The sequence below is a fragment of the Acomys minous genome (assembly GCF_964271855.1).
Source record: "Acomys minous genome assembly, chromosome: 11".
Taxonomy (NCBI): Eukaryota; Metazoa; Chordata; class Mammalia; order Rodentia; family Muridae; genus Acomys; species Acomys minous.
The window spans coordinates 39,919,385-39,991,473 of record NC_140492.1 but is presented as its reverse complement, the minus strand read 5'-3'; positions in this window follow the sequence as shown (position 1 = coordinate 39,991,473).

The window sequence follows — 72,089 nt, the reverse complement described above, 5'->3', positions numbered from 1 at the left end:
TCTCCTGAATAATACAATGGCTAAAATATACAAATAAAATTAAACATTTCTCAATTTTCTTTGGAGGACAAAAGGAATTAAAATAAAAAATGTAATCATTAAAATTTAAATTATTTAAAAATTTCATACCTAAAATTACTTTGATATATCCTGAGAATCTGTAACATTTTACTGCCTACAAAATAAAAAAAATAAAACCTTCTAACACATTATTCCTCCATTAAATTGTTATGCTTTCATATTATTTACATATTTATTTGTTTTACATCTTGAAAAATATTCAGCCCTTTATTCTGTATTTGTTACTGTGGTGTGTTTCTTATATGCAGAAGAACAATGGATCTTATTTACTTATTTATTTACTTACTTATTTATTCGCTTTGCATCCCTTCTGTTAGCCTGTTTTTTTAATTAAGGAATTGTGTCCATTGACATTGGCAGATTTTGAAGACCAATGATTGTTATTGTTTTGTTTTTGCTGTGTGTGTGCATGTGTGTGTGTGTGTGTTTCCCTTGATTTTTCTGATGTGGAAATATTTGTTTCTTTTTTTAATTTTAATTTTATTAATTTATTCAGATTACAATTCAATTGTTATCACATCACTTATATCCTCCCATTAGTCCCTCCCTCCCGCTTTCATCCTATTCCCCTACCGTAGATCTATGACTGAGGGGCACCTCCTCCCCCACTGTATTGTCATCGGGTATCAAGTCTCATCTTGGTAGCATGCTATCCTTCCTCTGAGTGCCATCAAGCCTCCCCACCAAGGAGACATGGTCAAATATGGGGCACCAGAGTCCATGTTGCTTCCTTTTTTGTGTGGTGTGGTTAACCTCCGTGAGTTAGAATTTTCTTTCTAGTATCTTCTATAAGCCTGGGTTTGTGGGTAGATATTCATTAAATTTGGTTTTGTCATGGAAAATATTGTTTTCTCCTTCTATGGTGATTGAAAGTTTTGCTGGGTATAGAAGTCTGGACCGGCATCTGTGCTCTCTTACAGACTTCAAAACATCTGCCCAGGTCCTCTGGTTTTTACTGTCTGTGTTGAGAAGCTGGGTGTAATTAGGGTACATGTCTCCTTATTTGTACTGGGCCTTTTTTCCTTTGGGGCTCATAATATTTTTTCATTGTTCTGAAAAAATATTGAATTCTTCACAAATGTATGCATCATCCTTGTTCATGGGCCATGATGATTTTTCTCTGTATTGTTCCAATTTTAGTATACACGCTGCTGAAGCGAGTACTTACAAATCACTTTAATAAACATACTGCTACACTAAACTAGACTTGAGGTAAATTGTTTCCCAGACATATTGTCAGTGATGTATCAGGGTGAATAAGTATTTGTTTATGTAACTCTGAGAAAGGCACACAACAGTAGCATACTTAGAAGTCAATTAGGCAAATCCACTTAAGATAAGAATAGTCAAGCATCCTCCACTGAGTTTTCCCTGTGACTTAGCTTCTTTAGGTCTATGAATTGTAGTGTTGTTATCCCGTTTCTTACGGCTAATATCCATGGACCTTGCCCTTCTCTGAGGAGGAAAGGAGAGGCTGGGGGAAGTGGTGTGAGAGGGCCTGAAGTTTTCTCCAATGGGGTCTCCATCTCTGTCCCAAGTTCGCAGGCAGGTTGGGTGCAGGTGAACAGAGTTCCAAGCCAAAGCCTAATTGCTAAGCCTCCCCTTAGGGCTCTTCAGGCTTTCAGACAGTGGCTGTTGGAGCCTGTGCCCAGCTGGTTTCTGGTAGGTTCACTGTCTGTGTCCCAGTTAATTCACGTAGGAGAGGAGCAGGCTGAGAGAGCTCCAAGTTGAAAGCTGCTTGGGTGTCCCTCAGGCCTTCTGGGTATGGTGAAAAATGTCAGTTGTGGTCAGCACCTGACTCACCTCTGCTAACCAGACCCTGATGTCTGTGACTCAAATGGGTCACGCCAGAGAGGAACAGGTGGAGAGAGATCTGAGCCCAAAGCTACTTGGATGTCCCAAAGTCCTCCTCTGCACTTTCTTTGTCTGTGTCCCAGATGGGACAGGCTAGGGAGAAGTGGGTGGAGCTAGAACCAAGCCCAAAGTTGCTCAGGTGTCTCAGGGGTCTCATAGGTCTTCTTGAGAAAATATTCAGCACATCATTTTGAACACACTCATCAACTTTTGGGATCCAAAAAGAAGAATTCTATGTGACATATTGTTAAGCAATTGATGTTTAGGAATGTATCCTACAATGTACAAAGTTAGGTTTTACAGTGACATAATAAAGAAAAAATGAATAAAAGCCATAATAATGTGAACTCAAACTTCAGTTCAAATATGTTTATAAGAAAATGATTTCATTTAAACCTCACATTAGTGTTGTCAGAATATTTTAGCAAACTTTTTACAAGTAGGCATTCATGATAAAACCACCTAAAGAATCTCACTTTTACTATAGCTTGTCTGTAAGTATCTCTAATTTGACAATGATTAAATAATGCTGCCCTCCTTTCTTTGGGGGAAGTACATTTCATGATTTGTCTTCATTCTGTCAATCCTATTTAGAAATAAATAGACAAAATAAAACACAGTGCTGACACTGAACCATTGTCCCTTGCTTTTAATTTATCTTCATTATCTTACTCCCACTACACTAAGTATGAAAAAATAAAGATCATTTATGTTAATGAAAACCAACTATGTATTGTCAGGAGAGATAGAAAAGAAACTCTTCTAAAGAAAATTTAACCTACTTTAGAGGAAACGAGCACATATTATTGACATGAAGATTAATGATTTCTTAATAAAAACATACAAACTGAAATCACTTTCACGTAAATGGTAAATACATTTATTAATGTAGTCAAATAATACAAGAAAAAATGAATACTTCAAGGAAAGTGATAAATACTCAAAGCTCACTTAGAATTAGGTTCTATAGTGTTGTTGTGCTTGCCCCCTATGGAATTCACTCCATGCCAATCAGACATATTTTCCTCCAGTTTCTACAAGAATACTTCCTTGTGAAATTCAGATCCTGGAGTCCAGAGAATTGTGAATTCTTTGAGGAAGTTCCTCTCGGAAGATGAACTCCAGTTCTAATGTTTCCCGTGTACTGCTTCTCATCTTGTTTTCACATTTATTGAGACTGAATCAGCATGAAAGCTTTAATCTTGCAGTGTTTGAAAACACTAATGATTTTCTTTTCACCGATAACATATATATCTTTACACATCTTGAATTCTTTTTTGTTCCATCATACACTCTCCTTCTTAGCAGGGCATTCACTTTGCTCAACTGTAATTTTTTATGCATGCTATACATATGAGGAGTGGATGATATCAACAAATTCTGAGCTTTGGCATGATAATCATGGATATTCTATTTCTTTAGAAACAGAAGATTCAAATTTTGAATTCTCCTGGCCAAAATATTAATTTATTAGTGGAAACCTCAAATTATGAAAGGATGAAAGACAACCTTGTTTGTTTATGACACCAGGTGAATGAGACAAGGGTTCAAGGTTTATTAAATGAATTATTGATTCAAAGAATGAGGACTGCTCAAACTCAAGATTTTAATCTTAGTCAATATGGCATTTAAATTGTTCTCTGTGGGTGTTTGTGTGTGTGTGTGTGTGTGTGTGTGTGTGTGTTTGTGTGTTGTGTATTGTGTTTGCCTATCCATAACACTTAAGGAGACAGGAAGAAAACTGACCGGAGTCAACTCTCTCTGCTTCCGCCATGAAGATTCTAGACATTGAACTGAGATCACTGGGGTCAACAGCAAACACTTTACCTGATGAGTCAACTTTCAGCTCCTTTAATACATAATAACACCCTGAAGGTGTCAAGGGGTAAGCTAGGGGAAACAATATTTCACCCAGGAATACATGTATTACCACTTCCCTCTTTGAACACAGAATAAGTTGAATTACTAACTCATGTAAAAGAGGGAAATGCAACTTGATTTGTATGAGGAAATAATGTAGATCAGCATTGTCTTCAGGCTTTAGAAAACAATAAGTAGCACTGATTGTTACTAATGGTTTGGATTGTTCTACAAATCTCACGTCATACTTTCAAACAAGATAATGAACAAAATACCTCCTTTAATTTCTATTAATGTTCTCCTCAGCCTGTAGATATATGTTCTTGCAAAGAGTGTCTCATCATGGTACAAGTAAGTAGGCAATACTGACATCTTAAAATCCAACCTGGATTAGCAATTCCAGGAGAGCTATTTGGGGATTCCATTATTATAAAGGACTTGTGAAAACATCATGGCATCATTACAGGGAAAAATCCTATTGTTTGGTAACTACTTTTAAATAGCTTTGTAAGATGAGTTATTAAATAGAAATTAGTGTTATCTTTGTTAGATTTGTTGTCCAAGATACTTCATTTTTTCTTAGTGGCAATTATTAGAGGATATTTTGGATTTAAATTTGAAACTGTAATTGAATTTAAACTGTTCATTATGATTCATGTACTTTAAAGAAATGATTCATCAGATCAAAGAGCCAAGAAGAAACTCTGTGTTAATGTAGAATCTCCCAAAACATAAAAATCCTCACTACTTTTGAAGAAGTCCAGATGTATCTTAATTCTCTGTATTTGCTTGCTCTCCAGAGAGATACATATATTATGGAAGCTTGTGGGTTTTTATATTCATTCCCTGAATATATTTTCATACATAAAGGTTTTAGTGTATTTCCAATGGTTCAGTTTGATTTTGTTGTTCACATGACTGAGCAATCAGACCATTTGCTTTGAGAGTTTAAATGTTTTTCTTGGCAAATAACTTCCTCTTATGGGTTGTGGTTTTTTTTCCATTGCTGGTAATAGTGATCTCTAGAAATGATGCATTCAAAATGAAGCTGTGTAAATTAAATAAATAATGGACATGCACACACAGAGACACACATACAGACACACACACATACACTTTTTTCTTTATAAAAATTAAGTTTATGTATCTTAGGAGAATGTTACTTAAATATCAAAATACCTTAAAACATGAATATAAATACAAGAATATACCACTTATTGTATTGAGAATGAAGAGTTAGAATACTGTATTCACTTACATTCATTCCTCTTTATACTTTTGATTTACCTAGGGAGACAGAAAAAAATCTACTCACTATACATAAAGAACTAACATGGTCCAAATTCAAATTGAGTGAGCAAATGTATCTACTGAGGTTACTTAATAGAGTATGGATGCAACAACTGCAGATGCATCCCTGCAAAACTTAGCCTATCATGAAGGCTACACCACAGCTCTCACTGCACGGCGTACCAGCTGGTGAACAGGTTGAAGAATCTTCACAGGCACCTCAACTGTCCTCAGGCTTATGCTGCAGTTTTTTACTGCTTCAAAATATTTGTCCTATATGATTTTTATTAATTTTTATGCTAATAGAAATATAATAACACAATCTCTTCCTTTCCTCTCCTTCCTTTAATCTTTCCCTTGTGCTATCAGTTCAAACACTATGATTCTCCATACTCTCCATCAAATTCTTTTGACAATTATTTTGTTACATATGTAAATGCATTAATATATAAATAAGATCTGCCAAATACAGCTAGTGGGTCCTTTGAAAGCTGTCTGCCAGCATCAGGTTCATCTGAATTTTTTATTTGTTTATATTATTGTGTTCACTCAACAGCTCATGAGACTCAATACCAGAGAAAGCATGGGCAGTACAGAACTGAAACAAAATGAAGCTAAATGAAAGTAAAAAGACAGCATGGCCCCTGGGTTCTTTTTAGTCTAAAAGAGTACAAATAATAAAATAAAACCAGTATTAGTTAAACTAATTACAATGGGTTTTTTTTTTATGCAATGCAGTAAAACAGAACCCCTAGCAATAGACATGACATCATACAATTGCTGAAGAATCAAAATAAAAGTGAGGAGGTATGGAGGGTGAGAAAACTCTGGTTAAAATATTGGATGAGAGAAGTCTCTAATTTCAAATTAAAAGAGCATTGTCATTTTAGTATTTTATGTAAATGCACGTTGGAAGAAATATGTACATGTATGTGAACAGAAATACTCAAGAAACAACAATAACATAAAAAGATAATGTTCAAAATGAGCGTGCATCAAGCACTAAAAAGAAGACCTTTTCAGTGAAGAAAATTTGTTATTAAAAATAAATATTTATGGGCACTGGGAAGTATTGCCTAAATTAGAAACTATGTCCATGACTGGATATTTTTATATACATTTATTTTATTACACATGCATAAAACAAACTGCGTACAGCAGGGAGAACCATGTGACAATCATGAGTTCTGTAAATGTTACATTCATAGTGATTTGGGTATTTGTATTTGCCAAACATGAGGCAAACATCTTTCTTGCCTTGTTGAGTCTAAATTTCTGAATGAAATTCAATATCTATCTTCTCTCATTTCTATTAACTTAACTCCTTTATCTTGATCTAAAAAGAATTTATCCCCTAATCAAATACATTTGATTGTAGAACTAAACTACCTGATCTTCAACGCCCCTCAGAGACTTGAGAAGGAATAAGACTTAAATTCCTGAGTGAACCCGCAGGGCAGGTTAGCAGCTTCCAAAATGAACAAAATGGTTGAGGCGGTTTGCTGCCTTAACAGTCACCCAACATTCTCTATAACGTTGGAGCCTCATCTTTGGCCTTCTGGTTGAATATCTCGGCCTGACTTTTCACAAGGCAGGAACTATAGAGGACCTCCTTACCCCTTCTCGGCTGAGTTCGGCCACCGACTCTGCCTGCATCTAAGCTGCCCGTTTTTAGGCAGAATTCTGTTTGTGGCAGGAATGAGGACATTTTTCCCAGTAGCTTGTTTGCCACATTTGAAGCCATCTCCATAAGGAGGTTCTTTGATGCTCCTCATCTTCTTTGAGGTCGACTGGGTGTTGTCAGGAGTTAACTTGCATGACTGGATATTTTACCAGGCTTTATAAACCTTAAAATATGACTGTTGTAAGATGTAATCATTCAATTGTCAACAATCATCTTACTATATGGGCTTCTATAAGCAGAGTTCCTGTATACTTTGCTAAAATCAGTTTTCACATCATATGGCATAATTTTTACAAGTGTTGGCTCTTCCAATAGCGATTTCTAACGTTTATAAATAGACAACTTTAAATACTTTGCTAGTGTGTCTACATGTGAAGGAAGATGATGTCACTGACTCTATTATAAAGTAATAAAAACATACAAAATAACAAACAACATGCCACATGTAGCTAAAGAACATGGCTGCTAGTTATAGCATTTAATATAGTTTACTTTCAGTTTAAAACAAGTGCTAGAAGTGTCTGTATTTGCAGTCTTGTTTTCATCAAACTCCCTGCTGGTTACCAATTACACTCATCTACTAAGTAATCTTATCCCCATACTCACTTATTGAGCGTCCTCAGAATAGAACATTACATTTAAAATTCGTTTCTGTCAAGCAAAATTCCACATTCTCTCCCGTTCTTTAGATGAACTACATACCTTGCATGTAGGACATTTTAATCGTTTCTTGAAAACCTTCCATGGCCAATCTAACCTAGATACATTTCTTCAACATCAAATTTCCTATCAAACAAGTTTCCATCATTGTAATGCATTATTTTCTTCTAGGTTACATGTCTTTATTCTTCTGAACCTTTTCCTGTAGAGAAATTTTAAAGTGTTTCATTTATTAAAATTTAGATTATAAATCCAAGGGTAAGATTTTGAGTACTAAAACTCTATCTAACAAACTACGGTTCTTCCAAAAGATGAGTAACTTTCTGTCCAAAATTTACAAATCCTGATAGATTTCCATCCTTGGAATATATATATATATATATATATATATATATATATATATATATATATATGTGTGTGTGTGTGTGTGTGTGTGTGTGTGTGTGCGTGTGTGTGTATGTATATATATATACACACACATATATATATATTTCAAATATATATTTCGAAGATACAAATATATATATGGAGAGAGAGAGAGAGAGAGAGAGAGAGAGAGAGAGAGAGAGACCCCTTTCCTTTCACTATTTACATATTATCTCAGAGTTTATGGTACCACAGTCAACATGGCTGAGACAGAATTAAGATGAAAGTAATGATACCTCAATTCAGGAACAGGAGGACATTTTACTTTTTACTTCTTCTATATCGGGTGTACAGTTCCATCCTTAGTAACCTCCCTTCCCTCACTTCAGAATATTTCTCTGCTGAGCTGAAAAATATGTTGAGCCTGTCTAATCTTCACATTTAAGATATAAAGCATTATACTTTCAGGATGGTTAAAATTTTCTTCCAGCATACTTACGTTTCAACATAAAATAAAGACACTCCTCGGCTAGGCAAACTAAACAAAATTAATAGAAATGTCAGCTAATAAAACTAACAAGCCATTATAATGTAAAATGATTGCTTGCATTTTAAGAAAATTGTTTGCATTAGTTTCTACTAATATTTGAGAAAGAAATTTGCTTCAGTATGAAATGAATGTCAAGAAAATGGTAACATCACGCAAAAATAATTATCCTAATGGGAGACAAGTAATCCTATGGGCCGACATATTACAAGATTAAAATGCAAACAATTTTAATAAAGCACAGAGTGAACATGAAGGTGTTCCAGTTGGCATTCCACTACTACCTCTGCTGTAGTATTTAGGTATAGAACATTGTATATATTACACTATATGTTATCTCACTTTTAAAATACTTTTTATTTTCAGTATTCTTTTTCGGAGTCTCATTATGTAGCTCAAGCTGGCCCTGGGCTTGTGATCCTCCAGCTTCGGCTGCTTTTCTGCTGTAGTTATGGATGTATGCTACAAGCAAATAAATAAGTAAAAATTAAGGATATTTTAAATGCGTTTTTAGATGTATTTCAGACTTTCTTTTTCCTAATGTGTTTATTTCTGTCTTTGAGAATTGAAGAAGAGGATGTAAAAAACCATGTTAGTTGTACAGTGAACTAGAATATTTTTGAGTTCCAGTACTCTCATCATTAAAGTCATCACATTACAGAATATTCATGGTCAAAAAGAAAAAAATTAAAATATTAATTATCTAAAATCATTTCTCATTTATTGTAGACTCAAATTGCAGTATTTACTACACTAGCATGCAAATTTTATCTAAGTTAACCTGATAACATATCAGTATTAGACTGAATATTAGGACTCCCAGAATATGTATCCACTATTTTCTTGTTCACTAAAACTTAATGAAACTTTTCAAATTAACTTGTCCACTATTAACTAATTGTAGAACCTTCATATGGCAAGAATATCTGGCTTGATAAAATTATTTTGACCATTTTTTTACTCAATGGTTTATATAAATGTAATCACATATATGTCTGGGAGCCATTTACAGATCTGTAGTGAACTAAGGCATATTACTTCAGAAGTATGGAAGACATGGGTGGGTCTACTATGCCCTATGATCTGAAACTATTCCTTCAGACCTTTAGATTTTGAATAGTTAGATTTCTTTAACTCCATTATGAATAACAAATACTGAATGCAGCTTTTTCTTCCACATAGCTTTTCTTCACTTTGAACACTGTGCTTAATTCAGCCCTTTGCTTTAAAAAAAAAAGAAAGAAAGAAAGAATGAACCTTGCAAAGAAGAAATGGTAGCTACATAAGTGAGCTTGCTGAGTATAAAAAGAGTGAAGAAAAGGCAAAAGTAGTTATCAGGCAAAATATAACTTGTAGGCTAAGTCATACTGTGATATTCAGTGTGTGTGAAACCTGGGTTAGACTCAGAATGAAAACACGTTCTAGCAGCTGACTGCCCATGTAGGTATTGACAATGCAGTTTGAATAAACCATGATTTTAAGGGAGCTGTTTGAATGGAGGCTACAGGTGCATACTAATAATGTGTAATTGTCCCATTTATTGATGAGGCAACGGAATCCCAGAAAGCTTGAGTAGCACACTAATCTGAATTTTCATTCCCCATATGAGAAGCCCCAAAGGGAAGAGAATAGGCAATAAACAAAATGTGTGAGTTCTCTAACAGCAATGACAAACTTAAGCTGCTTTTAAACTATAAATATGAGTGTTCTTAACAGAAAAATTAATGACTGTTTAATATCATCACTACTTCTTTCACCAATTCCAGTTAATAAAGCACCCCACAAATCCATATGTGTATGTACTGTATATTACTGATCTATAGACCTTTTACATATGTATATATAATGCAAATTAAGGTATTATATTATTTATATATTATGTATGTGTATATCTGATTTAGACAAAATCCAGAGTATAATCTGTCCATGCATAGACAGTGCATGCTTTCTACCCCCCCACACACATACACACACCTATGCTTATATACATACACATATATATGAAATTAAATAATCCATATATCTGTTTATATATCTCCATATGCATGCTTCACAAAGCCTAATAAAACAACTCACCCTTTTGCAATAAGTTTTCTTCAGTTCTTACATGCACGGAATCTTGGTTCAATTTTATTTATGTGGTGACAGTGAAAAGAAAAAAATATCATTGCTAATCCTTTCTAATCTTTTTTAAGATTTGAGATTTGGGAACATTTTAGTTATTAAAATTTGTCATTCAAACTTTATATATAGCTAAGTTAACATTTACATAATCTTCTATGTCTGGGATATTTAGATGTTAAAACTCATTAAAAATATAAAGCTGTGTTTCAGTTATCTCTTTAAATGAAAGTTGAAACAAGGGTACTGCTGATTTGAAAGTCTCTTCCAACTTTAATCATCAGAAAAGTTTATATCTAATGTGTAATATAATAATGGTTAGATATTTAGGAAGTGAGTTGGAAATGAGAGTTGTACCCCATGCATGCTTATGACCCTTAACCCTGTGGGTTAGATATTGTAAGAGAGGAAAGGTATTTGAGAAATGTATGTCAGGGACCCTGATTCTTAGAGACATTATTGGTCTCTAAAGCCTTCCTTTGAAATTTGTGTGAAGCTTCCCCGATCCAGTAACATTTGAATTCTGTTTACATTAAAAATCAGCATTTCATAGACAGTAGCAAGTTTCATTAACAGCTTGAGCCATACATGAGCAGTTATCTGAGACCCATGGAATCAAGTCCACATTGAACTCTGAATATGAGGATGCCTAAATATTTGGGGAAAATATTCCTTGGACAATGTGTGCCCGCAAACAACCTCAGAGCTCACTTCACAAAGAAAGCTCTTTAAAATGGATTACAATCTGTCATTACCGGTATCTGGCCATTATCAGTGACATCATTAAGGCAATGTACCTATAGCTCATGGGCCTAGTCCCTTCAGATGCCATTCCTTCTGTAGAGCCAATTTTCCTAGGCCTTTGTGATGAAGCCTCTTTGCTCTGTTTTCACTATAAACTTACAGAAAGTGTCTAGTAATAACTGCGTAGCCCAAGTTAATTCTATCCTGAAGAATTATTCAACTGCTTTGAACTATTTTCCCACAAAATATCAGGGCACAGAGAGTGTGTATGCAAGCTCTTTGCCAGGCTCTTTCCACATCCTAAGAGACCAGCATTCTCCTCTCATTTTTCACGAGTTCTATTTTCCATTCACATTTCTTTCTGCATAATGGTCTACTGCACCCTTTCTATGTCAGAGAATATGGACTTGCTTGTAACATTCTGTTTTTTCCCTTTCTCACACTGTCAAATACATTCAAATGTCATATGCTTCCTAGTTTCTGAGCCTTCAGAAGAACGTGGCTCTGTCTTATAAAGATCCACTCGTCGGATGTCACTTATCTCTGTTCTACTTTCTTATTTGAGACAAAATATCTAAAAGGATATCTGAAAAGAGGGGAGTTACATTTGTCTCATGTTTTCAGAGGTATCAGTCCATGCCATTCAAATAATGGCAGATGGCATGCAACAAGAAAGAAAGAGGATATTCAAGACACAAGATACTGCCACAACAGACATGCCCTCTGGTGACAAAGTTTATCCAAATCCTAAATTCTCCAAGAATTTCCAAACAGATACCATTGGCTGTGGACCTCAAGGATCCTGGCTGTCTGGACAGTAATAGATTCTCAGTGTGAGCAAGAAAGAGGGTATCAAAGCCAAAGGCACTGTTCGGATTATGCCTCCTAAAGTTTGGGTCTTGATTCTTGGACTCATTAATAAGAGTTCTTTGTGTAATCAAGACTGTTTATAGGTTGGAAGATATTTTATGTACTGTCCCATTTTCTAAGTTGAGTTTTTGTGTTTTAGAATATTCTTCTACATATTCTGATTTTTTAGACACTAGGCAGATAGTAAAATATTGTATTAAAAGATTAGTCTTTTCACAGAAGAATCATCCTAACTTCCCAGAATGTTGATGTTATCTCAGTCTCACTAAGTATGGTGTAACATCCAGTGCTCGTGACACCGTGAGGCTTTGTTTTTAAGGTGATGAGTTAATCAGAGTATCATGACTCATACTTCAGAAAGCTGTCCAGGGATATCAGTACCTCTTCCAGGACAGCCTTTGGATACATTGAATTTCAGAGTATTCAAAGTATAGTGAGACAGTCTTTCAAAAGGAAACTAATAATAAAATAAAATTAATTGGCTGGCATTAAGTCAGTGTGAAAAATATTGCTGTGTGAATATATGCATTCATATACATATTATTTTGAAGAATCATTGACTTCTTATGTGGTCACATATTAGAAAATGAAAAGAAAACTTTTACAAACATACCAAAAGGAAAACAGAAGTCTCATTCACGCAGTAGCACATTTATTCATGGACAGAAGGATTGCTTTGTTGGCTGAGAACCTGAGACAAGATAGGTCATGAATCTCAGAGAAAACAAATATGACTGTTGTGCTAACAGTATCTAAAACATCTTAATGGCATGCTGCTGTACTTATGGATCAGTGTCTTGCTCAGCCAACATCAGAGAAGCTTCATCTTGTAGGAGTCAGGAACACATACAGGGACCTTACAGCACTCAATCTTAAACAGGATGTCTCTTATCAAAGCTCTCCCCTCAGGACTCAGTGACTCCTGTGGCATGGGAGGAGGAAGACTGCCAGGGCTACTCACTTGCCAGAGCCAGCGAGGATGGATGACAACAAGGGAAAGAGCCTCTCTAAAGATAACATTGGGGAAGTAAGTAGTACTTATCCTTCAATGGTCTACTGCTCAGATAACACATTTTACAACCACCCCGTTTTCATCTTCCTTGTGGTTAATTAGTAGAAAAACTTCATTGATATAGTATCAATTCATTATTGAAAACTCTTGTTATTGTTGATATTTTCCATTAAGTTGATCTGTATGTAGGTTGGACTCTTATCCACTTGAAGCTATCTCACGCCCATCTTTATATGTCAGCAGGGCTACTGATGTCTAGCGTCCCTTACTCATTACATAATTCTTCTTGTGTATTCCCATTGTTTCCATGGTAAAGGAGAACCTTAAATATGCATATTAATGTGGTCCTTTGATCCTATGAACAGACATTATTCTGAGTTCCAAATTAATAAACTGAAGAACTTAATAGTAGATACGAAAAGTACAAACTAGCTATCACTGGAGAAATTAAGTGAATATTATTAACTATAAAAACCAACATAGCAAACCACCTAAGAAAAAGCAGATGTTCAAAATTCCACATATATCTCTACATTATCCAATTCTACCTACCTAAAACTATGAATGATTTTTTTCTTTGCTTAGTTGTAGAACTTAGGCCATGGTAAGTGCACAGAAAATGCTAAATGCAAAGATAAACAGCAATCTCTCTTCTAATCTATTTTCTAAGTGATATGCAAAATCACATACTAAATGTTCCTCAAATGATGATGTAGTTTCAATACTGAATTTTGTAGGATTTCTACTTATCACAGAAAATTCAAATTTTAATATTTGGTTTATAATGACTTCTTAGAAGCTAGTGGTTCATCAACATCCATTGGCTAAATATTTGACAAGGCTTAATCACCTGCATTTCTCCACTAAAGGTATTTAAGTCTTTGAACTTGAAAGCATCATATAAATTCACCTACGCAAATTGTGTATAAAGCACACAGAAAACACACTATCACTTAGTTTACATGATTTGATTTGAGCAAAATACACTCCGAAGGGTAACTGTTGTACTGGTACAAATATCAGAGAAAACATGGCCCAGGATTAAAGAAAATGAACAAATCACATAATGAATTATAATGATGAGACAGTCAAATTTAACTATCTTATTCAAAACTAGTGGATTAAACCTATGTCATACAAGTGGGCAATAGATGTTGAATCTTAGTATTAGAAATTTTCAAGAATTAATATGTAATAGAGTACTACTTTCTAAGTACTACTTGGCTGTTCTTGTATTATTTTATGCTGTGTTGTAATGCATTTTCTCAAGATGTATTACATCTAAAATATTATAATTTAAATGATTGATAAGGCAAAATAAAAGCATGTTCATAACCAAACACTTTTCTTATTCTAATTAGCCATCTATGGTGGCTAATTAGCACCATAAACTAATTGCCTTATAAATAATATTCATAGAGTTTAATTCTTAAGTTTTCTAAGTTGAGGAACTCCATGGTTAAGCCACTGGCAGATATGGCTTCTGAGTAGGGCCTTCACTCTTATGCTTGATACACTCATGTTGTGTCTTCAATACAGGTGAAAAACAAGTTACCTCTTGGAAACATGAGCCTCTTCTAGTTGGACACTACTTACCTTTACCACTTCCTTTACTACTCATCTTCCAGAAGACCATAATTCTGTTTACATACTCCTGGATGTTAGGCTTTTCACATATGTTGTAAGGATTAACAATGTTTGTACTTTTTGTATGTTGTAGCCTTGCCATACTAGGGCACCAGGAGGAGACTGCTTAGAATTCAGAGAAGACACAGAGCCATAGAATGACCCTGGAATTACTGAAACTCTTTGCAGACATGACCTTGAGGGAAGTAAACCTAGGAAGATAGGAAATTTGCTGTGGATTTAGTAACAACCTCCTAGTACAGGAAATTCAGTTTTCTCATGGTATCCCATTTTAGCTGCACTGGGAACCTCAAGGTCGCAGAAGTGTCATGCTTTACATAACCAAAGTAGGGACATCATGCGCATGGCTAATTTGTCCTTTTGATGGTCTCTACAGTATTTGTTTTGCTCCAGTTCTCAGTATCAGCAACAGTCCAAAAAGCTCTTATCAAAAGATTCTTGTGTACATTTGCTTTTGTGGTTCCCTTGTTTGGTCAAGAGTCTTGAAAATGGAAAGGTGCACTTCAGGACATGGTAGTAAATGTTCTCATTTTCTCAATGACCATGCACTTTAGTAAGATTCCTTTGTGCATTTTTGTTATGTGACTAGATGTAATTGTTGAACATTTACTAGTATCATTTGAAATGAGAGGCATAACTCACAATCAGAATTTCACTTATATAAAAGGTATTGAATATGGAAAACTCCTTACAGTTTGTCCTTTAATAAGACTTTTGGAGGTGATAGAGGGATGGCTCAGTAGTTATCAGCATTTCTTGCTCTTTAGGGAAAACCAAATTCATTCCAACCATCTAAATCAGATTCTCATGGCCACCTATAACTCCACTTCCAGAAAATCACTTGCCGTATTGATTGTTCTGTGCACTGCACTCCCATAGTGTGTATACACATACTGAGACAAAACTGAAAGAGGGTTTGTACCCAATGGACCACACAATTCATATTTGTATGAATGAAATTATACTAAAATCTATGACCACATAAAGTATAAAAAAATTATATTTGGATACAATACCAGAATCCACTTCATAATCACATTATATGTAATAAAATGTCACTTACATAGATAATACCCATATTAATTCCACACTATGAATAAGTTCAATATATATATGTGTGTGTGTATAACACAAACACACATATACACAATTACATACATTGCTACATCTTTACTACTCCCCTCTTCAGAAAGACATGCTCCATAGAGACAGTGAGAAGGTGCAGTTTCCAATCTGCTGAAGCAAAGTTGATTTATATTTAATGTTTAATATATGTTTGTATATGTGGGTGAATATGTGTATGAATATTGTCAATGCATTCTAATATTAAAACATAATTTTATTATTCTGTTACCTTGTGATAAGAGAAAAATAAACACACCAATATTTTACCATAAGCGTAAACATAAAGCTTAGAAAACAACAAAAAGTCCTAGTTCAGTCCTAATCAGCTGCAGATAAATAAGTTATCAGTAATCATGGCATGTCTGACATAAGTTGGGAGAATTAGTTTTCTTACCACACGCAGAGGGAATTGTGATATGTCATTTAGCTGGATTATGCAGTCACTTCCCTGTAGACAAACATACCCAAACTCTATGCCCTATACCAAAAATACAAATAATTTATATACACATTATCTTTCAGTAAAACTTGGGGTTCGGGGAGAAAGCATGACCCTACACTATTCAAATCTCTTTCAAGTTGTAGACAAGTTCACCTCAGAACGCTGCAAAACTGCTTCCATTTGCCTAATTTGTCCCTAAGCTTTTTTTCCTAAGAAAGACTAGTTTTGGGTAGAGGGCCTTGTGGAAAAATACAGTTGTGACCATGTCTGATCTTCCTGCTACCACCAGCTTTATATTAACAGACAGCTTTGTTACTGGGCCCATCTATTTACCTACCATCTTAATCTCTTAATTTTGCAGGTAGCTTTGTGATATATGTTGTATAATATGCTGTGGTAGAAGTAAGTAATTGTGACAGTTTTCAGGGCCCTGGGGACAAAGCCTTCACACTGTCTTTTTCCTTCCTCTTGGAATGCCTCCCTAAGAAGGTCATGTAAGGGAGGCACCATGCCCAGTAGTCAATGGCCAACATAAGTCGAATGGTGTGTTTAGTTCCTTTGTTTCATAAGGCTTTGTTTACACACTTTTATCTTCCTGGTCTTTTGCTAAGATACTGCAGTTTCTGATTTTGTATCATGATTTTTGTGTGCGCCCATGAGTTTATTTCTCTGCCTCTGTGTGTGTACGTGTCCTCCTGCTTTTCCTTTTTTCTGCTTGTCTGTTTCATTTTATTCTGTTTATTTTGATTTGGCCATTTGTTTGTTTGTTTTCCAAATAAAGATAGAAGATGTGGAGTTGAATTTGATGTGATTTTGAGGGATCTGAGAGGTGATGAGGGAGGAGATTCAATGATCAAAAGAGAATACGTGAAAGGATGTTTTTAATAAAACAAAAGGATTCCATGTGAGGATGGCAAGCATCCTGGCGTGATTCTCTAAGTCGCTTTAATGACTAGGCTCTTCCAATAGGTACCTACCACCAAAGACTGAGTGCACATGTGACGCTGTCATGGAGTGTCCAGTCCAGTGGAAGCTTTAACGAAGTGTGAATTTCCATGTGAAATAAAGATCAGCTAAGTTAAAAACAGCAATGCAACAACTCATGTCAAGCCAAAAAGCCTGAGAAGTAATTAGTGAAAGTAGCTTTACAGCTAAATACTGACTGAATTGTTACATGGTAGAAAAAGGTCATAGAGAAAATTTGAGATGGCTAGTGATAACTCATATACACTTTCAAAGCTTAAAACCTATAAGAAATATGGAAACAGGAAAAAACAACGGAAACTGTGGCTGAGTAGTTAAAGAGGCCTGTGAGGAATAATCAACTAGAGTTAAGGACAGATAAAATGAATGGCTTGGTGCGGGAAGGGATGGGAAACTCTTTCAGGTAGGACATTGGAATCTGGGGACACTGCCCTCTCACTCTGCCTGTAAAGATTTTCATGGAGAATATAGGCAGAACCTTTTTTCATGTGTTTGTCTGGCTACACTCAGTGTGATAAATACAGGAAAGTTGAGATAAGCTGAAGAAAGGACAGGCCACTCAGTTTGTAAGCAGAATTTATAGTAAATACAGAAAATACATTTTTAAAGTAAAATAAGTCAATGTTCCATATGTAGGTGTTTCCAGCAAAGTATTTTTTGAGATAAAATTTGAGTTTTAGGTTGAGTACTTACCCACACACTCTGAGGAAATGTGTTTAGTCCTCAGAGATAATATAAAAGACTCGTGTTCTCACAATGTCACAGTTGTATATAGTGAAACCATCCATAACTGGACGTTATTAACTGCTATGTAATAATAAAGATTATATTTGCAGATATGTAAGATAATATTTGGGTGTGGACTAAAAATATCACACATTGGAGAAATATTATTTTCAGATAAGGATAGACTATTAGACTGTCAAATAGTAAAATATTCACTCTCTTTTAGTACACGCCCTCCTCTTTGCAATGTTCCTTTTTAAAAATTAATTTATTCGGATTACATCTCCATTGTTATCCCCTCACTTGTAATCTCCCATTCCGCCCCTCTCCCTCTATCACTCTGTTTCCCTCCACTAGGTCTATGACAGAAGAGGATTTCTTTCTCCACCATATGGTCACTACCTATCAAGTCTCATCCTGGTGGCCTGTTTAGCCTTTCTTTCCACCACACAACAAGGACGTACGTCAACTATGTTCATAACAGTCTTATTCATAATAGCTAGAAACTGGAAACAACCTAAATGTCCCTCTGTCAAAGAATGGATAAAGAAACTATGGTATAGTTACACTATGGAATACTACTCAGCTTTAAAAAAAGAAAAGGAGATCATGAAATTTGCAGGCAAATGGATGAAACTAGAAATCATCCTGAATGAGTTAACCCAGACCTAGAAAGAAATGCATGGTATATACTCACTTATAATTGGACACTACCCCAAAAGGGATGTCCTATGTAGTGCTCCTTATATACAGGGTTGCGAGATGGCTTTCCAACCCCCTGGAGTCTACACAGGCCTGTGACTTCCTTGTGTCAATAGTGTCTATAAATGTGGATCTCAACAAATACTAATAGCATCATTCACTAATATGGTGTGTACAAGTTTACCATGAAGAAAAAAAGAAATCACAAAGGAGCATAAACATGATTACAATTAATGCTCAAAGCAACAAACAATTAATATATGTTTAATACAGGAATAATCCAGACTGGCAGATGAGTTTAGATTGGAGATGGCAGAAGCGAAAGTACCCTAACTTTAAGCCTTCTCTATTTCAAGATGCTACTGAAGGATTTCAGTTGAACACCTACACTGCTGGAATGTTTACTTTTGAGTCATAAATTGGGAACAGTGTGCACATTGGAGTTCTTAAGCAGTATTTATGAAAAATTATACAGAATCACTGCACATATCCCAGAATACATAGCAAAATAGCAAGTATAATCACGGAGAGAATTATACAATACCTAAAATGGTTAGAAATGGAAAATAACAAGACCTGATAATTTGTTGAATATCAGTTGGACAATACTTGCTGTGTTCAATTTATTGAGATTATTTTATTCCATTGGCTCTCTAGATTTCAAAGCAAAAGGATTAGAAGAGTCTTCTAAAGTGCCTAGCTAAGAAAACTGGAAACTGCCTGAGTGCCTAAGAACACAATTTTGCCTGATTTGTTTGAAATTGTTTCCTTTCTTGACACTGGTATAATTCTCAGCACTGCTAGTTCCGTCTTGTCTATTGATATTTGCTTTTTATGGCTTTCTATAATGATAAAACATCTATAGGCAACTGGCTCTTCTCCAATCTGGAAGGTAAGTTATAATATGTCATTTATTGGAGACAAAATAGACGTCCCTATTGAGGCACATGTGTTTGCTCATTAGTGTAACTGGACCACAGGAAAAGAGCTTGTGTAGGCTTGTGCTGTACACTTAAACTTAATGCTGCCTCATCCCTGGTTTTACCTTTTCTTACAGTGTGAGTAAATTATAAATTAGTGGTGTTGAGACTCCAAGGCACGACATAAGCCTGGGACAATTGACAACTGTGTTTTGGGTACCAGAAACCTTGGATGCAACCAACCACCACCATCTCTCCTGTTCCCTTGTCTTTTTTGTTTTTTGTTTGTGTTTTTGTTTTTGTTTTGCTCCCCTCAACTGTGTGCATGTGTGTATGTATGTGTGTGTCCGTGTGTGTGCACCCATATGTGTGTGCACATGCTTGTGTATGTAAGTATATATAACAGTCTTCCACTTGCCAAAATCCTGACAGAATTATTTCTCTTAAATGTATGCTTCTGCGTTTAAAGTAACCTGCAATTTATCCCCATAGATAGACAATAGGGAAAGAAAAACCGGAAAAGCACAAGAACGATGTGTCTTCTCTATGTAATTAGCTCTAGTCTGTCCCTGTGCTGAATCTGAAGCTGGGATCTGACACCTAACAAGGAATCATACTATCAGTGACTATCACCAAACTCTACAGTCATTTCTGATATGAAAGTCAAAGTAAACTAAAATTCTAAATTTAGTGTTACTTTTCACATATTTATGAAGCCAAATTTATCTAGGGTGTAGTAAAATCTTGAAGGTAACAAATTTTATTTCTAAGCTTTTGTCATGTTTTTACACTCGCAGACATCTGATGCTCATGTGCTTTTTGCTAATTTACCTTTAGTAATGGGTCACACTGAGGTAACCATTATTATGTTTAAAGATAACTGAGCAGAAGAAATTTTCAGTTCCATTAGAGATGTGCACACTCCAATTCATTGGACAAATACAGATTATTCTGATTTGCAAGTGACATTTTAGTGAATTCACCTAGTTTTTTTTTTACATATTTTTCTATGGCTGAGTCCATGTCTTTCTGAATGAGCTCAATAATTATAACTGAGGTTGTCTGCCTCAAAACATAAAATATCCATTATTTGTCCTAAGAAGGATGATTTGTAGATATTTCTTTTAAGATTCAACAAAGTTGATTTTTAAAAAAGGAATTCAATGAGAAAATAAAAAGGGTGTTTATAGAATACAGCTATAGTAGTGAGATTCAAAGTCAGAGAAAGAAGAAAGGATGGGTTGGTATATGTACTTGGAAGAAGGAAAATAATTATCACTGCTCTGTGGCAAATGTGCACAGACAATTATTCTCATTGGGTAGGTGTTTGGGGGAGTTTAAGTAATGAAAAAAACTATAATTGTTCCTACCGATTCTGTTGTTTCCCAATCAACTCATCTCACTACTCCTGAAAGTTACTAATTTCATTAAGCTTGTTTCTTTTTTTTTTTCATTAATTTATTTACTTATTCACTTTACATCTGGGTCAGAGGCCCCTACCTCCTCTTCTATCAGTCCCACTCTCACTTTCCCATCCCCCAACCCTATTCACCAGAAAAGTGAAGTGCCCCTAACCACCCATCCCAGCTCAGCAACTCACATCAGGACTGAGTTTGTCCTCTTTCCCTGTGTCCTGGCAAGGTAGTCAAGTCAGGGAGCGATGATCGAAAAGCAGGCAACAGAGTCCATGTCAAAGACAGCCCCACATTCCTTACTAGTGCACCCACATGCAGCCCGACATACCCATCAGCTACATCTATGTAGAGGACTTAGGTCCAGTCCATGCATGGTCCTTGGTTGGTGCATCAGACTCTACAGGCCCCTCTGAGCCCTGGTGAGCTGTCTCTAATGTTCTTCTTGTGAAGATCTTGTTGCCTCTATGGCCTTCTAGCCTTCTCCCCCGTTTCCCATTAGACTCCCTATGCGTTGCCCAAAGTTTGGCTGTGAGTTTCAATATATGTTTTGAACTGCTGCAGGTGGTGCCTCTCAGAGGACAACTCTGGTTTGCTCCTGTCTACAAGCATATCATAGTATCCTTAATAGTGTCAGGGCTTTCCGCTCTTCCATAGGGTAGGTCTTGGGTTGGGCCAGACTTATTAATACATTTTTTATAGACTCTTAAGTGCAAGGACTTGTACTAAGAGTAATAACTATGCTTAGACAATGTTGTGTTTACTTTTACTGGGGAGATAGAAACAATACTCTCACTCCGGAATGGACACGTTGACAGACCAAGGAAATTACTCCCTTCAAGTATAGCTTGGCGAAGCAATGCCTTTGCTCATGGTACTTTACATGGTTGTGAGGTATTGATTACCTACAGAACCATGAGCAACTTACAAGTGTTAAATATCAATTTAAAAAAGCCTTCTCATGGCCAGAAAGTGTTAACTGATTATATATTTTCTTGAAGATGAACATTCTGATTCTTGGCCTGTCATCTTCTTTTGAACCGACTCCACTGTCACCTGGACCTTTACTCAGCCATGGGAGTTGATAAGAATGGTTAGAATCTGCTGAAGGTCCAGGGTGTATAATCACAGGTTCCGTGAATTTAACATAGTAGCAAACATGCTATGTTAAGTTGACAGAACTGTGCAGCATATATAATTATTATTATAGACCTAGTTTTCATACATGCTTTTAATTTTTAAAATAAGGCCAGATTATGTCTCATGGTACTTAACACTCAACAGTGTAGTCATGTGTCTTTATTTTGTCCCCTATTTCAGAATGGAAATCCTATGAAGATAAAGCCATGATCAAGCATGTCTTTAATTTTAATATCTGATGTAGTGTTTGGTATCTAATATCTAGTACTTGATATTAAATATAACTGTTAATTATTTAATGAGTAATGTGAAGATGAATAAATGAGACACTGCAAACATACGATAGTCTTACATCTGTACAGTTGTCCCAGCACTAAATGAAAAAGACTTATTTCAGAAAAACCTATAAAACTAATTTTTATTAATATCAGCTCATTCTTTCATTTGCAATTCTCAGATGGAAATTGCAATCCATAACCATCCAATGGACAAAATTTACAAAAGTCATAATGGATAGACACTTTAAACTGGTCAAGTTTTTGTTTCCATTTAAGTGCTGATTTGAGATCAGAAAAAAGGGATTTCTTAAGTATGGCATCAAGCCTCAAACATTCAAATATTTCTATATACTGAAGTGTCATTTTAAACTGAGTTATGAATAAAATAATATGTAAGAGAATCATAAGTATATAACAGTGAAATTTAGTGAATTGGGATTTGTTTGCCTCAAAGTACAGTGCTTTAAAGATATCAGTTTAATACTATATATACCATTGGATTCTCTCACATGTTATCCCTACCCCCCCATTCCTTTCCTTTTATAGAATCTGTTACTCCATCCCATCTTCCATCCTAACTCTTTGTTTTGTTTGTGATACTGTAAATAAAACCACACATTATACATACTGTGTAAATATGTAAACATTCAAACAGAGAAATATACCTTATCCCAAATGCTTACTGTCTTGTAGAAACACTTTGAAAGGTTGCTTTTCCACAACTAGTAGAGCAGCAACAATTAGAAAAATTGAGGGAATAAAAACAATAAAAAGATTAAGATAAAACCCTCAAACTTTGGTAGGGAAGAATGATAGGGTGAAAAGCATATGCAAAGAGTTGACAGTGGGGGTGAATATGTTCAAAATACATTGCATGGAACTCCCAAATAATTAGTCAACATGTTAAAATAATATACAAAAATAAAAATCATATGATTTGCCAGAAAAACAACCTGAAAAAAGAATGAATGTGCTTAATGCTACAATATCCATTGTATACCCTTACTATATATTAATTATATATCATTAATAATATAATTTTATATAAGTATTAAAATGATGTGAGTAGGTAAAGATATTTCTACAATACTTGTTTTTCAATGATGGATAACTGAAAGCAAAGACAAGCTCGTAAATAATACATACGGAGGACTGGTTATCAGCAACTACACGTAACAGAAAATAATTCACCTTGGTGAAAAAGGTTATATCCTTTCTTATTTACACAACTAAGAAAAGTTTTCTATCTGAAATATAAGTATTATATGTTTATTTATTTAGAGCGTATAAGAAAAATGCACTTTAGGACAGATATTCTGCAAGGCCTGATGTTGTACACTCAGTTAAATGTGTATACTATTATTTTACTCCAGGTCCTGTGGATCTTGTAGGAGATATACAGACTGTTCATAGTGAATTTAGGAAGGAAACTATTTACCCACCTGAAATTAATGCCAGTGTATTTTTTATGTTTTAAAGAAACAGTATATACAGTGAAGAGTACCGGTGGGAAGACAATATAGGTTGTTAGTTAAAATATCTATTAAGGACGAAGCCAGACCTTCTTGGACTCATCTATCTTTTCACAAACCATGCATACTAGCTTAGTATTAATTCCAGCAGACAGAACTATTAAAAACACATTGTTGGTTTTTACTAGGGACACAGTCTCCAACTATGAGACATACCTATAAAGCTAGTTCATGAGCAAATAGGTAGATTTTGCTTCTTTGGTATGGGTTCAGATAGCTCTCTGTTCCTTTTATTTATTTATTTATTTATTTATTTATTTATTTATTTTTGAGAATCCACCTAGAGTGTCACTCAAATATAGCCCCAAAAGGGGATTTCTTCAGCAGAACAAATCAACTTTTCATGATATCAGGTAAAAGTTCTTCTTCAACCAGAACTTAAAATTTGTTTGTGCAGTGATTTCTGTCTGATTAATTCACTGCTCTGTCACTAATGACAATGGTTATATTCATTCTATTGTCTGAATATGAGTTTACTATGATCTGCTAGGACAGAGTAAGTATTCTTTCACTGTAAACTTGGTGCCTAACTACATGATGTAACCAATAAAGAAATAAATGCAAATGGTGCTTATCATAGGAATCTTTGCTAGCAGAAAAAAGTCATAGGCTGAACCTTTAAAACTGGCTATTCTAGAGCTGATTACTAAGAACTATTTATACACGTTATTATTTTCAATCTCCAAAAGGAGATATTTCTTACTTATGTTTGGTTAATTTTTCAATTGGAATACAAATATAAAAGCTGTTCAAACATTCAAACTTTGAAAGAGTTTATAAAGATTTTTTGTGTTGTTCAGCTGCAGACTCATATGCTGGTAGCAATAATAGGACATGTGAAAAATAAATTAATTTAACTGAATACTCCCCCAAGTGTTTCTAAAATGGCAATTCTCTGTTTACAGGTCACAATATTAAATAAAGTATTTTGTCCATATTTTTCATGTTAGAATGTCTGAAAGCAAAGATATCACTTGAATTTCACAACATAAGCTAATTTAAGGGCTCTTTATTCAGAGCAAACTGCTTTGGAACTGATGTATGATTAATTTTTTTGTTTCTGTTTTTTATCTGCACAGTCTTTATTAAGGAAGAATGATTAAAAGTGACTTTTCTTTTTAAATTTATACTTCTGCAATGTATTATTATATACTGATCATAGTTTCCCTTTCCACTTCTCCTTTGAGTTCCTCCTCCCTCTTTCTAGCTCTCCCAGATTCATACCTCCTCCTTTCCCTCAGCAAAATCAACCAAATATGAGATATCAAGTTACAATAAGACCAGTCTGAGTGGACTTCAGCTTAAAAAAAAAAGTTACAATAAGACTAGCCACACTCATCCTACTAAGGCTGGATGAGGCAATCCAGTGGGTGAAAAAGGGTCCCAAGAGAAGGCAAAAGAGTCACAAAAAGCCCACACTTGTGCTTTTAAGTGTCCCACAAGAAGAGCAAGTTACACAATTATAACATATTTGCAGAGAGTCTGATTCTTTCTTTAATTTTTCTTTTGTTGTTTTCTTGTTTTGTATTAGTTTTATTTTCATTTCTTCTTTGAAAAATTCATGCATATGTACAATTTATCTAGACCATATCCAAATCTCACTATACACCCTAGACCCTGCTTCCGAGGAACCCCTATTACAACATGCTCCAAATATCTGTCTTTCTTATTTAGTAAAACTTATTAGATCCAAATAATATACATCGGCATGAAAGACTTCCAGAAGATTCTGTATCTCTGTCTTTCTATGCTTTTATGTCTCTCTGTCTCTGTTTTTCTCTCTCTCTGTCTTTCTCTTTCTTTCTTTTTTTTTGTCTACTCTTCCTCCTCTCAATGCCATCTCCTACTCCCTCTCTTTCCCTCCCTCTATCTTGGTCTTCTCACCCTTTGCCATGAGATGTTGTAAAAGGTCTTTGATATATATGGGATTGTATTGTCATCTCTTTTATTGTGTATTAATAAAGTATGTGATTAAAAACAACTCAGCCTGTGTTTCTCTTCAGTAAAGTGCAGACTTCCCATGTATATCAATCAAACATGACATATAAAGTTGCAGTCACACTACGCACCTCCCCTTGACTTAACTCTGAATAAAGCAACCCAGTAGGTGTAGGTCGGATTCCTTCAGACTCCCTAATAGCTGATTCAGTCTCTGTGAGATGCTATGGACCCATATCAGTTGATTCTGTGGGTTTTCTTGTGGTGTTCTTGACCCCTCTGTCACCTACAATCACCCCCCATTTCACAGGTTTTCCTAAGCTCCAACTAGTGTTTGGCTATGTGTTTATTCATGTTTCTATCAGTTGCTAGATGGAGCCTTTCTGATGAAGATTGGGCTAAGCACCAATCTACAAGTCGGCAGAATTTCTTTGACTTTTCCCTCTGTTTTCTTAGGTCTTTGGGTTGTCCATCTTTTAGGGTCTGGCCCTCCAAGCAGTGTCAGGAGTGGACTTCAAAAGCCTTAATTCTTAGTCTGTATTTCTTATTTTTCTCAGGGTTTCAAGTGTTTCAGTTCATAGGGTCTTTATGCCATTGATATTGGTCCTGTGATAAGGAAGTATATACAGCTGGGAGCACAGTAGATGATACTGTTTATGTCATGGCTTCTTGGGAGCAAAGGGAGACATGAAGAAGTAAGCCTTGGATCCTAAGATCTTCCATAGCGTTGTAGCCTCACTGATATAACCTTCTTCATTTAGGTCCAATCTCCGATACATAATCTAGCACTCAAGATGAGGACTAAGCTGTAAATATGTGAGTATGATAGGGACATTGAGGATCTAAATTCCACAAGATACCATTGAAATAATACATATATTTTGATTGTATGTTTTCTGTCACAGTAAAAGAATAAAGAATTATAACATGAATATGTAATAATCAAGAATATAAGTAAAAGTGATTATAACTTGTCTGTTTCCAAAAGTCAGAGAGACAACAGAGTTTTAACGACCCAGATTTCTTCTACCAATTTAGAATTTATACTCTCAGCAAATAACGATGGCTACAGTGAGTAGTTCTAAGGGTACTGAGAGTATGAAAGCATTAAATAAGCATTCTTTGAATATTTTTTTGTATTTAACTAAGCTGATAAAACTTCATATCCCAATACCTTCGTATTATTTATAATTTCCACTCAACATTAAAATTTAAGTGATCTGAGGGTAGAACATTTAGCAAATGTGAAAGAGTAAATCTTAGCTGCTTTGCCTTCGCTTAACCATAGCTACCCAAATTTTCAGACAGTACAATTTTTTATCATGCAACCCATTGTTCTCTCCAATACAAAGTGGAAAACTGGGTACCTGATAAAGATCAAGAGTCCAAGTCTTATTTTCTTCATCTATGCATTTGCTGCATGATTTTTGAAACAATACTCAGAGATGACGCTATAATTAAAAAATTTCTCATTTATGAGTAGATTATACTATTACTAATACTCATTGTCTCACATAGCTTTTTTTCCATTTGTGTAATTTCTTCATCAGTTTTTTTCTCTCATATTTATTTCAGGTTTCTAAACAAGCAAATCATTAAAATATGTAGTGAGGTTTTAAAGCCATGTTTAAAGTTATACAAACCTCATCATCTTGAAATATTGAGATTAGCAGGAAATGTTAAAAGTATGAAAATAAATGGCTTGGTAGTACAGATTATCTATTAGTAGTAAAATAAATCACTGACCTGTTAGTAATCACCATGTTAATGATAATAAACAAATAATATATTATAGATACAATTATATATACATGGAAATATAACTACAAATACAAATACAGTGTGTTTATACAATCCTCAAACCTATATAACATAAAAAAACAAGCCCATTGAGATGATAATATATTTTTAGTATTCAAGTGGTCGGCAAGAAAATAAATATATGTGAAAACTTATAAGATCATAATTCTGAAAGTTCCCTGAACATAATTGCAATGGTTAACTGGGGAAATCCCAATTTAATCCTGTTTACTTGAATTAAAATTGCTAGCTATTGTCGTTGAGTGTAAGTATGTTCAGTTTACACATTAATTCCTACAGTCAAGCTATGTATAACTGACATTCAGTAGGTTATGGTGAAAACCACTGTGCAGTGCCATGAATGAATGCTTTCAGATTGCAAAGAAACTGCATTACAACAGTCAAGAGTCTCAAGACACATGATGTGGTAGAAAAGGTCGGTCCTGAAGTGCCCTGAAAAACTCTTCCATATAGGACAAAGCTGATGCACTGAAGCACCCAAAGCAGCTGTGACTACCACATTAAGGCCTACACAAGAAACAGCCATCAATATCCCACCATGAGAGGGAAAGAGTGTTGACCTCCTTAGGTAAATAACACCTCTGACCCATGTGTGTGTACCTCCATAGTTAAATGTAACATGCCACAAATTAGAAAGGAAAATACAGACAAAATAGGCAGGTGACTCAATGGAAATTACTCAACAAGACAGGAAGAGGAGAAGAGAAGAGAATATGACCAAAGTACAATTTATATAGATTAAAACAAAATAGTGAAAAATGATCTAAGATCAATCTAGATCTACACTTGAGGAACTGGTAGAGTTTTAACATATTGTTTACATTGTTTAGGAATAATATTTACTTCTAAAATTCCTGCTAAGATTGTGTATTTGCATGAACACGACATGCTGTCCCTCTCTGGCTAATCTGAAACATGTTCATTTCATTAAAAGGAAACAATTAAATGATTTTATCTTTTTCTTATGAGAAGCCATTACTGAAGTCAAATTAAAACAGTTTCCTTGATAAGTACCTTATTTCTAAAACTTCAAGTACTTTTAATTAAAGTGAAAAATCAGTACGTTCTATATCATCTTGGAGAATAGCTAAAATGCTATTGACTGCCAGATACTTTTAAGGGAGGTTCTCCTATTGGCCTCACAGAGAGATCTTTCTCAATGTAATAATAGGAAATTATTACATAACTATTACCACAACTTTCCAGAAACATTTCAAATAAGAAACATGTTGCCATTAAACTTGTCTTATGTTATTTCCCATTAATCTACTCATTGCACTTTTTAACACTAAGCACTTGTTAAACGACCTCTACTCAACAGAGTAAGTCCACATTACTACTTACGTATAAATATTTTTCTTCATATTTCCTAGATATATTTTTGACCTTAACCTTCTTTGTTACCAAACTCATTTTTAAATACAGTCAAATAAATTGTATCACTGTCACAGTGATTGTATACTTCTTAAGCTTATTATGGTTTCTCAATGACTTTCAAATCAATTATAAGACCTGTGAGTCCCAGAATATTAAGGTTCTCTGACATTTTAGCTTTTTTGTTTGTTTATTTGTATTTTTGTGGTGGTGGTGAAATATTCAGACAACTAAGTTATGAGAAAAGAAATTTTTATAGCTCAAAATTTCACACTGCAGTCCAGCATGGTAGTGAAATCAGCTCCTAGAGTTTGGGAGACACGGGTACATTACATCCAAGGTCAAGAAACAGAGACTGGCAGGTATGTACAGACTAATCAGTTCCCAGTCTTCATGTATGCAGTCTATGGTCTCAGTCTGGGAATGGTGTTGTCCTCCGTAGGAAGGTCTTCCCACAGTAAGTCATGACATCAAGGTAGTCCACCACAGGAGTGCCCAGAGGGCCCAGTGATTTTAGAGTTTGTCCAGTTGAATATTAACACTAGTCCACTGGTCACTGTAGGCTTAGTCATATTTCATATCATTTTAATCATGACACTTTTATTTCCTATTACTATCTTCAGCTGGCTTCTTAAATTTGCTTTGCTGTTTTATATTTTTCAGTTTTCATAATATTTTTATGAATAGTATACAAGCAGCTCATATATTCAGGAAATGCATTCTAGAGAACATATCAAAGAAAACTGTTAGAATTCCAGAGAGACATTATACAATTGTATTAATCAGGGTTCTCTAGAGTCACAGAATTTATGGAATAAATCCCTCTGTCTCTGTGTCTGTCTGTCTCTCTCAAATATATATTTGACATATATATGACATATGTTATATATATGATATTTTAATATATGTATAAATACATATGTATATATGCTGTATTTTGGAATGCTTTAAAAGCTGCAGTCCAGCTAATCCAACAGTGTCTAGCTGTAAATGGAACATCCAAGAATCTAGTAGTTTTCATTCCCACATAAATGGTTATCTCAGATTGTCTTCTGCATACTTTGGAATCTAGAAGAAGTAGGTTTCAATGCTGATAAAAAAAATGAATATACTAGTAAAACACGGGCAAGCAGACAAAGAGCAAAAACTTCCTTCTTCTATGCCCTCATATAGACTTCAGGTAAAAGGTATGGCCCATATTAAAGATATGTTTACCCCTCTCATGATTTGTTTTAAAGGCCTGTGTCTTCCACCTAAAATCTAGGTCAAAGACACATACCTTACGGCTTTAAGATTTGGGTCAAAGATGTGTGACTTCCTACCTCAAAGTGGATTCACTGATTTCAAAACAAGTAGAAATCTCTTACAGGTGTGCCCACCCTTTTTTGAGTTATTGTTCATTTCAGATAGTCAAGTTGACAAGCAAGAAGTTGGCTTATCACAGTTGTTAGCATGTTTCACTGGTAAATAACAGGAATGGCCATCACAATCTGAACCAACAACTAGGCAAATTTGGAACACCTAACAGTGCTTCCATAAAACAGCTCAGGCTCATGTCAGATATGCAATCCTAAAGAAAGATAGCTAAATCATAATGAGTACAGAGAGAACCTGACAGAAAAAATAGGTTGAAACTAAGAAGGGAGGAGAAGATGGCAACAAAGAAATTACTTAGAGATGCTCTTAAAAGCATATGATCCCACAGTCAGAACAGGGTGGCAACAGCAATGAATTAAGCCTGATCACCAATCTCCTAAAGCATATATTTCACTATCAGAAAGCTGGAGGAAGAGTAATATTCTTCAGCCAACAATTCCAAGTGAATATGATGCTTTACTTGTACTTGAGAAAGTTCAAATATGTGAGAAGAACTGAGAAAACCTATGAACCTATGGTGGCCATATATAAAGCTAGTTGTGTGAAGAGGTGTTACCAAAAAGGAGAGCATGGTAGACATATCTGCATGTATGGAAGAAGGAAAGCCTAATAGGGCAGTAAAACTGGTAAGGTATAATAGAAAGAACGTTGGTAAGAAGAATACTGTGTGTGTTTCCAACTGATGTCATTTCTCTAAGTACCTCTTAGCCTGTGTAGTTCTTGAATATATCAGCTTATGAATCTAACACATATTTCAGCTTACTTAAATTAAAATCCTCTTCTCCCTTTCATAATGCCCTCGACCATAAACCCAATACTATGTAAAAGACATTAAATTTTTGTCCTCTTTATTCCCTCACACAGTGTGACTTCTTTGTCTACCTACTCTATAAGGTCTCAACACAATCTGTATTTCTCTCATTACTGATTTTTTTTACCATGCAATCCAATATACTGTTATTATATTGTACTTATTGATCTCTGAACTTTAATGCTGATCATAGTGAATATATTTGTATCCCACCAGCCAAAAGTAAATCTCCAAAAGTGTAAATCATATCATGGCACTCTTTTAAGTTATGAATATATTATGTTAGATATATATTTAATTATAGATATATATTCAAATATGTGTATGTATTCCTTGAAATAGCTACATATTTCAGTAACCGGTAAGATCTTTTTTTTGGAAACAATTATCCATTGGTCGCTGTGACTTCTTCTAACACAAAAGAAATATGTTTTGGGAAAAGATAACAAAGATGGTTGATGGTTGTAATGGTTATTTCAGAGACAACTTCAGTGAATCCAGGATAACAGATATAGTTTAAGTATTATAATCTGTGTCTCTGTAAGTGTTTCATGATGAAATTATTTCTGAATCGATAAACTTAGAAAAGCTGACTAATTACTATACCCAGAATCAGCCTTATCCAGACCATTGGAGATATAGGTTAAGCACAATGACAGTAAAAGCAAGCACATACTCTCTGCCTGACTGATGATGAGGTTCCTTGAACTCTGCTCTCAAGTTGTTACCTTTCTTCCAGCCTTGGACTCAGTCAGAACAGCAGAATGGGATTTTCTCAGGTTTTAAAATTGTAAGTCTTCATAACTGCTACAATCACTTGAGCCTATTCCTCATAAATAAGAAGGAAGGCACAAAGATGCTGGAAATCGAAATCTGTTTGGCGAAGTATGTGTCGCAATTTGAATCTATTTTAAAATATTTATTTAGTCATTGATTGATGACTCATTGATTTATTATATATGCATTATTTTCTTGCCTGTATGTACATAAACCACTTGTGTATAGCACCTGCGAAGGCCAGAGGAGACTGTCAAATACGTTAGAACTAGAGATATAAATGGATTTGAGCCATCATGTAGGTCCTGGACATAGAACTTCGGTCCTCCTTAAATGAAGCAATGCTCTCATTTGATGAGCTATCACTCCTGCCCCCCATTATTTGCATACAAAATGGCCATAAATATCCATAAGTTTGAGTAGCTGTTTCCCAGGTAGTAGCTGTTTTAGAAGGTTCTGAGGCTGGACACCTGGATTTGAGCCACTGGGATTAGTCCTTTGGAAACACTATCCCAGGCCTGTGTAATGGTTACATTTCTTTGCCTTTAATAAAAACTCCATGACAAAGCAATTTATAGTTGAAAGTGTTTATTTTAGCAGACTCTTACATAATGTTGAGAGTTCAACTCAGCAGGCAAGCAGAGCAGTACCGGAAATCAAGACATCACACCTTCAACCACACACAGGGAGCTGAGTGAGTGAACTGGAGAGAGCGGAGGCAAAGTAATGAACTCTCAAAACAACTCCTTAGAGATCTGCTGTTTTCAGTTAAGCTCCAGGATTTACAGTTTTCATGATATCCACAAACAGTACCACTATATAGGCAGGTGAAGTATTCAAATACCATTAAAATGGCACTGCAATTGAAGGAAACTACAAAAGCGAGGAAAGTATATTATGTTCATTTGAATGTGGGTCTTTTTTATTTTTTATTAATTTATTCTTATTACATCTCAATGGTTATCTCATCCCTTGTATCCTCCCATTCTTCCCTCCCTCTCATTTTCCCCTTATTCCCCTCCCCTATGACTGTTGGGGTTGAATATGGGTCTTAACTCAGCCACATTCCCTAAAAGTCCTTCAAGTTGTTGCTTATCTACAGAAATTGTTACATTGACTCCATCCTCTTAAGGACTCTGTTATCACATCACCTCCTTTGTTGTTCTAGAATTGACAGCCAAATCTGAGGACCTTTGCAATGGCTGTCTCTTCTGTCTCAGGAAGCTCCTTATTTAGGTTTATACAGTCCACTTTGAATGAATTTACAAGGTGACTAAAGAAACACTCAGAATACTGGTAATTTGAAGACTGGATCATGATTAATTTCATTAACATTGAAACATTTCTTCTATTTGACTTGGTATATTTTTTTCTTTGGCAAGGATCAGATTTTTAAGCCAAAACTACTCTTCTTGATAAAATTTACCCTAGGTCATGGAAAAAAAAACCCTCATATCAGGATAGAAGCAAGAAATACAGACTAAAGTAAAGAAAGGAGAGAAATGCTGGCCAATTATAAAAATAATGTTTTTGTAAAGTGTGTTTTTATATCTAAAATGTATTATTGAATTAAAAATTGAAATTCCAAAACAGAAGTTAATAATATAATCTTGTTAATTAATATAGCACAGAATTGTGAAAGCAACAGTCTTTAATTAATTTTAAAAGATATTTCCTTAAATAGATACATTTTCTTGACATCAGTGAATTATTTTTGTTTGTATCCAATGAAGATCTTTTAAAATTAACATTGTAGACCTTAAGACCTGAAACATCTACTCTTCCTTTGAATGTGATTAGTTCTTTTGGACAACATATCAATGAGCTGACAGCTACTTTGAGGGAGATATTTTTAAACTGGAGAGTGCTTATTAGATGTCTGCATATTAACCAACATTAAAGCAACAGAAAAAAATTCTTTCATGCTCCTATGTTCTGTAAGAAATAATGAAAAGTACTACAATTAGACCCCAAAATGCCAATTAATATGAAGAAAAGAGAACTCCATCTGATTTTTCAGAGAAAAGCCTCAAAAGCAGAATCTATTATCGGAAAACTCTTTGGAATAGAATCCAGAAAGGGAGAAGTGTGGTGAATAATAATCAGGGAGGGAAAATTAAGGCAATCAGAATTTTTGAAAGACACATAGGAAAAGTTGGCAAAGCTAATTTTTAGAGAAATGCAGTCCATTGCTCAATATTTGGAAAGCCTTTTAACTTTCTTTACCTTTTTTTCATCATTGATGAATCATCCATGGAGTTGCTGAAAGTTCAAGGAGGTAGACAATTGAAAGGTTTTATTAAGGCTACATCTGCATCCATTCAGCAAAACTTTTGGCAATAATACAATGATAAAATACTTTCTGAGATAGTCACCATATCTGAAATGTTTCAAATCCTTTGATGCAATCTATTATACGTATTTTTTATTTGTTTTTAGTTTGGTTGTACTGTGCAAATGAAAAGCACAAAGGATAATGCATTTTCAAACTGATGTTAGTTTTTTTTTTTAAATAGCTGTCATCACATGATCTGTTACAATTAATATTGTCATAGACATTTGCCACCATAATGTTTTAAAGGAACAGCATGTTGCCAGGTTTTGGCATGAGATAGGAGGTTTGTTTTGGGGTTGGCAGCATTTTCAGGGAGTTCTCAACAACTAAATGATATCTTGATCTTGCTCAAGGATAATTTTTTGCCTGTAACTGAATATGACAAGAAGAATAAAGGGAGGACTGAAAACCTTTTAAATAAAGAGACACATAACAAAGTTTTAAATTTCAAATATAGAATCTCTTGCACAATGATGCCAATTTACTCTTCATAACACAGAAACAAGTATAGTAATTAGTGTGGCTATGACCATTCAAACTGAACTTATTTTAACATCATATAATTTTAATATGTCAGAAAATATTATTGTTTCTCTGGCTTCTGGCTAACCATTCTAAACACAAGACACAATCTTATCACAATGCTACATGTAAAAAGTGACAGACAGACCAAAGCCTGGAGACAGGATTCAGACCTCTTTTATCTCAGTCTACTGTGGAATAAACCTACTGGTAGATCCCTGTCAGACAGCTTCAGAATTTACTTGAAAAACTTGCTAAGCCTAACCATTTGATTTCTTCATCTATAAACACAACCTTATAGATGTTGGTTGCTACATAGCATCTTACAATCAAAATTCAGTTATAGAATCTGCTTCTCTATGACCCAGCATAGAGTACACAGGAATTCATATCATTAGAAACTTTCTCCCTTGAAGATAATAAATTATCTTCTTCATGACTACGAATGATCAAGGAAAATAAGGACAGTGAAATCAGATTCTCTCTTACCCACCTGCAGAAAATCAATGTGTGTAAAGGTCTAAGGGATCATAAAAATACATATCACAGAAATGGGAAATTTGTCATCAGTAACTTCTTGCCTTGATTTTATGTATTAACTAACATTCACTTGCATCAATATACTTATACTTATCAATTTTGTGGGACTGAAACTGTTGGCTCGCCTTAACTGTTAAATTGCCCTTCATTGTATACTTGATCTTCCAATCACATTTTATCATTTGAAGCAACACCAGTAACTTTCATCTATCTAAATAATTTTTTCTATATGAAACTTCTTAACCTTTCCATTATGCGCATTAATGCTGTTAGGTCCTTGTGCCTTCCTGTGTGTCTCAATCAATCCACTTTTGGTGTCATGCTGAAGTAAGGCTGGTTCTTTCTACACCATGTCTATCTCATTTGCTGTGATATTCATTCCAAGTTAGTAATTACTCTTGGCTCATTGCCATTTTAAAAGTATTTTATACGCTTTAATTATGTATAAAGTAAGGACAGGACTTTTATCTTTGCTGTTTTCCTCCTATTTGATCTTGAGTGTGGTGAATTGCTTGTTGACTGTATAGGCGTGCCAAGAAGAAAGTATAGCTCTCAGGGCACACATTTCTTGCTCACATATTATTTGACTTTTGAGCTCTGGATATAGCACTAGCTTTTTTAGTACACATAAATTAGACAAATATCTCAATGTGCAGACAAATAATATGTTTCTTATCAAATTTTCTAATTAAATTTAACCTAATAAAGGAACAGAATGTTATTCATTATATTTCTACGAGTACTTTTTGTTTGTCGTGTTAAATCATGTACGTAAATAGTGCCTAGCTACTTTAGTTACCACCGGAAATCTACACTACAATATGTTCATGGATTCTTTGCTCTGTGCTTTCTTTTGAGTAAGTCTGTTTTCAATCTTTCTGCAGTCTCTAGTAGATGATTCCTCATTCTTCAATCAGACTTAGTATATAAAATAAAACATACTATTAGTGCCAGAATAACAAAGGTCTCAGCATTATTTTCCTTCTTGATTAATGTACAAAATAGCTTAACAGGCTAAAAAATATTACATAGAAAAATTTTGGCCAACAAAATGAGGTTGGAATCCATTTTCACAGTCAATTATATACTTCCCTGTGTCTTCAGCAGCTCTTGCTCCCTGTAGCCTTGTGGGAGCAGATGAAGGGTACTCTTGAGTCCTGAAGCATATAAACTTTAAGATATTCTTTTAAAAATTTGCCTGCATACAATCTAATTACAAACAATGCTGAATTCATAACAGTTTCAGAGTTGAAAAGTGTGAGAACTTTCTCATATTATGAATAGTTAGGATTTCATTAGCGCTTATTTTACCTGATTAAAGTGATATACCTATTTAGCATAGAAATTACCAAAATTTACTTTAAAATGCAAAGAAGATAAAGATTGCAGAAATTCATCATATAATTCATGCTTTTTGTGCGTTTAAATGTACAATAAGCATGTATATTTATATTTAAGTATATACACACATAAGATATGGACATCACTCATAGCATTCACTTCTTAGATTAACATCTGGTCCACTATGAGAAATAACTCACCTATGTGTTCTCTTGTAGCTATGTTGAATTTCACTGGCAATTATTTTTTTAAAGACCTTATTTGAGTGTCAGAAATCCATTACTGTAATGTTTTTCAAGTTTTTGTGTCTATATAATTTATTAACATTTATTTTCAATCTATTTGTCCAACACAGCAAGCCCAGAGTCTCTGTGGTGCAAGGAGAATGTGTTTATCTCTCTTCTTATGTCCTTGGTTAGCACTAGAAGAATTCCATAGCTGCATATTCTCAAAAAAAATAACATTCTAAAAAGAAAATACACTATCAAAACATATGCGTACACATGCACATGAGGAGGGTATTCTGTTTGCGCAAAGAAATATATGACTGGGCTTAAGGATTATTTTTAGCAATTTCTTCTTTGGAACTCACTAAATGTCATTTGCATCTATATGCTAATTTTAAGTAATTTGTGATATCTTTGAATCCTATGTTTGGTTTGCCCAACTGCTCAGATTTCTCTTTAATGTTTTTAAATGCCTGTTTGGCATGTGTCCATATGTAGAGCTTGAATTTTGTGAAAATATTCATCTACAGTTACATATTCTTGTTTGAATTTTCTAAAACATGAAAATATATGCCTTTCTCCCCCAGTACTAAAACATTTGTATTTCCTGCAGCTTATTGCATTTTACTCACATTTATGTTTTTAAATTAAAACTATTAACTTAATTGATATTTTATTTGTCTTTTGGGGGAGGGGATAGAAATTATTATAACTCCTTTAGAGTTAATTATGCCAAATTCCCTATCCTATCATTTATGTAAGTTGTGACTGTCACTATTATTCCAGCAAAAATATTTTATATTCTCATCTCAGGTTTTATTCAGAATTGTTTATTTTTCAGAATACATTTGGTTACTTATAATATATTATGTTTATTTATTGATTGATTATCATGGATTTTTCAAAGGGACTGAGATAAAACAATGCCTGAATTGTGAAAATGTTGCAGTCCTAGCCATTCAACACCAGTATCCAACAATTTTCTCAAAATACAGTATTAAAATGAAAATCCATTTTAATGTTTGATACACAGAATGTCTGGATTCAATTTAACAGCTTTGTAGAACTATAGCAATTAAGCATTTTTGGCTTATACATTCGAAGATTTCTGGTTTTCCTCTTTCAGCCCCATCCCTGGAGAAAGCTGTGGACAAAACCAAGGTCCCATTGTTGGTGTCGGCTGAATTTGCCTCGCAGGGTTCACTCATCTTACATTAAGGGAGCTTCATAAATCAAGCATGATTGTGGTATGTTAGTCTTATAATTAGTACTTTCTAACTCTATTCACCAGAGCCAATCACCCAGTGTTAATACTCACATCTGATCTACAAGGCAAGAAATTTGCATGTGGTAAATGCCAGCACTTTCTAAAAAGCCGTTAATCATGAAGGGGGATAAAGCCTTTTGGCATTTATTGTTCAAAGTGCAAGAGAAAGGTATTTGTATGGCTGTAATTTTCAATTGCAAAGAATTTCTTCAGAGCTTAACATAGATTAATGTCCAAATGCCATTAAGTGTTTCTATACCATTCTGTTAAAAGAGGGGAAGTTGTTATTATACAAACTGATGAAAGTTTTCTGCTGAAAACCCAGATCAGGTAACACTTTAAGGTACAAAGAGGCAATCAGTAGTTTAAAACTACTGTTTTGTTATAAAATAAAAGAGAATTTTTCTACCTGGCCACCAAGGGAAAATGACAGTAGGACAGCGGCACCCTTTGCCTCTAGGTACCTCAGAAATAGTGGTCATCATGAAAGGCTTTAATGTTTGTGAGGAGGATAAAGGCCAGTTTAGCAAGCAGAATAAGCCATCCTTGTTATAATAGCGGCAACAGAGAGAAACAGAGAACTCATCAGTAGCCTAGTTTTTACTCATGAATAAAACCAAGGCATCAAACAGGCTGAACTAAAGCAGCAGTGGCAATTGTTAGCTTATCACTTTGTAAAACTACAGTGATAAAAGATGGCAGCAGGAATACTCTGAAATTGGAGAGGGAAATGAACTCTTTCTGAACAATAAGTAACAATAAGTGGAATCTTGACCTGAAAATGGAATCTGATTAATTTTCAATTTCCCAGTTTCCAGACTTCAGATTGCTTTCAGTTGTTTTATTCTGACTTCAATTTTCTTTTTCTTTTTCTTTTTTTTATTCCTTTAGTCGGCCTTGTCATTCCCTTAATTTCTTCCATACTTTATTCCCAATTTATACTCACCCAAATGCATAAGTACTCCGCAAGTTCTGTAGCCCAGTGTTAAAGATTAGATATTGTATGTGTGGCTTTGAGTCTGGCTGATTGGTACTGGACAAGCAATTGGTGTGCACTTCCCTAGCGAAGACCATCTCTTCCACTCAGCCTTTCTCAGCAGCTCATGTAGTGTGGAGGCCTCATGGACTACCTTTCTCCAGTTTCATCCTTGTTCAGTTCATGATTGGGCAGACATGTTGGTAAGACTTTATGGGTATAGCTTCTGATCTTACTAGGAGACACAATCTCAGAGCAAACACTTTGATTCTCTTTCTCTTGCTTCCTTTCTATTCCTATCCCCTTGCCCCTTGTTCTCTGAGCATTAAGTAAAGGAGTGTTTTGTAACTTACCCATTGATAGGGTTTCACTGCTCTGCAAGTTGATTGGTTGTATTATGTTGTAGTGGTCTTCTTGTGTAGCGAAGGGAAGTTTTCTTGATGCTACTGAACACAAACTTTGCTTGTGGATATAGAGACACATGTTTAAGTTACTGTTAGGGATTATAAAATAGCCCTATATGCATGCAATAGCTATTAATGAAGTAAGTGCCTATAGCTTGGAAGGGAAGTGGGTGAGATGTAGGCAGAGTTTGAAGGGAAGAAAGGGTAAGGAAAATGTGGTGGTTCTATTCTAATATCAAAATAAGATTTCCAGAAAGTATTTAATTACCTTAATAAATATTGTTCTGCCTGTAAAGCTCACTTTTTTTTTAATCAGTAACACCCCCAAATGATTGGTACACAGTTTGAGAACAAGTTGGACAAACACATACACAAAATAATTTTGGGATGAATTTCCAAATCACATTAGTAAAAACATTAATCAAATGTACTAATTTTTAAATATAGGTATCTCTTGTTTAAAATGATTTTGATAAAAAACATTTAATGGTAGTATCCATACACAAAACAAACTCTTTGTTATTGTGGGAAACTTTTGTCTTATATTCCTTTGTTTAAATAATTTTGTCTTGCCTATCTTTTGCTTGTAAATTATAATATCCAATGTGTGTGTGGTGTGTGTGTGTGTGTGTGTGTGCGTGTGTGTGTGTGCATGTGTTGTATTTTCTCATTGTAGACTAATCTGGCCTTGAACTCACACATCAAGCAAATCTAAATCAAACAGTAATACTTATATATTTGAAGGAACTGGAGATCTACAGTTATTCACGGCAGTATCAGACATTTGCTTAGGAAACTTGGTTAAATTATAGAACAGATGGCATCCAACATTCTAAATATGTTTCTAAACACTTAACATAGAGCAATATACATTTGCTTTCAAAGTTATTTATTAAATATAGTTCAGTACTATAAAGTACACACTCAAAATGTAAGTTTGGAGAAGAAAAATAGAAGTAATTACTTCTTTAAAATGTATGTAAAAAGTAACAAAAATATATAGCATTTTCTTGCCTAAGTAGTAAGAATATGTAAATATTTCCAAGAGAAAAAATGATTTTGATTCATATTTATAGTAAAAGTTATGGTCTTCCTAACCTGGTCATCAACTGTGGGTTCTTCTTAGGGAAGCTGGGCATAGAATCTGGTTCCACAGTTTTCTTAAACTTAGATGGGAGGTTTTCGTCTGCTATCTTGAGGATGAGGAAGGCTCTATCCTGAGAACAGGTCATGTAAAGGCCTCCTAGGCAGGAGGGAGCTGCAAGTAGAATCCCCTAGCCTGAGGGAGCCAGGGTGGTCCTGCATTTAACTGGAATGAGCTACCAGATAACCAGGTGTGCTTGGTCAAAAACAAGCAAACAAAATAAAACCAACCAATGAACAATAACAACAAAAAAAAGTCCAGAGTCTGAAGAGCTAAGTTTTAATTCACTAAAGTTCGAATCAATTTAAAGATAAAAGAGAGACAAAAAGACAAGGAGCTGGAAACAAAAGAATGCTCACGAAGAGTGTCCAACTCCTCCTGTCAAGACCTCTGTTTTTTAAAATATTATTTTATTAATTTATTCATATTACATCTCAATGGTTATCTTCTCCCTTTTATCCTCCCATTCCTCCCTCCCTCCCATTTTCCCCCTTACTCCCCTCCCCTATGACTGTGACTGAGGGTAACCTCCTCCCACTTTATATGCTCATAGGGTATCAAGTCTCTTCTTGGTAGTCTGCTATCCTTCCTCTGAGTGCCACCAGGTCTCCCCATTCAGGGGACATGGGTAAATATGAGGCACCAGAGTTCCTGTGAAAGTCATACCTCAGTCTCCACTCAACTGTGGAGAATGTCCTGTCCATTAGCTAGATCTGGATAAGGGTTTAAAGTTTACGGCCTGTATTGTCCTTGGCTGGTGCCATAGTTTGATCGGGACCCCTCGGCCCAAATCTGCCTATCATAAAGTTCTTCTTATAGGTTTCTAGGACCTTCTGGATCCTTTGCCATTCTCCCATGCTTCTCTCATCTAGAGTCCCAATAGGATGTCCCATGAAAGTCTTCACTAACCAGGAAACTGGGACCCCTGGATTTTAAAGCAAGGGTATGTAAATTGCAGGAGGTGTACCCAGGACACCTCCTGTGGCTTCCCTCTGGGATAATCCAGACAAGCTTACCTGAGCTCCACCTATATGACAGGGCAAGCATGTGCTCCACCTACAGACAAAGGCCCACCCTACTTTCAATCATATTTAAAGTGAGAGTTATGGTCTTGCTAACCTGGTCATCTACTGGCTTTTCCCTATGTTGTGGTACCCTCAATGGTGTACACGGATTCAGTTTCTCCCAAGGCACCTGTCTTTATAGTAAATGACTAATTTTCAAAGAGAAATATTATTTTACTCCCATAATATATTTAGTTTACCCCTTTTGGATTTTCCAAAAAGCCATAGAGATCATAGTGGATAAAAATGGACATTACATGCAAATATTTATTCCTCTACTATGCACATCTTCTTGAAACCATAAAACCATGAGGAATAGTTTTAGTAGGGAATATACCCATCTGTTCATGAAACCAAGAAAGGGATTACATGTCAGATGCTGAAAATATACTCTAATAACAGAACACAGGTACTATGTAAAGGAAAGGGTTAAGACAAATTTACCACAGAGGGTAATTTGGCTGTTATTTTTCCAGATATTTTAAAAATATGTAGAAGAAATGCAACAAAAATTTTATTTAGAGGAGGTCAAAATTTGAAGAAAAGAAAGACAAGGGTTTTTTTCCCCCATGAATCTTGCAGATCATCTGAGATCATAAGAGGAGACATGAGAAGAGAATAACCCAAGTGCTGCCAAACTCTGCACTTGATATAAAAATCGCCAAGGGGCGCTACAGCTAGTTCAGTCACCAATAGTCATCTAGAACTCGTGAGTGCATGCCTAGCCAACTTCGACAGTGAAAGTCAAAATAAGAGTAAAAAATAGCAAGTGTGCATATGTAAAATTTTATCATATCTAGAAGGCACAATCTCACAGCAGACACTCCAGTTCACCAGCTCAAATTTTCTTCCCTTTTTCTAAAATCTTACTTGAGTCTTGAGCATGGGAGTCACTGGTATAACTATAACAGTCAGGGCAAGGAACCTCATCAGCAATCGCTCCTGGCATTCCATTTATCAACATGTCTACTTTTTATGCTAATAACCTGTGTTTCTTATTACTATAGTTCTATAACATAGTTTGAAGTGAGATATGATGATACCTCTGGCAGTCCTTTTATTTTTGAAAACTATTTTAGCTAGGGTGAGGTTTTCATTTTTCCATATGAAGCTGGTATTTGCCTTTCAATGTCTATACAGAGTTGTGTTAGAAATCTCATGGGGATTGCATTGAATCAGTTCTTCAGAAAACTAGAAATAGATCTATCACAAAATGTAACTCTATCACTCTTGGGCATATATCCAAAAGTTGCTCCATCCACCACAAGAAAACATGTTCAACTCTGTTCATAGTAGTTTTATTAGTACTATACAGCAATGGGAAACATCATAGATGTCTCTCAACCAAAGAATGGATAAAGAAAATGTAGCATATTTATACAATTGAGTACAACTCAGCTGTTAGAAAAAATAACATCATGAAATTTGCAAAAAATAATTGATGTAATTAGAAATTAATCATCCTGTTCAAGGCAACCATGGCCCAGAAAGACAAACATGATATGTACTCATTCATGAGTGGATATTAGCTGATAATAAAGGATAATTACACTACAATTCATGGATTCAGAGAAATTAAGTAAAGAGAGGACCTATTATTCTCGCTGAGAATGGGAAATAAAGCAGATTTTTGTGCTTGGACTGGGGGTGGTGTGGATGAGAAAAGACGGGATGAAGTGTGGAAGGGAAGGAGGGATGGAAGTGAAAGTAAGGGGAGAGGTGTAGTAGGTGGGCATTTGCAGTAAAATATGGAAACCTAGTGCAATGGAAACTTCCTGGAATCATGAGGACTCTAGCAAGGACTTCTAGTACTGGAGGATATGAATCCTCCAGCAGCCATCTTCTGTAACCTGGGTAGGGTCCCAATGATAGGACTTGGAAACCATCCCAGACACAAAGTTTATGACGTATAACCTGTCTTGTTGGCAAGATGTGCTGGGGGCAATGGTGGCTCAGAAACTTGTGGAAATGGCCAACCAATGACTACTCTAGCCTAAGGCCCATGCCATGAAGGGGAGGTGATGTCTGCCACTGCCTAGACAACCAAGATTCAGAAGGTGGATTGATCAGGGAACTAGGGTAGGACCAAACACAACTGACAAACAAACAAAGAAACAAAATTCAATGAAATAATTTCTAATGCTATTCTGCTAAATTAATCAGATTAGTGTCTAGTTCAACTGTCATCAAAGAGGTTTCTTCCAGAAGCTCATGGAAGGAGATACAGAGACCCACAGCCAACCATTAGGTGGAGCTTGGAAACCTTACAGAAAAGGAGTTGGAAGAATTCTAGGAGCCAGAGGAGTTGGATACACAAGAACATTATCTACAGAATCAACTAACTAGGGCTCATAGGGACAGTATGGGTCTCCGTCACGCCCTGTGCATTCATGCTGTGGTTCTTAGCGTGGACGGGGGAGGTTGTTCTTTGTTGTTGTTGTTTTCTTTTTCTGGACTCCTACCTATGAGAGTAGGGAAGGGATGATTCTAACTCTTTCATCTGCTCTTGGGACCATTTTCTGCTATTAACTTGATTGGTCGAGGCTTGACATGATGGTTTGCACCTAGTTTTATTGAATCTGGTTATGCCATGTTGGGTTGATATCACAGGGAGGCCTGCTGTTTTCTGAAGAGAAATGCAGAAACAGTGAATCTAGTGAAGAGGGGAGGTAGGTAGGAAGGGCCTAGGAGAATGGGAAAGAGGATAGACTGTGAGCAGGATATAGTCTATGAGAGAAGGATTAACTAATTAATTATTTATTTATTTTTCTGAGCACGTTTCTCAGTTTTATATAGAAGACATATTTTTGTGGAAGATAGTCTGGTCTTCTGATTCTTACATTTCTTCCATTCCTTTCTCCAAGGTATTTTGTGAACCTTCGGAATCACAATTCTATTGTAGACAAACCCATCAAATTTTGATGGCCATGCACTATTAGCTTTTTTCTCCATTTTAACCAGTTGTGGTTGTAGGTTTCTGGAATGATTTTGCCTGCTGCAAAACAAAAGTAGTTTTTTATTTGTTTTTTCCTGATTAGAGGAAAGAGCTACATTTCGCTATGGGTATAAGGATAAGAATTTAGGATATATTAAGGAATTATACAGGTTTAGGAAAATGGTCTAGCAGTTTTACCAAAGGCCTATGACCTCATGAGCCACAGGTAATTGACATGGTGTCAATTGTATGAATTGTCCATATTGAGTGGGTCAACAGTCCAGTTACATGGCTGTTAATTAACTCAATGTTACAAATACTGCTAAGGTATCTTTAGGGTTTTTTTTGTGCTTTCTTTTTGTTTTTTTTATCTTTTGAGGTTTGTTTGTTTGTTTGTTTGTTTTTGTTTGTTTGGTTTTGTTTGTTTGTTTGTTTTTGCCATACTGGCAAATATTTTATGTCTTGGATAATTGAATTGGCAAAAAAATAAAAACAAAAACAAAACACCAAGAACAAAAACAACCAACAACAAACAAATCCAAAAAACAAAAAACAAACAAAACAATATAAGTTTTTAGGGCTCATCATTCCATAGTAAATGCCCTTGGACAAGTTGTGTTCTTTTGTGTTAAATAGCTACTGTAAATTGAAGCTGCTCTGATGAAGGCAGAGAGATGAGGGTAAATATATCTGGCAGATCTGGATCTAGGGGCCTGCATAAACTGTTGTACCCACCAAGAACAATGCATGCAGTAAACCTAGACCCCCCTGTTCAGATCTAGCCAATGGATAGCTCATTCTCCATAGTTGTGTGGAGAGTGGAGATTGACTCTGACATGAACTCTGGTGCCCCTTATTTGACCACTTCCCCATGGTGAGGAGGCCTGATGGCACTCAGAGGAACGGGAAGCAGGCTATTCCAATTAGGCCTGATAGGATATCATCGTTCGGTGGGGGAGGAGGTCCCTTTCTGTCACAGGTCCAGGTCAGGGGAACAGGACAGATGAGGGAAGGTGAGTGCAAACAGGAAGATACAAGTGAGGGGGTAACAATTGGGATATAATCTGAATAAATTATTTAAAAATATGTATATATATGTATGGAAATAGGAATATGTCTTTATAGTTAGTTTAATGCTACGCCAAATTAGCTGAATATTAGTATTAGATGTCTCCTAGGGCTTGTCCAGACCCTGGTTCTAGCCAACTAATGGTGCCAAGTATTATTTTATCCTTTCAGGCAGGGCTTGAAACCATTCAGAAATCTGTTGTTACTACTGTGATGATCATTTCTTGACATTCCAGTTATTATGACAGCTTGCAAGGTTCACAACAGTGTAATGCTCTTTAACTACTTTCTCCTCTGGTAGCAACATCTAGTCAGGAGCAAATGACTTCCCATGTCTGGGACAGCTTGAGATATCATTGTTACGTCACTCATACATGTGTTCTTTTCAAAGATATGATCTTGGGGTCAAGTTCTGAATAGTAACTAAGAGCATTGGCAAGGGCTTACAGTTAGAGCATTGTTTGTGGTTTAACTTGCTAACTTCTCTAAAGAAAAGAACAATTGCTAGCACTTTTTTTCTAATCTGTTAGTTACTCCTATATAGTAGATGCCTGATAAACTTGCTACTGGGTAACTTTATTTAAATATCATTAACATATGTATATGAACATATCTTAAAAATCTTCTACAAAAGTCATAGTATCGATATGACCTTTTAAAATGTCTGTAGTGTTAGTAATACCTTCACATATTTAAAAATAAATAAGGCAGAATGTGGATAGAAAATGAAGTGGCTCTGTAGATCTAGGAAAAACTAGGGAAGTAAGGTGAATACAATCAAAACTCATTATGGGCAATTCTCAAAGAGTAAATAAAAAAAAGGAGATAAAATTTCAGGAATCATATATACACATGAATATAACAGATTTCTAAAATTATTATTTGTATAAATAAAAGAAAGAAAATGATACACAATGAATTAATAAAGGGTTGGTTGGTAAACATGGTGATCTATTAAACATGATCATGTATCTTATTATTAAAATGGTAAAAATATTAAAAAGCCAATAAAATTCTGCCTACTTTTGTTCATCTTTGAATGATATAACATCTCCTTTCTCTTGAAGAACAGTACTGTTACATTTAGGATTGTAAGTTTATTTACTTGCTTCTTGGTCTCTAACATCTTACAGGAATCAATCTCTGAATTTTATGACCCTTTGATATTATTTCATTCATTTCGAATTGCGGAAACTTAATGCTCATGAACCAACCCTTCCTCCCATCTTCATTTATTACATTTCATCTCATTTTTTTTCTTTCTTTCTTTCTCTTTTCCTTTTTTTTTTTCCTTTTGTTTTTTGTTTTTTGGTTTTTTGTATTGTTTTTCGAGACAAGGTTTCTCTCTGTAGCCTTGGGTATCCTGGGCTCACTTTGTAGACCAGGCTGGCCTCAAACTCACAGCGATCCACCTGCCTCTGCCTCCGAAATGCTGGGATTAAAGGCATGAGCCACCAAGCCCGGCCCTCCTCTTGCCTTTTACATGAAGTCTTACTATCATAACCATAGTAAGCTAAGAGTGTTCAGAGGATAATAATTATTTTTTTCAGTGCTGAGACAAGAAGCAAGTTGAGGGAAGATGTGTTCAATCTGGCTTACAGGTAAAGGGAATACATTCTATCATAGATGGTAAGGTGCTGTGGGCAGGAGTATCAAACTGGCTGGCCACACTGCATCCACAGTCAGAAAGCAGGAAGTCAACAGAAAGTGGAGCCAAACTGTGAAACTTTCTGACTAATCCACAATGGCCCATATTATCCATGTGCCCACTTCCTAACACTTCCACCAGCTAGGGACCAAGTGTTCAAACATACTAGCCTACAGGATACATTTCCCATTTAAATTACATATTGAATGTAATACACTACAAATTGAATACAAATTATTCATGTTGGCTAAATAATCTAAAAATGCATCTAAATGCATCTAGCACAATTAAATAACAAAAATAAATTTATTACAGAGAAGATTAACTAAATAATTTTTAGCCCTGGTCATTATAACCTGTCCACCCATTTCAAACCCAACATCCATATGAGTTCTACTGTTCTCTGTGGTGGCTGGCGCACACCTTTAATCACAACATGTGAGAGGCAGAGGCAGCTTTCTGAGTCCAAGGTCAGCTGGTCTACAAAGAGAGTCCAGAAGCCAAGGCTACACAGAGAAACCCTGAAACCCTGTCTTCTAAAACAAAACAAAATAGAAAGAAAGAAAAGCAATTCTCTTATAGTATTCTTTACTGCTGTGTATTTTCCCATCTGCTGTGTTGCAAATCTACATAAATTGATGAAAAATTTCCCTTACTTTGTCTCAACATTCACATTTCACCCACAAAATTAATTTTAATGTTCTTCATGTTAGCATCGCATTCTAATGTTCCTTTACATATTAATTATGTGCCTAAAATTCAGAGGACTACATGCAAATATCTACCATCTTTTTTTCTAGCACCCACAATTTGACTGCAATTATATATATATATATATATATATATATATATATATCATATCCCAGGACAGATTGCTAGCATAGTTAATTCATTCTCCACTTATGTGACATTGTTCAAACTTCACATGTTCCTCTTTTCCATGCTCCACTGTGAAAAAAATGTCCTTTATTCAGAAAGAAATCAAGTTGACATATAAGGAGCTGTTTAAGTTGCTAACAAGAGATCTGTCACTAGACTTCACCTGTTTGGTTATTTAAAATCGTTATTTGGCACTGTAAACACATGGATGGCAAAAACTGACTCAATTTTTTTCTCATAAACTTTACTTGTGAGGTAAATAAAATCCAGTTCTTATTATAATGGCATGTAGGACCTGATTTAAGCTGGACAGTGAACTTGTAATTGTTTCTAGGAGAGTGACATTTAAATTTGTCCCTAAAGAATTAAATAAAAACAACCAGGTGGACAGTGGGAGGAAAAGCATACCCATAAAAGTGAAACAGTGGTTAGAAAATGTCTGAAATGCTTTTTCCAGAATAGGAAAGGGTTTTGTCACATTGCATGAGTATTTAAAATACCAGTGTTATTGGAGTGGGAAAAAAAAAAGGAAAGAAAAGAGAAAAAGGAGGGAGAGTTGCATTTGGTGCTGTGAACTATTATTCTGGGTGAAAATTGGGGTTATAAAGGCAGACTGATATGTAGCCACAAGCAATGGATTGTAACCAATTTGCCCCATGAGGAAGTGGCATGTTTGCTGTCTGCTATGATTTCTTGTGGTCTTGGGTCTGGCTCTTGAAACCTCAGAGTTATCATCACACGTTTTAGCGACTCTCCATAGTCCTTCAGGAGAGCAGTGTGTAGGCACGCAATGCAGCAGTGTGTGCACTCCTACACGGTACCGCACTTAGTTCTGCCTATCGTTTTAGTCTTGCATTGTGGAATTTAGAAGCCTTAATAAACAGAACATGAAAAAAAATCGCCTGTATTGCAGTTAACATATCTTCCTGAATGAGAAATTCCAGCATTTTCAGTAGTATTTGGCAGGTTTTCCTGGAAGTCTTTTCTCTCTTCTCTTCCTTCCTTTCTCCTTTTTATTCTCTTCTTTAATGCTCTCTTCTCTTCTCTCTCATCTTTTTATTTGTCAAAACTCTTTATCATGACAAAGTCAAAACTGTGCTCCTGGAGGTTGGAGAGTGAAGCAGGAAGGGACTGTGAAATCATTCAGCAGCTTGTAGAACAGGGTGCAGATGGGTCTGCTCAAAACAAGAAGCCATTTGGAAAGCCTGTATTTAGCAATCCATTACCCTCTTTCAATTTCGGTTACAATATGAGTTTTCCTTCCAGAGGAACTTTTTCTGTTATTCAAGAATAAATTTGAATGCTTAAATGTCAAAATCATAAGTACTAAGGCATTAATAATATGCAGTAAATTATACTGACTTTCATTACCTAAATCACTGGATATTGTAAATGGTAAGAAAATAAAACCATTGGCACATCGTTCATGAAGGTGGATGGTACGTTATGAAGAAATACCACGGGCATTTAGATGAAGGAGTCTTCTCTATTAATGCCTTTTGTCATGTTACTAAACCCCTAGCTGCTACAGTCAGTTAACATGGAAGGTCTTCTGTCTTTGAATTTATACATAGAGAAATATTAGCTTTTCTGAAAAAATATCAGCTACTATTTACTGCATATACCAATGAGAAAAATGAAAATAAACCATTTTGCTTTTTTCACTCCCTAAGTTTCCCCTAAATTCCCTTTATAAATATCTCCTTTCTGCCTCCATCCTCCCCTTCCCTTTCTAATTTATATTTTGACTGTCCCTAACTTGGTTTTAGTCAATCCCTCTTTGACTTATATTCATAAGTTCCTTACTGGTGAAAAATTAGCCTTTCTCCCTCTCTTGAAAATTTTAGTAAAATTCATATTGTAAGACTTTTAAATCAGTTCATATTCTAGACAGCATTTTGGTAGAACTCCAGCATCCCGCAGCCTTTTCTGGAGTTTTCAATTCATGTCCTGTAAATATTCTGCACAAGATGATACATGTCAGGCTACAGTTAGCAAAACTGCACATCATGCTGTAGCCACAGAGATCACAAATTTTAATCCACATTTATGTTTTTGATTGCTGTTTTTAATTATGCCTGTTTCAAAGCTTTCCACTAGATGTATAACCAAATAGTAATTGTCTGAAATGCTTTGTCAAACAGACTATGAATATATGACTTAGGTGTGTTGGTGGGTCGATTGAACCATGGCCTCATAGTTAGATTTAAGACTCAGAAAGACATCCAGTTAAACATATTTTGCCCAAAACATTTGTCTGTGAAATTTTTTCAATGTTAGGGAACTTATATAGTTCATGAATAAGCAGATATTTACTATTCTGATTTGATTCTTAATAAATGCCTGAAAAAATAATTAAACTGGAAGCAGTGGACAGATTAAAATTAATATTTTCTCCTAATTCCTTAAAACATGAATTCTAATAAGTATAATAAGCAAAAATGTGAATTGTAGTATGTACAGTTTTTAATTTCATGTTGTCTCCAAAGCAACCAGCAGTTACAATGGTTTCATAATGCATAAAACTAAAATGAAACTTAATTTCTTCTTTCTTTATGAAACAAATCTGCAACAGTCACACATAGCCAGGATACACATTAGTTCCTTCCCTCTGCACCAGGTCCACACATCTTTTTTTTTCAAAAGAAGAACACATTAATTCAAGCAGTAAGAACCCAGTGTATACCTTGAGGTTGGTTTAACAATGAACAATGAAATACATTTCCTATGGAAGGAACAAGGACTATGCCGTTTCTCTCAGCATTGTTCTGATTCTGGCTTCTACTATCAAGGTCTTTTTCGCTGGAACATCAATATCCATAGGGCTGGTTGAGTAACAAGCTTAGTGTCTTTGCTTCAAAGTCAATTGTACAAACTAGAAAATAAGCCTCCACATTATGATCCCTTGGAAGAATTAAAAGACAAGTGTTGTTATATTTAAAGAAAATCACAAACATTTGATTTTTACCAATGAAGACTCAGGAGCCATATGATGGGATGAAACCACGCTAGTTCAGAAAGGCAGAGAAAGCACCCAGATGACATTTCTATTCAGCCTAAATCCCAGAAGGAAAAAGCCTTTCTACTCAGCCCATGTCGCAGAAGGAAAAAGGCCAAAAACCCCCTCTTCTGCGCTCTGTCTTTATATGTTTCTCTCAACTCCCCTCCTTTCTTGTTAGTCCCTGTCAGCTGGTTGGTTGATGTGCCTCTTGACTTTTATTTTATCCTGTCTAAAGAATGCTCTCGGATTAACAGTGTGCGCTAGGGCTGAGCCACACCACAGTAAACAAAACTCTCTTGGGTGAAAGATGAGTGTTAGCGCTGAGCAACATCAAACAAGAAACAGGTTTTTTTTTTTTTTTTTTTTTTTTTTTTTTTTTTTTTGCAGTCCACAAATTCTGAGTTCTCAAGAGGATCAAATATTCTGCACTCCCTCAACTTGGGAAGCAGCAAGGTTCTTGCTCTAGTGTCAGATGACATTTCCTTATATTTTGGCTGATGTCCAATGTCTAACATCAAGAGGGTCTAGGAACATTTGAAGATATTAATCATACTTTTAACCCATGTAAGAAAATAATAGCAGCATGAGCTGAATATGGCACCAGCCAATCTGGTGAGGATACACAGAATAAAAAATAATAATCGTGGCCATCAGTAATAAGTAATTGCTATCTGCTTCCTGTGTATAGGCAGCATCCAGATCATATGAAAATTGGTGCCCGTTTTAATCATAACTATCAACTTTGTATGTATCAGGAGACATTTAGGAGGACTAGGAATCAAAGATGATGACAGGAAATTATGTGCTTGCCTGAATGGTATGCTTATAACTATCATTATCAAGATTAACTGCACATGATTTTGATAACCTTTTTACTTATAAAGTATGAGTATATATCTACTATTACATAGCTGAATAAAATGAGCCACACTATATTTTTCAAAAAGAGTTTATAAAGCTTTTGTTTTTCCTGTGTGTGTATATGGATAGTTATTACTGAGATGTCATTATTAATGTGATTATCATCATCCTGGGACATATTTGAAACTATGCTAAAGAGACAAGTTGGATTTTTTCCTGTTTTAATGTCCTTTATTTTTAAAGTTCCATATCAATACTTTCAAGGGCTGGAATTTTCCAGTAGAAGGAAAAGTTGATATGATTTTATTCACTCTATTACTTACAAAGTGCCAAAAGGCTTTCAAGTGATAATAATAATAATATCATGAAACAAAACAGACAATAAAATATGATATTATTGCTATAAGAAATACCCAAATAATTTCACCTACTGAAACGTCAAAAAGTCCTAAACTTACTGCAACAAAATAAAACACAATGTTGATGTCTCTGAACAATGAAACATTGGGCAATATATTTCAGGCATTAATATTTAAATAATACATTTCAGTATTTACAGGTCAAAGTCACAAGTACAGAGTGTAGATGATTTCCTTCAAAGACATGACAACATTTTACTTATAATATTTCTACAGTCTACTCTTACTGTATATAAAATTATTCTTTGTTATTTTAAAAAAGATTTTAAAAATCTGAAGGTACATATATCACAGCATTTGGCTATACTACTCTTGAGAATATATAAGAAGATAATATATCTTACTATAGAGATACTTGTTCATTTCTGTTACATCCATAATAGACAGAATTTTAGAACAACTTAGTTGTCGGTCATCTGAAGATGGATATTCAAAAGGAGGTACATTTACACAAGGAAATATTATTTAGTTAGTATGAAGAATAAATTTATGAAAATTTCAGGTAAATATATGGAGTTACAATCATCCTAAGTGAGATAACCCAAATGAGGAAAGATAGATGTGCAGGAATTGTTGATCAATGAAAAATCAAAATGTGTTCTTGCATGTTTTTTATTTTGTTTTGATATTTATTGACATAGTGGGTGGTTTTTTTTGTTTGTTTTTTATTGTTATTTTAAATGATTATTGAGTGAGTACTGGATGAGAAGAAAAAAGATACAGAACACAAGTTGTGTGAGTAGAGAAGTGGAGGAGATTTGGGAGGAGCTAGTAGAGGAGAAAGAATATATTGTGTATTAAGATGCTTTCAAGTAATATAACTTAGTGAATGAATATATCCTGTGTTGATTTTTGGTTGTGTTCTCAGTGGCTTACTATGTTCCTCAAAGCAGCCTTGTGCAATTACACCCTTACTTTTCTCTCTGTGCATTATTTTATATATTTAAACAAAGGAAGAGAGACAAGGAAAGAGAAATGGAATTTATTAAATGGCTTAAGAGTTGTCATCCACCTAGTAAATTATGACTGCCTGACATAGAAAGTCAAAGACCCCAGCAGTTGTTCTGTCTGTAAGTCTGGATGCCTAACCTTGTTTTAAATATGGCAAATCCTGAAGAAGTTGGCTCTACTTCCAGTGAAGGAGACCTGCCAGCAAGGAGACAAAGAGCAAGCTTCCTTCTTTCATGCCCTTTACATAAGCTGCCAGAAGAAGATGCTTCACAGGCAGAAGATGGTTCTTCCCACTATAAATGGTGTTTTTTATTTCTTCAGATGAGTGGCTGAGATGAGAGTCATTCCTAACATTTCTAGCTCTTTCTGAACCCTTGCTGTCTGATTCAACCAACTGTCCAACTTAGCTGTTTTGGCCCAAACTCCTCTCCAAACTGACTGATGCAAACTGGCTTCTCTTGACTTATGAGTGAATTGCCCTGCCTGAAACAAATTCTGGAAACACGTTTTAGTAATCTGGATCTTTCTCATTCTCTGTCTCATTCTGTCCTCACTTGTGCCTATCTTTTTGTCTCTGCAACCTCGCTCTGACTCTGTAAAGCTGTTCTGGTTAAAAACAAAAACCAAAAGCAAAATTTTGTTCTCCCCTTCACTGCCCTTATGTAGCCATTATTTTCTGACCTGTTCTCTTGAGAATTGGACATAACTTATGTCTGACTCATTCTATCAAATGTTCACTGATTTGTCACTTTACTTGACCCTCAGAGACATCACTTTCAAACATAGCTGCTTCTATAGGTTAACCTTACCGTCATTGTTTGTGATTAAGGGCGTGTACTAAGGGTTTGTCTGCATACCAGCTGGATCACATAGACCTAGAAGGTCTTCTAAAATGATACTTGCTGGAGCAGCCATATGGCTGGATTAAATGTCCTATATATCTTCCCATTTTCACCTTAAGCCAAAGATTGTACCCAGTTTAGTTATTACAACAGTAACAATTATTCATGCCATAAACTTAATAGTCTGAATGTCCCTTATGAAGAGCAGATGATGTGATGATCCTTGATAACTGCTGTCCTGATCATTTGTACTTGAGCATCAAGTTTTGAGTCTGTCAGTATGATGAATGATCTCTCCTTCTTCAGCCAAATTGTTGAGCTGACCCCATGCAGGGGGTATCATTGTTCTGCTTCCCTCAGCAGTGTTGTCTTTCTGCATCGCTTCCTTCAGTTGTGACTTTCATGTGAAAGCTTCTCTTATTTACATCAGATTTTTATCAATTTTTATGGAACACATAGCCTTTTATCACCTGTTAAATATAGGCAAAACCTCCTTCCCAACATAACACATTCCCTGATTTCCATTCATCTTTAATGTATACAGGTTGACTGATTCTGTAGTTGTTGATGTTGTTGTGTTGTTGTTGTTGTTGTAATTTTAAAATCCACTGTCTTTCAGGCCCAGCTATTTCTGACTCACTATTATTTAAATATTTTGAAGTTAATAAATAATATTAACTATATTTCTGTGAGTTCTTATTCCCACTTTCTGTTTATCCATGTCCAATTAGGTTTATATAAATATACACATATAAAGAGCTACCAGTTCCTACCTTAAATCAGACATTTAGGCACCAGCATCCCTTGCCAAGCTCCACAACAGCAAGCCAGGCTTATTACCCATTTAAACACAGAAACATTCAACTATATTATATGTCAATTAATATAGATATCTGTTCATTGAGACTGAAGGAATATTAATCTGATTCCCTACTGTTGTAGTATTTCTTTTCCCCAAAGATATTTCATTGTTTAAATTTAAGTTTATTTATTTATTTATTCATTCACTTTACATTCTAATAGTAGCCCTCTTTCTCATCTCCTTCATGTCTCATGATCCTGCCTTCTTCGGAACCATATCCTCCTCCTCTACACCTCAGAAAAAGAGGGCAACTCCCTCACTTACAAATTCTAGGATGTCACAGCACAAAGAGTATTGAGGGCATCCTCTTGCATGGTGGCAGGGCAAGGCAGCCCCGTCAAAAGAAAGTGATAAAAAATGATGCAACTGAGTCTTTGGGGCTCACAGGGACTGAATCACTAACCAAAGAGCATGCATGGACTGCACCCAGGCCTCCTACACATGTGTAGGATGAGCAGATTGGTCTTCATAAGGGTTTCTTAGCCATTAGAGAAGGGGATACTTGACATAGACTCTGTTCCTGCTTTGGATCACTTTCCTCTAGCTGGGATGCCTTGTCTGGCCTCAGTGGAAGAGAATGTACTTAATCCTGATGGGACTTGATAAACTGGAAATGTTTGGTTATGGGGGTGGGGCCTCCTTTCCTAAAGAGAAGGGGAGGGGGGAAAGGAGGAAAAGGGTGGGAAGGTGGTACCAGGAGGAGAGGAGGGATGGGGCTGTAATTTGGATGTGAAGTGAATAAATAAATGAATAAATAAGAAAAAAATTGTTATTGTAACAAATAACATTCTAGCTAAGAAAATAATCTATATCATAAATAAAGAACTATATCTCCAATGCTCCCCTTCTTACAATGCTCACAATATAGACCTTATTTCATAATATTTTCTACTGTAAGTCATATATCTGGCTGATAATTCCACTTACTTCACACTTTCATGGTACTAAATGGTTGTTCTTATTTCCCTTTCAATATATATATATGTATTTATTGTATATATATATACTTGTAAAGAGGAATGTAAACAAAAGGATCTTTTTTTAAAATTAAGGCAATTTAAAAATTGTCTTATAATAATTTGTTATGAGTATGTTTCACAGGTAGCTCTAAGTTTATTGGAAGTCACTTGAAGCTAGGGTGAAGTAGTTCTAAATAACAGAATGTGAGTTGCAGTAGGCTAAGTAAGGCAGAGTGATAGAAAAGAGTTGGAGTACTAGAAAAGTTAATTGAAAAATCCCTAAACCAGGAAATGCACTATAAGTTAGGGGAACTACTTATTCTCAAGTTCAAATTTGGATGTGATCTAACAGATAGCTTTCTGAAATGATCATGCAGCCTTGTAAAAAGTCTTTAATACTTACAGAAATAACTATATAGTACTTATTTTAAAGTTGATACTCACTGTAAATCACTCCAACAACCATGGACATCAATATGGAGGTTTCCCCCAAAATTCAAAATAGATGTAGTGTATGATCGGTCAGTACCATTCCTTGCTGTATATCTAATGTACTCTAAGTCAACATACCACTAACTGACCAGAAAATCTATCTCTACTGCTCTGGTCACAAAGGGCAAGTTATGCAATCAGCCTTTTAACAGTGAATGGTTTAAAAAGTGTTATAAACACAAGCAATATTATTCAGTTATTAATAATGTTAAACATTTTTTTCTTGCTTAGGAAATAGGTACCTTTGGTAATAATCATGGTAAACTATATAAGCAAGACACATAAACACAACACCACATGCTATCTCTCATTTGTATATGGATACACAGAACTCAAAGATATGTTATATATGTTTGTATGCATGTGTGGTGTGAAAATAAAAAGGAAAATTAGGAAAGAAAAAGCCTAGCAGGTTGTAACATGACAGCCTGTAGGAAGTGAGGATAATGGTCATGAGCAGTGCCAAATTTATAATCTAAACTAATCTAATAATATAATTAATATATACGTCATATTATCCTCATAAAATAAATAAAATAGTATGCATATGCACCACTAGACACATGACATAAATAACTCCAAGTTTTATAGAAACAATAGCTAAAACATAATCTTTAGTGTGAAATTACATATTTTGTGGTGGAGTTGTCATTCCGTCAATAATTTGACTAGCAAGTGTACTGCTTTAGGTTTGGTTCTTAGAAAAATATACAACTTGCAAATGATGGCAAATACCTGCTATTCCAGCATTTAGGGAGATAGAAGCAGAAAGATTGTAAGTTTAAGGACACACTAAGTTATATGGTGAGTTTGCGGTAAGCCTTGGATATAGGTGATCATGTTTCTAAATAATGAACAAATTAGTTATAAATAAAATTGCATGCATGAAAATGCTACTCCTTCTTTTTGTATTATAACAGAGTTGTAATACCAGGTATGAAGCTGAGAATTCATCTTGAATTGGACTATAATGAAAACAGTGCATTTGAAAATGTGTTTCCTAATTAAAATAAAATGAAGCAGTCATATGGGATTTATCTGTATAAATCATAATTTTAAAAACTAAGTTTTCTGCTCATCTAAAGAAAGAAGTCAAGACACATATAATGTGTTCATCTTGAGTGAGAATATGATCGAGCAGAAAGAGGCTGCAGGAATTTTGCAATGGCAGCCACACTCATGAGAACAAATGTTGCATCATACCAAGTATAAAACCAAAAAGAAACAGACCAAAGAGACAAGAAGACATACATTATACACAAAAGACTCAAAGGTGTCTCAAGAAAAGCAGGAATCATGTAGTGTGGGTGCCACTGGTGCCTCCAGCAGGGATTGATCAATTATTTTATGTTTACAAAATTTTGATTTGATTGTTGTTTAAGAAAAAAGTTTTAATATGAGTTTGTGTTTGGTTTAATAAAGAGTAGAAAGTGTTGACACAACAATAGTAAGAATAGGAAGCATTCAAAAAGAATGAGTCTCCACTGATGCTTATAGCAATTTTATAAGAAGACCATCTTGTTCATTTTGTACTGTTTTGCCTATTTTTCTGATAGGAAAGACCTGCGCTTCCTTAAACTATTAGGAGAATAAACCTATTGATTAAAAAAAATTGGAGGGAAGATATAGGTGAGCAGAAAAACTATGTAAAATAAATCAATACTATAATCATTTTTTCTGAATTATGATTCTTAAAAATTAGATAATAATCATGAAAGAATCACATTCATTTTTCTTCAAGGAATAAGGCACAGAGAGCAAATATGCTAGGAGCTCAGACTGAATAAAATTCATCAGTTACATAGATGAACATGTAAACAAATATGCAATTGAATTGTAATGAGGTTGAGTCTGATCCCAGAATCTAAGGCTGAGAACTGACTCCCAAAAGCTAACTTCTCGCCTCCTTGCTAGGAAGAAGGGACATTCAAGTGGATGCATGCAAGTAGATCGGCAAGCACACACACACACACACACACACACACACACACACACACACACACACACACGGCAAAGATTTAATTTTTCCTATAATTTAGTACCCAAGCATTCAACTCATTGACATTTTAAGCCTTAATTGTTTTGTCAGAGTGAATCTGCAAGTTCAATTTTGCCTAGGTGGGAAGATAGGTATTTTTAATACGTCTTACACTGTCATGTGCTTAGAACCCTCTGATCTGTGTTTTCATTAGTGATATACTAATCTATTAAAATATTTGTTGCCCTAAACATACAGAAACAGGCAGAAAGCAAAATGTTGTATATTGTTTAAATTTTTATTAAATACTATAGAGAAAATGCTGCCTATACTAAATATATAATTACAAACAAATTGCTACAATGTTCCCAATGTATTATTCAAACCCAAAGTCAGACCTTACATACCTCATTTTCAAATGAGACCTGGTGTGTTATAAACTCTAGCTTCATTGCATATAATCAAGTGATAATTTTATGGTCTGTTGACTGGAGGGAGAAAGATGAGAAAGGAACCATCTGCATTCAGCACCGAAGTGTGATGTGAACTAGGAAGTTCTGCTTATGTTTAAATTTGGTTTGAATACATTCTCCAACTTTAATATGTTACTTAGAGAGTTAGTCTTTGACATCAAATTGGGAGGTGAGTAAATATAAAAATGATGTCTAATGAGAGGGTTGCAAAGAACTTGTCATGGGAATATGTCACTATGTTATTAAATTGCCCATTATTATCAGAATGCTCTCATTTCTGTTATTTCATACTCTTCAAATTATTCCTCACTGTGTCCCCTGCTTGAGATGATATAGCAACAAGCCTCCACCAGAAGCTGAGCAGGCTACAGTGCAACGCTCCATGTCCTCACCTTCAGAACCATGGTAGGTAAGAGTGCAATTTATATTCATTTGCACTGAATTAATCAGTTAATTTTCCTGCTTCTGTGGAAAAATAGTCTGACAATAGCAACTCCATAGAGTAGGCTAGGTTAGATCATAGTTCAAAGGGCAATGCTCCTTGTTTGAACATCAGAGGAGGAGCAGGGGCTTGAAGCAGCTGGCCACATTACATGTGTGGCCATGCAAAGAAAGCAATAGAGCAAGAGATGCTATTCAGTTCCTGTGATGCATTTATATGAGAGCAGTCTTATTATACAGGTCTTCCTGGAATAGGGTATATCCACAGGTATATTCTGAAGCCTGCCTCCCAGGTAATTGGATCATCTCAAGCTGACCATTGAATTTCATCATTATGTATACACATATGTATATACATGTACATGAGGTACATACATATATGTTGATATATATGGAAAAAGAGAAAAGTGATAGAGGTAATATGTGGCATTCTTTTCTGAAAACAGATGTAGACCAACCAAATATGAGTTTCTCAAAAGGGTTCTTTGAATTATAATAACTATAGTATAAGAATTCAGAGAAAACAGAAAGAAAAATCAGTACTGGTATAACCCATAAATAAAAATACATCTGGTAAGGGTTCAGAAGGAAAAAAAATCTATGTAAAATACATACTTTCATAAATATTACCTAAGTAGTCCAAGTTAGTAATAGAAATAGTTGAGGTTATTTTACTGAATGTTAATGAGAAATGAATAACTACTACAAGTTGGGATGCAGAGTTCTGTGTACTGTTTTGTACAACTACAAAATGCTAAAGAGGGTTTTGTCCACAACCTAAGGTTTTGGAAAAGGTAGATTTGAAGAAAAATCTGAGCAAAGTACAGGAGGACCTTGAGGTTACCTTGGAATGATTTTAAACCAGCAACATGGCTGCTCTGGCAATGGATCACATGGAAAAACCTTCCACTTCTATGTGATCCATCTGGAATGCAGACAGATTAGGGATTACGATAAAATAAGGCTGAAAGACAGTCACCGCCTTATTACACAATTTTAACTTCAAAGAATGAAGTTAGGGTTAGTTTATAGAAGAAAGCATCCCTGTTTGAAATTGGTGTCTAATCAAGGGGCAGACAAAGTGATCAGAGAAACATTTGGCAGAGTGAGTCAGAGATAGGATACGCTCAACTCTCAAGAGAAAAGGACAGGAAAGAAACGCTACTTAACAACAGCTCAGTGAGAGAGACTAGTTTTTTTTATGGAAAGGTTTTTGTTTGTTTTCTTGCTTGTTTGTTTTTTCTGGAACAGTTTTACAAAGACAGGTTGGAGAGAGAACAAGCTAGAAACAGATAAATACAAAATGAACCAGTGAATGAGAAAGGAGAATGAACCAGAAGATTAGGACAGATTGCCAGAATTTCTTTGAGGCCAGGCAAAGCAGTTCAATCAGAAGCCAAAGAAGCTAGTTTGAATCAGTCAGCTTGAAGAGGAGTTTGGACCAGAACACTTGAGTTGAACCAGCCAGCCAGAGTTCAGAAAGAGTTTGAAAGGCTTGGCAACGGCTCTCATCTAATACCCTCGTCTGATGAAACAAAAACAACATTTTTATAGGCTACATTTAAGTATTCAAGTACTATCAAAAAGGAAAGAAAATTTGTAAAGGCAGATGTTATAATTAAAGGGAATGAAGAAAAAGTAATATTTTGGAAAACAGACAGGCCATGAGAAGAGTAATCTCAATAGTATTTACCCAACTAAAATTGCATTTGCCTATCAATACGCAATACACAGGGATAAAGCATATCATGTTTTTCCTTGGTAAAAATAACGAACTTAAAATCAAAGCAATCTAGAGATGAATTAAAACTTTAAAAAGTAATAACTAAACTTTCTAATAAAATGACTACTATAAAATATTCATTTTTATTAATAGAAAATAAAAGTTAAACTTTTGGGCCCATGATTACAGAAGGCAATATTATAACTTATATATATTTCATATATGAAGAGAATATAATTAGCAAAATTGAGAAATAATTAAAAGTTGGTGGGAGACAATTTGTAAGTGCCATGTTAATTATTTTTCATTTCAGGGATTCATTTATTTCTAATTTTGAAATATATCATTTAAAATAACACAATTTATTTACTTAATCATTGCTATGTATTTTTACCCTAAAATGCAATTTTAAGAAATAACACTTAAAATTGCTATAATCACACTTTTCTGCCTTTTCCTATTAAGTACAGCAAGGTTTTCTTTCTGTTTATTTGGTCATCTATGAGATTGTGTTTTTAATTACATTTCCTCTTCCATTCCCTAACTCCTATTCCTTCTATATAACCATCCTTGCACTTTTTCAAACACATGGCCTATTCTTCATTAAATATTGTTGCATACATATATGTATATACATATCTCATATATAACCATTTGGATGCATATAATTTTATTTGTAAGTATGTATTCAAGTCGGACTCTATAACACTGGGTAATCAGCTGCTGTGTTCTTCCATGGGATGACCATCTCTCCTACTTCCAACTTTACCCAGGTGTCTGCAGTTTAGTTGTTGTTGTTGGTGGTGGTGGTGCTGGTGGTGGTTTTTCTTTTAAACACAGAATTGATTCATTGTGAGTTTTCCCCATCCAATTTGTTATGTTCATTGGTGTCTTTGTTCAGCTCACATTTGGGAAGTCATGTTGGTGAGACTTAATAGATGTGGCTTCTTCTATTACTTGGAGACACAGTCTCATAGCAAACTTCGTCACCTCTGGCTTTTACAGTCTTTCTGTCTTCTCTTCCAATGTTCCCTGATTCTTAGGTATGGGACTGTTTTGTGTATGTATCCATTAGGCTTGGGTATCACAACTCTAAATATCGATTGGTTGTTGTTTTCTATAATAGTTTCCATCTGAAAAGGAAATAGTTTCTTTTCATTATAAGGGTTATTAGTTAGCCGAAATCTTAGCTCTGTAGGCTGAGTTTCCTAAGATCAAAACTACAAAAACAAAAAGAAACAAAAAAGCTTCTTTCATCAAATATTTTATTAATACAGCCTGAGCAATAAATGGTTTGTTTCCACAGCAAAATGAGATTTCCTGTTTAAGAATCTCTTGACTTTTCAGAGAGTACAAAAAATCTACAGGTAATGGTTAGACTTCACCTCATGAAACAGGGGTGTGGACTACATTAATGTCTGATTGTTTCTAATATTTCTGCGATATGTGAAAAGTGTCACAATACTTTGTCTTTTGTGTTAAACTTTGATGATGTTTTATTTTTAACTTTGGCTTGAGTGTTAGCCATAATATAGATATAAATTATAGTAATGTTTCCTCGAGAAAATAGTGTCTCTAGACTAGTCTGTAATTGTTTAGTAGAGGTACAGTTACAGAACTAACTTTTAATATATTCTATTTGGAACATAAATTGAATTTTTACTATAGGGAAAAATAACAGTTGCCTGATCAAAGGAAAGTGGTAATGTATTTTGCTTTATTCTTTGAAAAAGAATAATAAATTTTTTCTATGTTTTATTATAGTATAATTTTTGCTATTCTCAAAGACTAAAGTGAAAAGAAAATAACATTGTTTACATTGAGATAGTTATTGTTATCTGTAGGTTGACATTTCTTTCAAAACTTTTTTGTTAATTTTTTGTTTTCTTATTAAGTTTTAAGACATTTAAAGTAACATGAAATTCTGGTATAATTTTTAGAGCACATATACATATCTCTTCTTCCTGTCTCACTATTCATCTATTTCAAGATATGGAAATGATACAGAGATAGATGAATTATTGATTTGACTGACTTTTAAATTATTTGTTGGTTTCTTTCCTCTTTAAATTCATTACAACCAGTAAAGTTCTTATTTACAAACAACATGAAGTGATTGTTTTATTGGAAGGAAATAAAAAATATTATCTTGTTCAAGTTGGTTATATCTTCATCATCCATTCTGATTACAATATTTGGTTTAATTTTAATTATATAGATATGTTCAAGTCTCTCTCCCTCTCTTCCTTTCTCCCTCCCTCTCTCTCTCTCTCTCTCTCTCTCTCTCTCTCTCTCTCTCTCTCTCTGTGTGTGTATGAAATAACTACTATGCTACCTCTGAAACTTGATATGGATATGATAGCAAAGATTGAAATAATTACTCTTCATTATAATTAGTATAGCAGCATTTAGTTTTTTTTAATATGATAATCTGATTTTTCTTTGTAAATAATTTCCCGCAAAGAAAATAAACACATATTTCAGCACATAGCAGTTAATTGTAATGAATGAAAAGGATACTCATTGTAATAAAAAAAGACAGTAAATATCTATATTACTGGTTACTTTATCTAAATCTGACACAATCATTGATATTTCTTTAGTCAAAGCTGTGTTGGTAAGAAATGCTTACTGTTCATGTCTTTCCATTCTCAGTAATCTTGTGGCTTGAAATTAAATAAACAGCACAATTTTATTTTGTTTGACAAAAATAGAAAATTTATTATATAAACTGATCTGACTAAATTGTATCTACACAACTATTAAAATATGATTTATATGTATTTATATTTCATATACTATATTGATTTATATATAAATCATTACTCAGTACTAAATCTTATATATGTTTACATTTCAGTATATATTTATTAATAAACATACTAACATTTACACCATACTTGCAGATATTTAATAATATATTAGCAACAATTTCTTTATTTCTGATTTATGTTTGATTTGAGTGAATTTACATACTACATATTTAATACCATGAGATTGCTATAGTAAGTATCACTATTCATATTTTGACTGATTATTATGGTTACTCATTTCACTCTGAGTATAACTGAGCAGGACTTCAAAGAAGAGTATAAGCTGAAAGGTGACTAAGAAAATACTGCCATCTGAAAATGAAAGGCTGCATGACTATAATACTAGCGTGCAGTGGAGCAGCAAGGAAACGTTCAGTCTCTACCAATGTCCCTGCACTCACAGATGAACAACTGTCCATCAGAATTTATGCTCTAAACAGGATGTAGCCCCCTACATCTCCCCACTGATGTTATTTCATCCAGTAGTCACAGCCAGGAATGACATAGAGCTATCTCTCCCTGGAATTTTAGTAACTAGTAACCTGTTCTGTCTCATTATTTGACAACTTCATAAAGTGAAATTACTAAACTATTTCTTTATAATAGGAGAATGGAATGAAAAATTAGGGAAGCTCATGATATTAAGTGCGTCTCTGAAGATGAAGATGAAAAATATTAAAATTTAATGTTAGCTCTTAATGCCCTTTGCCTTTTTCTTACTTTGTTATGCAAAGTAAATAGTAAAACAGGTATCAATTGAATATAATCAAATGTTCACATCACAAAACCAAAATATTCAGTAAGAAATATATGCTCCAACATTTTAGAGAGTTTTGGGTGACTGTTCAGGCAGCAAACTCTCTCTGTCATCTTCTCATAAGTAGCAGCCAACCTGAACACCCTGTATACCCAGGTACTTATTTTTATTCCTTCTCAAGTCTCTGATGTGGTTGAAGACCATACAGTTTAGTTTTACAATTGAGCTTAGTAGCTTAGGGTTTAAGCTGTTTTTAGGTCTAGATAGTTGTTTTAAGTAGGTAAAAATAAGATATGATAGATATTGTTTTACATTCAGAACTTTAGAATCACCAAGATAGGAAAGATGTTTTCTTCAAGGTTTCCAAATAAAATAGCCAAAACACTAGGAATATATATATATATATATATATATATATATATTGTGTTTCATGGTTCTTCTTGATGTATGCAGTTTATTTTATACATGTGTAATAATAAAAATGTAAATGTAAAAATGTTTGATAAAAATTTAAAATTAAAAATAGAAGTATAGATTATAAAAATATCTTATGCAGACCATGCAGCAGATATAAATTTTATCTTAATTAAGCTACATAGGAAAATAAATTTAATTGAGTATGATTTTATTAAGGCAGGCAGACCACTGGGTGTTCTAGGCCAGCCTGGTCTAGAAAGTGAGGCCAGAACAGCCAAGGCTAAACAGAGAAACCCTGTCTTGAAAAAAATTTTTCCAAAAGAAGAAGTTAAGGCTGCAGATATGGATTAGTTGAGAAAGTGTCATGAAACCCATGGTCTGTGTTTATATTCTGTAAGCCAGTAGTTCTCCATCTATGGCTCACAGTCTGTCTGGCAAACCTCTATCTCCAAAAATATTTCCATTAGAAGTCGTAACAGTAGCAAAATCAACTTACAAAGTAATAATAAAAAGTAGCCTTATGGTTGGGGGTCACCACAACATGAGGAACTGTATTGAAGGATGGCAGCATTAGGAAGACTGAGAAGAGCATAAGAGATGCACACAGTAGTAGAAGCCTTCGTGGTCAACAGGAAAACGTGGGGGTGGGGAGGATAAGAAGCTCTAGGGATGGAATAACCTGGTTTTTGCAGAGTACAGGAGCAGCAGCACTGTGATGCTGACTGTGGATGAAGGAGTCTTGATGGGGTAAGAGAAAAACGACGCTATGGTGCTGAACAACACAGGTGCCTTCTGACCTATCAGAATATGAAAGAAGGATGAGGAGGTCTTCTGCAGTTTATCCTCTGATGCAAGACAGGATTACCGGTGGGTGTCGGCAGCTACTCAGGCTAAACTCAAATCCTGCAGAATCAATACTTGTAAATTGCAAATATTTCACACCAGTGGTGTAACTATTATGTAATTATTACCTACATGACCTTAAGAAAGAATTTTCAAGATTTTATCACAACAAATACTTTAGATAAAGGGGCACTATCCTCTCCCTGGATTTTTTGAGACAGCTTCTCAGGCATCCCAAGTTGAACAAAATCTCCTTAACGTTCTCCATCTACTGCTCATGTCCTAGGAATATAGGCCAGTGAAGCAATTCCAGCTCTCCTACTGTACTTCAATTTAAATAAAAGCTTGTAGATGTCAATTAGCAATTTATTTGTTTCATATAATTTCTATTACATTTATATATTTGTTTGTTCAGTGTGTGTGTGTGTGTGTGTGTGTGTGTGTGTGTGTGTGTGCGCGTGCGTGCGTGCGTGCACACGTGTGTGCGTGCTCCTATTTGCATTTGAGCACATGCGCCTTGGTGGAAAGCCAAGGACAAAATGCTGGAGTCAGGTTTCTCCTCCCACCTCATATATATCGGTTTAAAATTCAGCTCTCCAGACTTAGAGACATCAGACACTGAGCCACTTTCTCAATGCCCTATGCTTCAGTTACGCAGTGGAATATGTGGAAGGAGATGTCAATTTTCAAAACTACTTTCTAGTGAATATCTTACTTCTGTATCTAAGAATCATGAGTGTGAGGCAGAGTGATAGAGTCTGAGGGCTGGTAAGTACTTCACATATGATCTTAATTAATTACAGTTCATATTAGCCTAAGTTTGTTGCTTAGCTGTGAGTTCGCACAGTAATTACCAGGCATCCCCAAATGTTCATTAATATCACTTTTATCTTGAGGTTAGCCAACTCTACTTACAGCCTGTTGAATAGGAAAGATTTCATGGTTTGTCTTGTTATTCTAGTTAAGCTAACTATGCCTGGTGAGGGCTTGGGATCTAGAAGGAAGCCTATTACTGAGAACGTCCTATACAGGTGTAATTTTAAACTGTGTTCCAAATACATAATATGAAACTAATAGATATGTATAGCACTCAGACCTCATGAAAGGACGTCCATTTTGCAGCAGATAGAGAAGTCTTCAAAAATCCATAGCTAGTCAAAATGCAGAGACTTACTGCGGATCGGCAGTGCCCAATTGTGTAAAACTTTCTTCCCATTGCTTTGGCAAGAGCTTAAAAATCGTTTGAAGTGGTTCTTCTTTCTGTATGTAGTTTGCTTTATTTATGTGCTATAGTATAAATGTGTACGTATAAAAAGAAATATAATAAAAAAGAAAAAGAAAAGATGAAAACCATGAAATGTTCTTAGAACATTCCATCAATGATGAGTATGATTTTCTTTCTTTGCAAAAGTAGTCACAAAATTATGAAGTATTTTCACTTGATATTTTATAAAACTAAAGGAAATTACATGTATTTAGCATTTTGTCCACTGAAAGCACATTTTCTTACTGATTTATTAATTAACTGATTTTATACCTAATTTTGTGTACTGATCATGTCTTGAAGTAATGTTCTTATTCTTTTCATCATTACTCACTATTTATTAAAGTCAAATAAAGTATTATTAATTAAATATAATTATACTACAAATTGTATAATCTATTATATAATACATAATATAAAATAATTATAATATATACTTTTGGACATGGGACAAAATTATAAAGGTAACATTTTTCTTTAAATTTTCCTGATTTATTGGGATTATGAAGGGAATTCAGGACCTGAAAATTAGAGTTATAATTTCAAGTGTTCTGCGAAATCACAAAACATGTCTGCTCTTCTGTAGAGTTAGATAATAGATGATTTAATTTGAAATTATCTTACACTTTAATATATTTTATATTTCATTTTCTACTACTAAATTGAAGGAAAAAGGAGGAAATGAGACCCTCTGGGTTCTTCCACACTTATTAATAAGTATATACCTTTATTTTAAAGCGCCTGTCTCTCACTCATCTACATGATTCTGTTCATGCAATAAGCACATTTTCAGTATTTTCTAGTTATCCTTTAATGTCATAGATTCTAGTGACAAGAAACATGTAAGAAATATGTGTTTTAATGTACTTGGGGTCAATTAGCATAGTTCACTACCTTTCTATAACAGGCCATTTTCTACTGTTAAGAAATAAAACTTGTACTATGTTCAGAGAACAGAGGAAGATCTTTGTACATCTACATGATGTTTTATAGCTATGTGGTGAGGAATACAGTACAGTTGTCTGGAGCATATACCCTAGCCCTAGGTTCCATGTGAATTTTCTTGTAGGGACAGTGTATATCCACCCAGCTGAGTTCCTATCATGAAAACATCTCAATCCCTAGGTTTTTATTGATGTAATAATCAAAGATAAAATTTTAATTAAATTTTCTTTTATAGGTATGTTCATATTTCAAAATTATTGTGGCATAATTTAATTACAAATAAGGTAAAGAGACTGACATGTATTTGTCAGTATTCTGTTTCTAAATATTGGCTTTTAAATACTTGAAAGTTTTAGTAACCTACTCCTTTATGAGGAGAGTTCAAGTAATTTAAAGAAAATGTACAGGTTATGGTGTCAAAGATTAGACTAGTGTCTTCCATTAACTATAAATTTTGTCATTAATAATATAATTTATATAATCTTTTTTACTCCCATTTAGGTTTTGAAAGTAAGCATCCTAGTGTGTATCAACTTTAATAAAGATTATTGAATTTCTTTAAGTATCCATATAACGGATCCAGTTAGGTCTCAGCTGGTTTTCCAACAACACAATGTTATGTTATCACGGAGTCTGTAAGGTCATTCGGTGTCCTTCAATGCAAGTAGATATATTACAAGTACACACACAACTCAATGGAAAAATCAAATTACCAGAGGTCTTTGAGTGCAAGAATATCATTCTTCTTGTGACCTATGTCAGTAAGCCTCTATTTATTTTCAAAGAGCACATTGAGTACTGATGCAGAGGAACACCTAAATACTGAAGCAGTAGTGTTCACAGAAATGGCAATTTCATAAGAACATTATATTCTTATGAATGTCAACTCGACAAATTCAAGTCTAGTATAAAATTCAAAGTACTGGAAATTGTTTTGTACCGCTAAGTATTCAATGTTTCACAAGAAAAGTGGTATACTTATTCCAAAGAATATATATTTTTGCACATTTACACAGAACTCTGAGAATGTTGTGAATCTGCAGCCTATAGTTAAACCTTGTCATTTATCTTTCAACTCCGAGAGTGGTTTGTTTTTTCACAGGGAAGAGGATTATCTCCAATTCTCAGCATTTTTAGGGGTCCTGTTGTTCTTAGAGTATGGTTAAAGACTCATGGGCTGCTTACATCCAGTTTTCCATGTGTATTGCTGTCCTTGTTTATCTCTGGGTTAGGCAGTCATGTTAATGAGACTCAAGTTGTGTACCTTCTGACATTCCTAGGAGACAAAAGTCTCACAACAAACTTCTGTTTCTCTGATACTGAAAGACCTTACACTTCTTCCTTGCAATGATCCTTGATCCTTAAGTGGGGCAATTGTTTTGTAGATGTACTATTAGGATTGTTTTCCCCAGATATACATTTTTTATTGGTTGTAGTTTCCTTTGAATAGACAACATAAGTTATATTAGTGCACTTTAAACTCATTTTTGCAGGCTAGGCAGAATCTGAACTGAATATTCTTCTATCTCAGCTTCCTATGTGGCTGAGAATTTAACCTGTGCAACCAGATATTGTCTATAGTTTTTTATGTAAGCATTTCTAAATGGAGTACCTGATATCATCTCATTCAACCGTAATTCACTTAAGAAGAGATGAGAATCATTTTATAAAGCAAGATAGAAATTAGCCCTAAATAGCCATGGGGAAGTTAAAAAAAAAAAAAAAGGAACCCTTTGGCAATTGTAGATACAACCCTAAAAACTGTTTTAAGAACACAGTGAATTTTGCTTCACATTAAGCAAGTTTATTGTCCAGACAAATTCTTCATGGTAAAAAGTAAACAGGTTAGTCTTTAAGGTAAGAAGGCCATAATATAAAATAAGTAAAATTCCAACATTTATTAAGCCATCCTTTTTTATATAATCAAGAAAGAATGGGGAAATAGAAGGATCCAGAGGGTCCTTGAAACCTATAAGAAGAACATTATGATTGGTGGATCCGGGCCCAGGGCTGTATGCTCAAACTACAGTACCAACCAAAAACAATACAAGCAGTAAACATTGAACCGCTACTCTGATCTAGCCAATGGACAAGACATTCTTTACAGTTGTGTGGAGAGCAGGGACTGACTCTGACATGAACTCTAGTGCCTTGTATTTGACTAATTCCCCTTGGTGGGAATGTTTGGTGGCATTCAGAGAAAGAATAAGCAGGCTACCAAGATGAGACTTGATAGCCTATGACCATATAGTAGGAGAGGAGGTCACCCACAGTCATAGACGTGGGGAGGGGAATAGGGAGAAATTGGGAGGGAGGGAGAAATGAGAGGATACAAGTGATGGGATAACAGTTTAGTTGTAACCTGAATAAATTAATAAAAAAAGAAAGATATGTAAGTATCTTTATTGTGGACACTTTATTAAAATTCCAGGCACTACCTCTTGTGTATTTCTGCATTTAGTGTTAAAATCACTAAGAGATTGGGAGGGAGCTACAGTTGCGATGTAAAGAATTCAAACAGCAGAACAAGCAGGTAAATTATATTGCTAATCCTACTACATGGGAATAGACAGGCTCAGAAATGAGTGTCTATGCATAGTCAAGGCTTCTGGTTGATCACAGAATCCCTGTGACCTATTATTAGATGCCATTCTTCATATGGCATGAATAAATATTTGCAGATGTCTTACTTATGCTCATACAATGAGCAGAGAACCAGCCTTAATTGTTCTGTGCATCCTGCAATCAATACATTTATAATTTAGAACTGTATAATGCTTGTGAGAAAGTATATGTTTTCAGAACGAAAGAACTGGAGACTGATGCTGAATCAGACCTGACAGGATTCATTTCTTTCAACATGCTGGCTGCTGACATCCTGCATCCTTCATGTTCCAGCCCCTGGCACTTCAGTTGCTGTTACTCATCGTAACAGGACAGCTTCCAATCCCAACTGGTCCAGAATTCAGATTGTCACACACAGGACTCCTATTAAGCCTGGGATTTCTTAACATTTAGAAACTGGACCACAAATGCTATCCTGGCTTGTTTAACCATCTTCCCCAATTTTATTTGTGCCCCTACACAGGTATTATTTGCTCAAATCAGCCAGAAGAAACCTTGAGAGAATGACACCCATTTCCCTTAAGTGGGGTTGGGTAGGTTTTTGTTCACTCCCTTGTGCTACAGATGCTTATTTTCACTGGCACTTGGTTATCAATTATTACTGGTCTTGTTCAGAGAGAAAATGGGGTTGACTCTTCTCCTTTATCTTTCTTTCACAGGTATGGAGATAGGGCTTGAAAAGAAAGAAAGGGGAGCGGAGCATGGTGATGCATGCCTTTAATGCCAGCACTAGAGAGGCAGAGGAAGACAGGTTAATGTGAGTGTGAGGCCAGCCTGGTCAACAAAGGGAGTCCAGGACAGCCAAGGCTACACAGAGAAACCCTGTCTTTAAAAAAAAAAGAAAAGAAAGAAGGGGAGATAGAAATATATAGGGATGATAGAACAAAGTAGTAGATTATTGAATCTACTTCTCAACTTAAAGTCATAAATGTTAATCACAAAAAGGCTATTTTTAATTAATTGGTATAAATTTTTGTA